The sequence below is a fragment of the Bos mutus genome, chromosome 13 (genome assembly GCF_027580195.1).
Source record: "Bos mutus isolate GX-2022 chromosome 13, NWIPB_WYAK_1.1, whole genome shotgun sequence".
Taxonomy (NCBI): Eukaryota; Metazoa; Chordata; class Mammalia; order Artiodactyla; family Bovidae; genus Bos; species Bos mutus.
In genome coordinates this window covers 71255445-71327533 of record NC_091629.1, presented here as the reverse complement: position 1 = coordinate 71327533, position 72089 = coordinate 71255445, and the positions used below count along the sequence as shown (strand labels likewise).

Here is a 72089-nt window from a genome sequence, read left to right as displayed (position 1 = left end):
TGGGTGTTAGTTCTAAAAGGTCTTGTAGGTCTTCATAGAACCGTTCAACTTCAACTTCTTCGGGGTTATGTTCAAGCTGATGTTCAAGCTGGTTTTAGAAAAGGCAGAGGAACCAGAGGTCAAATTGCCAACATCCGCTGGATCATGGAAAAAGCAAGAGAGTTCCAGAAAAACATCTATTTCTGCTTTATTGACTATGCCAAAGCCTTTGACTGTGTGGATCACAATCAACTGTGGAAAATTCTGAAAGAGATGGGAATACCAGACCACCTGATCTGCCTCTTGAGAAATCTGTATGCAGGTCAGGAAGCAACAGTTAGAACTGGACATGGAACAACAGACTGGTTCCAAATAGGAAAAGGAGTTCGTCAGGGCTGTATATTGTTACCCTGTTTATTTAACTTATATGCAGAGTACATCATGAGAAACGTTGGACTGGAAGAAACACAAGCTGGAATCAAGATTGCCGGGAGAAATATCAATAACCTCAGATATGCAGATGACACCACCTTTATAGCAGAAAGTGAAGAGGAACTCAAAAGCCTCTTGATGAAAGTGAAAGAAGAGAGTGAAAAAGTTGGCTTAAAGCTCAACATTCAGAAAACGAAGATCATGGCATCCGGTGCCACCACTTCATGGGAAATAGATGGGGCAACAGTGGAAACAGTGTCAGACTTTATTTTTCTGGGCTCCAAAATCACTACAGATGGTGACTGCAGCCATGAAATTAAAAGACGCTTACTCCTTGGAAGGAAAGTTATGACCAACCTAGATAGCATATTCAAAAGCAGAGACATTACTTTGCCAATAAAGGTCCGTCTAGTCAAGGCTATGGTTTTTCCTGTGGTCATGTATGGATGTGAGAGTTGGACTGTGAAGAAGGCTGAGCACTGAAGAATTGATGCTTTTGAACTCTGGTGTTGGAGAAGACTCTTGAGAGACCCTTGGACTACAAGGAGATCCAACCAGTGCATTCTGAAGGAGATCAGCCCTGGGATTTCTTTGGAAGGAATGATGCTAAAGCTGAAACTCCAGTACTTTGGCCACCTCATGCGAAGAGTTGACTCATTGGAAAAGACTCTGATGCTGGGAGGGATTGAGGGCAGGAGAAGGGGACGATAGAGGATGAGATGGCTGGATGGCATCACTGACTCGATGGACGTGAGTCTCAGTGAACTCCGGGAGTTGGTGATGGACAGGGAGGCCTGGCGTGCTGCGATTCATGGGGTCGCAAAGAGTCGAACACAACTGAGCGACTGAGCTGATCTCTGATCATGGGCCTCACATCATGTTCTCATCCTATGGAGTCCTCTTTCTTTTTTTTTTTTTAATTTAATTTTATTTTTTAACTTTACAATATTGTATTGGTTTTTCCATATATCAAAATGAATCCGCCACGGGTGTACACGTGTTCCCAATCCTGAACCCTCCTCCCACCTCCCTCCCCATACCATCGGAGTCCTCTTTCTACGGTATCAGTACTTTCAAATCCTCATTCCCATAAAGGGAGCAAAGGACTCTAAAGTCAAATGCTCCTCCACTCGTCCAAGAAATGGTTCTTGATCTTCAACCATGTGCATGTTTGTACTTTAGGGTCCTTGACACAGAGAGGGAGAACATTGTGGTTTTCCCCTATAAAATATATGTCTCCTTAGATATCAGACAAGCATCACCCTTTCCAATCAGATCTACAATTGTTTCCTGGGTGTGGTGTTTCAGTTTTGTACAATGAAGAGTTCTGGAGAAGGTGGTGGTGGTGATATGACACTACAGATGTTCTGAATACACTCAGTGGTATGTGTGCTCAGTCACTAAGTCATGTCTGACTCTTTCTGACCCCATGGACGGTAGCCTGCCAGGCTCCTCTGTCCATGGAATTTTCCAGGCAAGAGAACTTGGGTGGGTTGCCAGTTCCTTCGCCAGGGGATCCTCCCAACCCAGGGAATGCACCTCCTGCACTGGCAGTCAGATTCCTTACCACTGAGCTACCTGGTGTCTACCTTTACCACAATTGAAAAAAAAAGGGGGGACAAAACAAAAGGAGGTGTACAAAATTACTAAGTATCTACTTTGCAGTTTTAAAAGGAAAGAGATAAATACAAAATGTATGTGCCTGCTCTAGGCCCTGAAAATAGAGATAAATATATGTTCCCTGTCTTCTAGATCTGTACCACGTAGAGATGTACATGGACCATGTACATAGATGTACCATGTCTTCTAGATCTGTTCTAGACACTTCTGCCACTCTACAAACGTTAGATTTATTCTCCACACTGCTTACAATGTGCTCTTGATTATAATGAAACAGCACAAATAAAATACACCCAACTTAACATCAAAGTTCTTAATTAAGAACACAAGAACTTCCTTAAAAAGTCACATTTCCACATGAGCAATTAAATAAGAATAGATTTCTTCCGACAAAGAATTTTAACCAGAAACTGGTAATAGTGACTGTCCTGCCCAGAACCAAACTAGGAGGATAGGGCACAGAATTCTGGATCCTGAATTTCCCCATGGTATGAATACAGGAAAATCATTCCCTTACCGGACCAAGGCCTGTTCAGTCACCTCCTAAACAGGTGTGTAAACTGCTCTCCTTTCCCCTAGTCTGGCTCACCCCTCCTGCCACCTCCATGACCACCATGCTTCCTCTCAGTACCACCATCCACTATCCACATGGGGCCAGGGAGGTCCTCAGAACACAAACATGCCACCACTGGCCCCACATGCTTAGAAATCTCCCCTGGTGTCGCCCTTGGCCTGCTAAGTTCCAGCCACACTGGCCTTTGGGAATGACCAGGTCCCTGAGCATCCCATCCTCTTTCAAGACTCAGGGCCTTTGCACATGCTATTTCCTCCAAAGAATGCTCTCTGCCCACAGTAACTTCATTGCTAAAATCCACTTCTTCAGGCTCCAGATGAAGAATCTCTTCCTCGGAGAGAATTTCCAGGATTTCTCAATCTACCAGTGTTTTCAGTGCATGACTCTCTCTTTCCCAGTGTGGTGTTTTCCTTCACGGCAGGTACTCGGATCCGCTTTACCTGCATTTAACCTCTGCCTTCTGCATGACACTGTTGAGGGCCACGGGGGCAAACTTCTTGATTCTGCTGTTTACAACTGAAACACTGGAGCCCTGTATCAGCTCATAACTGCTGAGTGCATATCTGTCGCATGAACAAATGAAGGACTTGGGAACCTGAGTGTAGGACTTTCCATTTCCCTTACATTTACTGCATTCCCTTACATTACTCTTGCAGATAAGTTCCTCGTTCACCAGTATCTATCCTTAAACACAATCACTGCCAAGTGTTCCTACTGTTCTGTGTACTCCACACACCCTAACAACACGCTACTGATTTCTATGCCCAACTAACTGATGAAAACACTACCTAACAAGGCCAGGGACAAAATCTCAAGTTGCAGACATACTTTTCTCCAGGATGAGCTCTCAATAACTCAATTTTCCTCCAGCAGTCAGTAGTCTTCTTCACCCAATCGCAGGTCCTCTGAAGTCTGTTGTTCAGCTCAAATTCTCCTCTGTGCCAACTACCGTGCTTGGCTCTAAACAGTCTGCAACTCCAGAACCCTCTAACCTACCAAGCTGTAGTGTTCCGCAGCACGAGTTCCCAGGCAACTTCACTCAAGCTTTTGCAAGTCGCTGCTACTCCTGCTAAATTTGCAAACTGCCTGTTCTCTCTGTAGACCCACTAAGACCTCACCTGATGAAAACAAGCAGAGGAAACAACATACTTCACTTGTCAGGTCTGTTACTTGCTCCTAGGTCGTCTCTTTTGCATCCACCCTAATTCCTTTCAAGTCACACCAGTCAGACAAGAAGCATTTACCAAACAGCTACCATGTGCCGGCACTATTTGGTCCCTAGAGACATAACAACCATTAACACAAATCTTTCTACTTCTGTATAGCTAGGGTATGATCAGGCTCACAAAGAATTAAAAAAAAAAATCATATCTAAAAACTAATGTTAAGATGATATGACATCAATATCATATTTCTTAACCTGTTTTAAAAGATCAACTTACCAACTTACACATCAGGTAGGTTTTGCTCGTATAAAGCTTTCATCTCCTCCAGAACTTGCCTCAGTCCATCCTCCTGGAACATATAAAATTACACTCATTAATTCCCCCACCAAGTATGTAGCAATACTCTATGCTTATGTACCTTATGAAAAACCACTAGTCCTTCCACACCTACTAAGATGGCTATAATGACAAGTGTTGGAGAGGATGGGGAGAAACTGGAACCCTTGTCCAATGCAGGGAGGAATGTCAAATGGTACAGCCCTACAGAAAACAGCCTTGTGGGTCCACAAAAAGTCAAATTTCGAATTCCTATATTATCCAGCAATTCCTCTTCTAGGTATACATTCAAGAGAACTGAAAACCTATGTTCATACAAAGTATGTCTATTCAATGGAATACTACCCAGTCAAAAAAAAAAGTGCTGATACATACACAACACGAACTTTGAAAACACTGCTTAGTGAAATAAGCCAGACACAAAAGGGCAATTATTGTATGATGCCACTTGTCTGAAATGTCTAGAATAGGCAAACTCACAGAAACAAAGTAGATTAGAGGCTACCAGGCTGAGAGGGTAGTTACTGCTTAGAAGCTAGAGAGTTTATCTGGGGGTATGAAAAAGCTTTGGAAACAGGGGTGCTGGTTGCACAACAATGGGAATATAATTAATGTCACTAAAGTGGACACAGAAGAATGGTTAGAAACGGCAACGTTTAAGTTTTGTATCGTTTACCACTCTTAAAAAAAAAATAAAAAGGAATGAATTACTAACAAAATACACAATCAACGTAGTCATGACGGATAATCTTAAAGGCACTGTACTGAGAAGTCACACAGAAAGGAGTACACACTGTATGCTTCTCACTGGCCCTGTACAGAAAAGTTTCCAATTGCTGGCATGCTGACTGCAGAAATACAATACAAAAGACAAACATAATCTGTAGGGCAAAGAAAATCCTTGGCTGCCTAAGGCTGCAGATGGGAGGTGCCACAGAAGAGAACAGGGAATCCTTGGGATAGCAAAAATTTTGGTTGGGTTGCTGCTTACAAGGATTGTATACATTTGTCAAAACCCTATTAAAATGTGTATTGTGTTGTACATAAATTATACCTCAATAAAGCTAATGACAAAAAACCAATAGTCTACAGAAGTAATAACACATGACAAAAGCATGGAAATAACTTATTATTTATTGGAAAAGGATCTTAAAATGTTACTACCAAACCAAACAAAACAAAACAAAAACCTACACACTGCTAGGACAGAAAACAGAAAGGCCAAAGGAGCTTTTCTGCTACCTACTTTGGCAAATTTCTAAAAAAATTTCCCTTGGAAGGATAAAAACATTAGAATTATAAAATTCATAAATGCTACATAATGTCTGTCAACAAGCAACCCCTACACCTGAAACACTGTAAGTAAACTATATTTCAATTAAAATTTTTACCAAAAAACCCCCCAATAATGCTGTAACAATGACAACCTGGAAAAAAAAAAAAAAACCTCAAAACAAAACAATGATAAGCAACTCATCTACTGTTAGAGCCAAAATAAATGCTTTAGCACTACGGGTATAACTACAAAATTACACTATTCAATGCTGCTTGGATGTAAGAAATGATTTCTAATGAAAAATGAAAGCATGACTTGTACCTACTTTTTCATCAACTCCTTAAAAAGATATCATGGAAAAGTCTGATTTACTAGAATTCACTGAAATATTCCTTTTATTACATATATTATTTTAAGGGACAGCTGAAGCTCTTGCACGATTAGGAGATCAGCAGGTACACAAAAGACAAGTATGAAATAAACTTGTAAAGATACAACTGAGTTTTCAGATTTAAATTTTTATTTTTTTTTTAAGACTTAAATTTTTTAAAATTTACAACTGGGAATTGCATCATTTTGTGCTCTCATCTCCAGCTGTAAGCCCCTGGGAACTCAAGATAATTTTCCTAAAGGCTCAAACGATGATCAGTTCTGCAGATACAAAGTGCATCATTCCAATTGGCCAAACACAGCACCTAACCATGAGGGATTCTGGAATGAAAAAGGCAGAGTCCCTGCCCTAAACCAGCTACCATTTGCCAGGGAGGAATGATTCTCAAAAGCATGTGTGCGTCCAGGGTGTGAGGGGTCAATCAGATCAAGACCAATTCTTAGTCTAACCCAGCTCAGCTGTCCCAATGGCCAGCCCCCAAAGGCAGCCAGGACTGCAAGAAAAGGTGCACCGACGCCCTCTAAGACCCAGAAAAGCCAGTGATTTTACACTTCTAAGTTCACCCCTGATTCCCCCCCTCCACCCTGCTGCTTCCCAAAGTGGGAAACCAACACTTCAAGTCTGAGCGAAATAGACAGCTGGCCTCACACTCTGAAAAGCCAGCACCTGTGGGCGCTGTCTGCGCCTTTGGGCTCCTTTCTTCCCACGTGGCCTAGTCTTCCCACCCTAGTGGGGACTTACTGGAAAGCCTCCACCCTCCTCAAACATCTGGCTTAAAACTCAGCATTCAAAAGCTAAGATAATGGTATCCGGTCCCATCGCTTCATGGCAAATAGATGGGGAAAAAATGAAAACAGTGGCAGAATTTATTTTCTTGGGCTCCTAAACCATTGCGGATGGTGACTACAGCCATGAAGTTTAAAGACCCTGGCTCCTTGGAAGAAAAGCTATGACAAGCCTAGAGAGCGTTTTAAAAAGCAGAGATACCACTTTGCAGACAAAAGTCCCTATAGTCAAAGCTATGGTTTTTCCAGTACTCATGTACAGATATGAGAGTTCGACCATAAGGAAGGCTGAGTACCAAAGAATTGATGCTTTTGAACTGTAGTGTTAGAGAAGACTCTTGAGAGTCCCTTGGACAGCAAGGAAATCAATCCAGTCAATCCTAAAGGAAATCAACCCTGAATATTCCTTGGAAGGACCCATGTTGAAGCTGAAGCTCCAATACTTTGGCCACCTGATGTAAAGTCCTAACTCACTGGAAAAGAACATGACGCTGGGAAAGATTGAGGATATGACGAAGGAGAAGGGGGCTACACAGGGGGAGATGGTTGGATGACATCACTGACCCAATGGACATGAATTTGAATAAACTCAGGGAGACAGGGAAGGACAGGGAAGCCTGGCGTCGTGCCTCAGTACATGCGGTCATAAAGACTGGGGCATGACTTAGGGACTGAACAACAAAGGCCCCTCTGAGTACTACTTCTCCAGTGAACCTCCCACTGTGGTCTCCTAACTTTTTAGATAAGGTAACTGCTTGAAGTTGCAAGAATAACAGACTGGAACTGAAGAAAACTGTTCAAGTTGCGGATCAGCTTCCAACAGCTCCAAGTTCAGACATGTCCTTTAACTTGATCCCTAATTCCTAGTGGCTCAGCTTCCCCATCTGTTAAATGGCCCAAGTGTCAGACTAAGTGCTTTTGAATGTTCAAAACAAACCTCACCTTACCCAAAGGCTCTTCCTGCTGACCGCCAGATGTTTACCCTGCTGCCTGAGAGAAGCCTCCAGAGACGCGGTCCCTCCCCTCCCCCGTTACTCCTCTCACCTCCACCCCTGTCCTTGTACCTACAAATCCTGTCGTCTCAGGACACGGTGTTCAGTGACCCCCGACCGGGCTGTTGACCACATCCATCTCTCCTGCTGTCTATTATAACCCACTCAGAACCAGTCTTTCTTCTATCCGATCCATTCCCCAAAGTGCTGCCTGGTGGTTTAGTCCCTAAATCGTGTCAACTCTTGCAATCCCATGGACTGTGGACTGTCAGGCTCCTCTGTCCACGGGATTCTCCAGGCAGGAATACTGGAGTGGGTTGCCATTTCCTTCTCCAGAGGATCTTCCCAACCCAAGAATCGAACCCCGACTGAACTATGAGGGAAGCCCCTTATTTAGTGGGGAAGCCCCTTAATTAGTGAAGTTAAAGACGCTCAGTCTGACTTTTTGCAAAGTCTGACTCTGCGACAGTCCATGCCAGAATACTGGAGTGGGTAGCCTTTCCCTTCTCTAGGGGATCTTCCCAACCCAGGGACTGAACCCAGGTCTCCCCCACTGCAGGCAGATTCTTTACCAGATGAGCCCCTAGCGCTCTAACAGCTATCTAAACACAGAGTAATCCCATCGCTCCTCTGAAATGCCTTGGGAGTGAAGAGCGAGCCTCCCGCCCCAGAGCCCCCTTGCTGCCTGCCCTTCCCTGGTGGGGAGGTGAGGGTGTTTGCATGGCCGGCTCCCCGGTGGGCGCCCTCAGGGCGCGGCTCTAATGCCCGGGCTACCCCGTCCCCACCTCCCTGGTGTAACTCGCACCTGAGCTCCAGCAGCCCGTCTCCGGGTCTCTCCGCGCGCCAACGGGGCGAGAGGCCCACCGCGCAGCCCGCGCGCACAGAGGCTTCGAGGACGCGGGGCGGCCGGGGTCGCTGAGGAAGTGGCGGCGTCCCCGGCGCGCGGGAAGCCGCCGAAACCGACCTGCCCACAGGCACGGAGTGGAACCACAGGCACACCCGCCATCTCGCACGCGGTTGTGCAGCTCCAGAGCAGCGGCCCCGGGAGACGCCCGCCCGCCCCCGCCCTCACGGCGCCCCGCCTCAGGCAGCCTTTCCTCGGCCGCGCGGGGCAGCTCCCGGGCCGGCTCCACGGGCTTCTAGGAGAACACGGCGCGGGCGCCGGGCGGAGAGCTTAGGCCGGGCCTCTTCGAGGGTTGGCGGCGCACAGAGGGCGTGTGAGCGGCCAGCACCCGCCCGTGCCTGGGGGCGGGGTTGTGTGGGCGGCGAGCCCGGCGGGCGCCTGCGCTGGGGGCGTGCGGCCGGGGAGCGCAGGCCGGCGTCGGGGGTTGTGAGAGCGGGAGCGCCGCACGCCGCACTGGGGTGAGGGCAGCGCGTGAGCGGCGAGCGGGGCCGTTGGGGAGCGGGGAGAGGGGTGCGTGTGAGCGGGGAGCCGGGCCGTTGGGGAGCGGGAGCAGGGGTGCGTTTGAGCGGCGAGCCGGGCCTGCTCCTCAGGGGGCGTGTGAGCCGGAAACGGGGCCCTGTTGGTGGGAAACGCGCGCCGGCGCCCCGGGGCCCTGAGAGCCTGGAGGGCGGGCGGTCACCCTATGGCCTGAGGGGCGGCAGCTGGCGGTCGAACTCGGGCCCCCTCCGCGTGGGGCCGGCGAGGCGCCGGGAGAAAGCTGTGAGGCACCAGCGGTGGGTTTGGCGAGTGCGTGCGGCCCGCTGCCACCGGGCTCCTAATTGTTTTTAATTTGAAGATAATGACAATATCCTGATTTTCTTACCCTACACTTTGGGTTCTGAAGTGACGTTTATCTAAAAATTGCTGCATTATTCCAGGTCAGTCTGTAACCAAATGTTTGTGTCTCTTCCTTCTGTTCTCCCCTCGATTTTTATTGGAGTACAGTTGATTTACAATATTGTGTTAGTGTCAGGTGTGCAACAGAGTGAATCAATTATGTGTATATATGTATATCCGCCCTTTTTAAAAGCATTTTTTCCGTATGGGCTCTTACAGAGTGTTGAGTTCCCTGTGCTATACAGTTGGTCCTCATTAGTTATCTATTTCCTACACAATAGTGTGGAGTGTGTATGTGTCAGTCCCAGTCTCCCAACCAAATGTATGTTTCTTCGGTACATGTGCACGTGTAAAACTGCTAGAGAGCGTCAGAGAGCAACAGGCTGAATTGTGTTTTGTTTTTTTTTTTTTTACCACTTCGGCATTGAAAAGATACTTCTTGAAACTTGAAAGTATTACTGGGTTTGGATTGTCAAGTTGATCTTCAAGGAACATTTCAAGAGACAAAAGCATGGGGGGTAGTGATAAATCTGTGGGCTTATGACAACAGTAGTTTGCTTTAGTGATGTTTTAACAAGGGCTTCCCTGATCGCTCAGTTGGTAAAGAATCTGCCTGTAATGCAGGAGACCTCCGTTCGATTCCTGTGTCGAGAAGATCCCCTGGAGAAGGGAAAGGCTACCCACTCCAGTATTCTGGCCTGGAGAGTTTCATGGACTGTATAGGGCATGGGGTGGCAAAGAGTCGGACACGACTGAGCGACTTTCATTTTTACGCTAATAATACAAAGCATTTTGGATGTGCAGAGTACCTTTATGGCAGCCATACTTGAAGTAACAGAAAGTAAGGGTGCCCTGTTTGAAGGTGGCACCAATGGGAGGCGATAGGAAGGGCCTGCTCTCTTCGTTGCAGGCGGCTGCTGCCTGGTGAACCAGCACCGTGCCTGAAGTCAGCATCCTGGTTCTGACACTTAGCAGCTGTGGGATCTTGACAAAACCTGTCTTACCTGGGTTAAACGTGGGCAGTTTTTAAAAGTAGGGTATTTTCTTAGAAAGGGTTTAGGAAATCTTCATACAACTCAGTATTAATTTTAACAGTATCTCTGAGAGCCTTCCACAGAAGTATGTGGATCATTTATCTGGAGCTGCTGATCAAAGAGGAAAAAAAGACATTAAACAGACAAGTAGAAGGTAAGAACTGGATTTGATAGAAAAGTCATTTGACAGAACGTTGAATTAAAACGGGACTGCTGACATATTCCAACAGCCAGAGAAAAATCACCTGTTGGACATGTAGTGACAAAAAAGACGAGGAGGGAGATAGTGTATCTTATCAGGTGTCAGCCACAGATTAAATTGAGATTGCCATTTAAGGAGGTAAATTATTAGTTCCTGGACTTCCTTGGCAGTCTGGTCCAATGGTTAAGACTCTGTGTGGTTAAGACTCTCCGATGCAGGGGGTGCAGTTTCAATCCCTGGTCAGGAAAGTAAGATTCCACGTGATCCATGGCCAAAAGAAAAAAATTATTAGTTCTGTTTCAAGATACTCTACAACCTCAGGAAGGTTGAGAACTAAGAGGAAAGAGGGAATGAAGGATGAGAGAGCCATAGGGTACAGGGAGGAAATGAAGGAAAAGGAAGCAAGGGTCTATGGGGGAAGGTGGCAAGAAATGTTAGGTCTTTAGAAAAAGGGAGAGTATTTGACATGGGCAATGAATTTGAAGTGAGCTTGTCCGAGAGGAACAGCAGAGTTTTCCTTGTCTTATTGTTTTTCTGGCTGTGAGAAGGCATTCAGGATTGAGGTCCCTGGGCACGCAGAGCTGTGTGTTAGCCTCTGTGCAGGAACATGGGCATAGGCGCTCAGCTGTAAATGTGCAAATTGATGTCATATGAGATGATGCCTCTTCATAGGATGGTGTCAGCTAGGCCAAAACAAAAGAACTGGAAGGAAGGAGAGAGCAGGGGCCATGATGGGGAGATCAAGGAACCGACAGCCTGCTACAGTGTCCACTGGAAGTTTCCAGCTTCTAATGCAGTTTCAGTTTGGAGGGAAGTGTCTCCAAAGTGAGGGTAGAGTGAAGGTATGTTGCTGCTGCTGCTAAGTCGCATCAGTCATGTCCGACTCTGGGCGACCCCATCAACGGCAGCCCACCAGGCTTCTCCATCCATGGGGTTTCCCAGGCAAGAGTACTGGAGTGGGTTGCTATTGCCTTCTCTGGAGAGTAAGTTGAGGCTAAGATTTTAGAAGAATAAATCAAGTTGAAGTCATGTAGAAGCAGACTCAGTGTAGACCAGAGTTTCTCACATTTGAATTAATTGCCTGGGGATCTTATGGGAAGTGCACTGGCTGAGCAGAAGGTCTGAGATTCTGTGTTTCTAACAGGCTCTCTGAGTAGCAAGGGTGTAGCCTTGTCTTTAGAGAAATCTGGAAGAAGAGCATTGGATAGTGTGAGACATAACAGGGTCAAGAAAAAGCATTATTTTGTTTTTCTTTCTGAGTGGGTTTATTGCCAGAGGGAAGCAAGGAGTTGAAGTAGCAATTACAGGTGTAAGATACCATTGCTAAGCAAAGAGGAAAAAAGAAGTGGTGGAAATGATCCATAGAAGGAATGTAAAGGGGGAGGAATTCAGACCGCAGATCCAGAGATTACCCTTTGGAAAGGAGAGATTCTAGTGACAGGAGGAAGGGAGGAAAGTAAGTCCTTAGGGAGGTGAGTTTGGAGTTGATGAGGACACTTGAGAGAATTCCTTCTAGATGGCTCCAGTGTATTTCCACTGAAAAGAGAAAAGATCATTGTTGCTCCAGAGAATACTGGGGGTGGGGGAGAAGGGTGGCAGTGCTAGAACTAGGGGAAACCCCACCCCTCTAAGTAACTCTCAGGCATCAGAGGTATATGTTGTATTGGTATTTGTTATTTGAGGTAGACTAATTTGAATATGGAAGGCATTGACTTTCTTTTTCTTTTTTTTTGAGATAGCTGATTTTTTGGCAGTTGTTTCACAGAAATCCTCTGAAGCATTAGCATGATGTAGCAAACCAAACTAAGTTTTGAAACAAAACAGATTAATAGAGTTCATTCCCTAAATGCTAGAATTGTTATTTTCAATAAATACCACACTGATTTTGAAACATGGAAGATTTTTAATATCTAATAATTCCGTGGCAATTAAATTATTCATAAAGTTCTTATGGAATACAGAATAGGGAACAGATTGAGTGAATCGATGTAAGTAACACTAGAAAAGTAAAAAGTAGAAAAAATGAGACGCACTGGTTAGCATCTCTTCATGAATGGCAGTGACATGTGAGATACAATAAGCTGTGAAGGAGCAGTGAGTTTAGGGGAGAGGAGGACGTGGAAGTGATTCTCTGAAATAAGTTTGTAGGAGGTCGTCAGAGTTGCATTCTTCCTCACATTCTAATAAATGGAGACTTTGTTTCCAGATTTTTCAGGTTGGGATTCTACTAGTTTGAGCCTCAGTAGTGAGACTTGTCAGAGAGCCAGGCATTTGCAAGTTGATGATCAATGTCTGTTGATTTCACAATCAGTGACCAAAAATCAGTCAGCATCTACAGAATTGGAACAGATGACCTTGTTAGGTAGTTAGAATAGGAAAAAGGAGTCCAGAATGGCGGTGGCTAAAAGACAAGGAAGGGTAGAGCCCGCAAAGATAGAACAAAGGAAGGTCCGAGGACCGGAGTGAGGACCTCAGGTAGAACAAACAGCATTCCTGGCTAGCCCAGTTTACATGGGGCAAGTCCAGGGGGAGGAAAAAAACATATAAAAAGAGGGGCCAAAGGGCTGGGGGGTCTCTCTCTCGTGCGTGCACGCTCTGTCTCCTCCCTCTCTCTTCCTCTCTTCTCTTCGTGTCTTTTGGGTTGGCATGCCCTCACGCCTCGAGGATGTACTTTCCGTTATTTTCTAAGTAAAACTGAGCTGTAACATGGAGCTGTAACACTGTCCAAGAGCTGTGACGCTGAGGGCTTTAATTTCCGTCGCTTCAAATGTTTGTTGTGACAAGACAAAACCGAGGAAATTACACACTCCCCTGACAACCTTAATAGATAAAGAAAAGGTGAATATTGGAGTGGTGTTTCTGGCAGGGACTTATACGCTCTATCAGCTGTGCAGGTCTCAGCTGCCAGAAAACAGAGAAAGCAAAGAAGGTAGTGAAGAAGCCCAGAGCACTCAGTCCTGGGCCACCTGGGCACTGACGTTTCCAAAATTAGATGTTGTGGGAAAATCTACTGTGTGCTGACTCCTTTTATGCAACCTACAGCCAAACAGCATTTCTTAGAAAGGTGTTTGCATTCTTCCTCTTACCATAGTAAGACCATCATACATGACAAAGAGAGTTAGGAGAAAGTAAATTCATTTAGGCTAGTATGTAGCATACCTGAGAGTGGGTAGCAGGATTATATTTAGAATTTTGCATCTAGTTGGGAGACCTAGGTAGACATCTAGAGATTGCTTTCTCAAAATGTGGCTTCCTAGCTATATTTTTACATAGCTGTTAATTCATAAGTATTCGTTATAAATTATATTCAGTATGACTGCAAGAGCACCTCTGAAGCCAAATGCTAAAATATTTCTTGTGTTTTCTATGACTTTATATATTTTAGAATTGGCTTTCTGAGTGACAATGGGAGTCATGGGAAATTTGCTACATAGTACCTCCTCAGTTGTATCCATCTAATATATCAACTTGTTTTATTATTTGTAATAAATGAATAGTTCAGAAGGAATGTTGGTTTTAAGGAGTGCTGTATCATTTAAAAGCAGTATATAGAAAACCAATTCTTATTCTATTGGGATGCCCAGTCTTTTGAGTAATCACATCTAATATGTGCTGTCCATAAATACCAATTAATTTAGTGCCTTCAATCAGTCATACAATCAGGGCTATGGTAAGAAATCATACACTGTTTCTTTTTTCACTCCTATTTTTTTTCTTTTCCTTCCTCACCTGTAGAAGTTACCTTTGCATTTATAAGATTCTCAGTTATCTCCTAGAATAGTGACTACAAGCTATAAACTCAAAGTGGTTTTTTTGTGTGTTTTTAACATCTCTACAAGTGACTTGTTTGCTCTTTTTTCCCAATGAGCTTGGTAGGTCCAAGAAGCACAAATTCAAATAAAACACCTACACAAATCCTTTCAACACTAAAAGATGAGACATAGGAAAACCACCAAATAAATAGAAGCAACTTCAGACAGTTCATGCTGATCATTTCTCTTGTCAGTCACTACCTTTTATAGAGTAACTGGCAGAGTCTACTCCTTCAGGGTCCCAGGATTTGTACATGTATTGATTTCATAAAGATTTATTCTGTACTCGACCCAGAAAGTTTTATATCCTAAATATTTCTGGAAACGCTCCCCCAGTTCAGGTCTGCATCACCTTTGTTTTTCATTATTAATGCCTTCAGATTCTTCTCCCTCCATCTATTTGTATTCCCTTCAAATTCCATCTCCTGTAGTGTTTAGAGTCACCTGTCTCAACAGCACATGTGACCATGAACCACTCATCAAATCACATTAATATCTAGACATCTGAAAGTGACACGTGATGCTTTCATAATCTGACTTCTGCCTGACTCTCCACCTCTCGTCCTTTCTGTCCTTTGTCCTTTGCTCTGGAAACCTGAACCACTGCTGATGCCCTCCTCACCTGTCCCTGTACTTTGAACAAATATTTACCCTCTCGTGTGTGTGCTTCTCTCCCCATCTTGCTACAGCCTTCCGTGCTCTACCGCACCTGCCCTCTGTTCCCTTGAACTGCGTAAGTCTGCACTCAGGCAGTATCTCTCGAAAAGCCATCCCTGACACCTTTTATCTAAATTTTTGTTTAAACTCCAGTGTCTCGTACTGAGCAGGAACCCAAAAAACAATTATTGAATAAAAGAACTAAAGAGTTATGTATACCAAGGTGATTTTTAAGAGCTTGTGCTCTGCAGTCTAAGAGCCAACAAGGTAGACATGTACATTCAGGTGAAAAAGATACACTTGAAAAATCTATAAAGTCCTAAGGTAGCTACAAGGAAAGAGATACCTGTTTATCTGGGGAAAGACAGCTGTAATCAAGGACAACTTTAGAAAGAAGGATGAGTTTTAAAAGGTAAAAAGTAATTTGTTGGGAAAGAAGCATTTCAATTTAAGAAATTGAGAAAAGGAAAAAAAGTGACAGGAATTTTGTAAACCGTGAATAATGTTGCAGTTAAAGCTTGGCAAGTTGTTATAAAGGTCCTGTTATGAAGTAGAGAAGAGAAGATATTGTGGCTTTACATGTCTGTCTCATGATTGTCTAAGAAGAGCTCTCTAAATTTTACCTATTTACCATTAGTGTATGCAGCATGAGTGAAGTAAGAGGCTTATTTTGTACTGATATGTTTGTACTAGAGAAGTAACTGTGGTTTGATGAAAGAGGACTACTAGAGTCAGAAGACATGGTGGAAAACCTGCAGCTTACTTATATTTCTAACTTCTTCCTTTCCAGAATCATTATAGCTAATGAGTTAATTGATGTTTGTAGAAGTGCTTAGTGCAGCTATCAATAGGTATAATTCTTGTAGTGGACTATTACAATGTTAGAACGGTAGCATATTCTCAAGAAAAAATTATTTTACAAAATTTAATCTGTTTAGATATGTACAGAGCTAAGGCTCTTACTTTGGGGTACTGTATAGGTTAGGTATCAGATGTATTTTTTTTTTTTTAACTAGCAAGTGGTGGTATTTATTGGAGGTATTTGTCATATTTCTTGGGATAATTTTTCTTCGTGTCAGTTTAATTTGGGAAATATTTCAGCCTTGAATCATTTATTCTTATGGCCTGTCAACTGTTTAAAGGCATCTACTTGTCATTCAATCATAATTTGGGACTCAAGTGCTGAGCTTTACCCAAACACTTCTTGATTTGCTCTTCCATCTGCTATTTATGATTTACTTAGAACATTTTTGCAAAAAATTTGCTCCAATTCTCAATTTCAATTCAATCAGTTCAGTTCAGTCACTCAGTTGTGTCCGACTCTTTATGACCCCATGGACTGCAGCATGCCAGGCCTCCCTGTTCATCACCAACATTTGGAATTTACTCAAACTCATATCCACTGAGTTGGTGATGCCATTCAACCATCTCATCCTCTGTCGTCCCCTTATCCTCCTGCCCACAATCTTTCCCAGCATCAGTTCAGTTCAGTTCAGTCACTCAGTCATATCCGACTCTTTGCGACCCCATGAACCGCAGCACACCAGGCCTCTCTGTCCATCACCAACTCCCGGAGTCCCCCAAACCCATGTCCATCGAGTCGATGATGCCATCCAACCATCTCATGCTCTGTCTTCCTCTTCTCCTCCTGCCCTCAATCTTTCCCAGCATCAGGGTCTTTCCAATGTGTCAGCTCTTCGCATCAGGTCGCCAAAGTATTGGAGTTTCAGCTTCAGCATCAGTCCTTCCAATGAATATTCAGGACTGATTTCCTTTAGGATTGACTGGTTAGATCTCCTTGCAGTCCAAGGGACTCTGAAGAGTCTTCTCCAACACCACTGTTCAAAAGCATCAAGTCTTTGGTGCTCAGCTTTCTTTTTTTTTATGTAAATTTATTTATTTTAATTGGAGGTTAATTACTTTACAATATTGTATTGGTTTTGCCATACATCAGCATGAATCCGCCATGGGTGTACACATGCTCCCCATCCTGAACCCCCACTCCCACCTCCCTCCCCGTACCATCCCTCTGTGTCATCCCAGTGCACCAGCCCCAAACTGCATCATACCTGGACTGGCGATTCATTTCATATATGATATACATGTTTCAATGCCATTCTCCCAAATCATGCCACCCTCTCCCTCTCCCACAGAGTCCAAAAGACTGTTCTATACATCTGTGTCTCTTGCTGTTTCGTATAAAGGGTTATCGTTACCATCTTTCTAAATTCCATATATATGTGTTAGTATACTGTTGGTGTTTTTCTTTCTGGCTTACTTTACTCTGTATAATAGGCTCCAGTTTCATCCACCTCATTAGAACTGATTCAAATGTATTCTTTTTAATGGCTGAGTAATATTCCATTGTGTATATGTACCACAGCTTTCTTATCCATTCATCTGCTGATGGACATCTAGGTTGCTTCCATGTCCTGGCTATTATAAACAGTGCTGCGATGAACATTGGGGTACACGTGTCTCTTTCAGTTCTGGTTTCCTCGGTGTGTATGCCCAGCAGTGGGATTGCTGGGTCATATGGCAGTTCTATTTCTAGTTTTTTAAGGAATCTCCACACTGTTCTCCATAGTGGCTGTACTAGTTTGCATTCCCACCAAAAGTGTAAGAGGGTTCCCTTTTCACCACACCCTCTCCAGCATTTATTGCTTGTAGACTTTTGGATCGCAGCCATTCTGACTGGCGTGAAATGGTACCTCATTGTGGTTTTGATTTGCATTTCACTAATAATGAGTGATGTTGAGCATCTTTTCATGTGTTTGTTAGCCATCTATATGTCTTCTTTAGAGAAATGTCTGTTTAGTTCTTTGGCCCATTTTTTGATTGGGTTGTTTATTTTTCTGGAATTGAGTTGTAGGAGTTACTTGTATATTTTTGAGATTAGTTGTTTGTCAGTTGCTTCATTTGCTATTATTTTCTCCCATTCTGAAGGCTGTCTTTTCACCTTATAGTTTCCTTTGTCATGCAGAAGCTTTTAATTTTAATTAGGTTCCATTTGTTTATTTTTGCTTTTATTTCCAATATTCTGGGAGGTGGGTCATAGAGGATCCTGCTGTGATGTATGTCGGAGGCTGTTTTGCCTATGTTCTCCTCTAGCAGTTTTATAGTTTCTGGTCTTACATTTAGATCTTTAATCCATTTTGAGTTTATTTTGCTGTATGGTGTTAGAAAGTGTTCTAGTTTCATTCTTTTGCAAGTGGTTGACCAGTTTTCCCAGCACCACTTGTTAAAGAGATTGTCTTTTCTCTATTGTATATTCTTGCCTCCTTTGTCAAAGATGAGGTGTCCATAGGTGCGTGGATTTATCTCTGGGCTTTCTGTTTTGTTCCATTGATCTATATTTCTGTCTTTGTGCCAGTACCATACTGTCTTGATGACTGTGGCTTTGTAGTAGAGCCTGAAGTCAGGCAGGTTGATTCCTCCAGTTCCATTTTTCTTTCTCAAGATAGCTTTGGCTATTCGAGGTTTTTTGTATTTCCATACAAATCGTGAAATTATTTGTTCTAGCTCTGTGAAGAATACTGTTGGTAGCTTGATAGGGATTGCATTGAATCTATAGATTGCTTTGGTTAGTATACTCATTTTCACTATATTGATTCTTCCAATCCATGAACATGGTATATTTCTCCATCTATTAGTGTCCTCTTTGATTTCTTTCTCCAGTGTTTTATAGTTTTCTATACATAGGTCTTTAGTTTCTTTAGGTAGATATATTCCTAAGTATTTTATTCTTTTTGATGCAATGGTGAATGGAATTGTTTCCTTAATTTCTCTTTCTGTTTTCTCATTATTAGTGTATAGGAATGCAAGGGATTTCTGTGTGTTGATTTTATATCCTGCAACTTTACTATATTCATTGATTAGCTCTAGTAATTTTCTGGTGGAGTCGTTAGGGTTTTCTTTGTAGAGGATCATGTCATCTGCCAACAGTGAGAGTTTTACTTCTTCTTTTCCAATTTGGATTCCTTTTATTTCTTTTTTTTCTCTGATTGCTGTGGCCAAAACTTCCAAAACTATGTTGAATAGTAGTGGTGAAAGTGGGCACCCTTGTCTTGTTCCTGACTTTAGGGGAAATGCTTTCAATTTTTCACCATTGAGAATAATGTTTGCTGTGGGTTTGTCATATATAGCTTTTATTATGTTGAGGTATGTTCCTTCTATTCCTGCTTTCTGGAGAGTTTTTTTTATCATAAATGGATGTTGAATTTTGTCAAAGGCTTTCTCTGCACCTATTGAGATAATCATATGGCTTTTATTTTTCAATTTGTTGATGTGGTGTATTACATTAATTGATTTGCGAATATTGAAGAATCCTCGCATCCCTGGGATAAAGCCCACTTGGTCATGGTGTATGATCTTTTTAATGTGTTGTTGGATTCTGATCGCTAGAATTTTGTTAAGCATTTTTGCATCTATGTTCATCAGTGATATTGGCCTGTAGTTTTCTTTTTTTGTGGCATCTTTGTCAGGTTTTGGTATTAGGATGATGGTGGCTTCATAGAATGAGTTTGGAAGTTTATCCTCCTCTGCAGTTTTCTTGAAGAGTTTGAGTAGGATAGGTGTTAGCTCTTCTCTAAATTTTTGGTAGAATTCAGCTGTGAAGCTGTCTGGACCTGGGCTTTTGTTTGCTGGAAGATTTCTGATTATAGTTTCAATTTCCGTGCTTGTGATGGGTCTGTTAAGATTTTCTATTTCTTCCTGGTTCAGTTTTGGGAAGTTGTACTTTTCTAAGAATTTGTCCATTTCTTCCACGTTGTCCATTTTATTGGTATATAATTGCTGATAGTAGTCTCTTGTGATCCTTTGTATTTCTGTGTTGTCTGTTGTGATCTCTCCATTTTCATTTCTAATTTTATTGATTTGATTTTTCTCCCTCTGTTTCTTGATGAGTCTGGCTAATAGTTTGTCAATTTTATTTTGCTTTCAAAGAACCAGCTTTTGGTTTTGTTGATTTTTGCTATGGTCTCTTTTGTTTCTTTTGCATTTATTTCTGCCCCAATTTTTAAGACTTCTTTCCTTCTGCTAGCCCTGGGGTTCTTCATTTCTTCCTTTTCTAGTTGCTCTAGGTGTAGAGTTAGGTTATTTATTTGACTTTTTTCTTGTTTCTTGAGATATGCCTGTATTGCTATGAACTTTCCCCTTACCACTGCCTTTACAGTGTCCCACAGGTTTGGGGTTGTTGTGTTTTCATTTTCATTCATTTCTATGCATACTTTGATTTCTTTTTTGATTTCTTCTGTGATTTGTTGGTTATTCAGCAGCGTGTTGTTCAGCCTCCATATGTTGAAATTTTTAGTAGTTTTTCTCCTGTAATTGAGATCTAATCTTACTGCTTTGTGGTCAGAAAAGATGCTTGGAATGATTTCAATTTTTTTGAATTTACCAAGGCTAGATTTATGGCTCAGGATGTGATCTATCCTGTAGAAGGTTCCGTGTGCGCTTGAGAAAAAGATGAAATTCATTGTTTTGGGGTGAAATGTCCTATAGATATCAATTAGGTCTAACTGGTCTATTGTATCATTTAAAATTTGTGTTTTCTTGTTATTTTCTGTTTAGTTGATCTATCCATAGGTGTGTGTGGGGTATTAAAGTCTCCCACTATTATTGTGTTATTGTTAATTTCCCCTTTCATACTTGTTAGCATTTGTCTTACATATTGCAGTGCTCCTATATTGGGTGCGTATATATTTATAATTATTATCTCTTCTTCTTGGATTGAACCTTTGATCATTATGTAATGTCCTTCTTTGTCTCTTTTCACAGCATTTGTTTTAAAGTCTATTTTATCTGATATGAGTATTGCTACTCCTGCTTTCTTTTGGTCTCCATTTGCATGGAATATCTTTTTCCAGCCCTTCACTTTCAGTCTGTATGTGTCCCCTGTTTTGAGGTGGGTCTCTTGTAGACAACATATATAGGGGTCTTGTTTTTGTATCCATTCAGGCAGCCTTTGTCTTTTGGTTGGGGCATTCAACCCATTTACGTTTAAGGTAATTATTGATAACTATGATCCCATTGCCATTTACTTGATTGTTTTGGGTTCTAGTTTATACCCTTTTTTGTTTCCTGTCTAGAGAAGATCCTTTAGCATTTGTTGGAGAGCTGGTTTGGTGGTGGTGAATTCTCTCATCTTTTGCTTGTCTTAAAGCTTTTGATTTCTCCTTCATATTTGAATGAGATCCATGCTGGGTACAGTAATCTGGGCTGTAGGTTATTTTCTTTCATCACTTTAAGTATGTCTTTCCATTCCCTCCTGGCCTGAAGAGTTTCTATTGAAAGATCAGCTGTTATCCTCATGGGAATCCCCTTGTGTGTTGTTTGCTGTTTTTCCCTTGCTGCTTTTAATATTTATTCTTTGTGTTTGATCTTTGTTAATTTGATTAATATGTGTCTTGGGGTGTGTCGCCTTGGATTTATCCTGTTTGGGACTCTCTGGGTTTCTTGTACTTGGGTGATTATTTCCTTCCCCATTTTAGAAAAGTTTTCAACTATTATCTCCTCAAGTATTTTCTCTTGTCCTTTCTTTTTGTCTTCTTCTTCTGGGCCTCCTATGATTTGAATGTTGTGGCGTTTAATATTGTCCTGGAGGTCTCTGAGATTGTCCTTATTTCTTTTAATTCATTTTTCTTTTTTCCTCTCTGATTCATTTATTTCTACCATTCTATCTTCTACTTCACTAATCCTATTTTCTGCCTCCGTTATTCTACTATTTGTTGCCTCCAGAGTGTTTTTGATCTCATTTGTTGCATTATTCATTATATATTGACTCTTTTTTTTATTTCTTCTAGGTCCTTGTTAAACCTTTCTTGCATCTGCTCAATCCTTGTCTCCAGGCTATTTATCTGTGATTCCATTTTGATTTCAAGGTTTTTGATCATTTTCACTATCATTATTCAGAATTCTTTATCAGGAAGATTCCCTATCTCTTCCTCTTTGGTTTGGTTTGGTGGACATTTATCCTGTTCCTTTATCTGCTGGATATTCCTCTGTATCTTCATTTTGTTTATATTGCTGAGTTTGGGGTGGCCTTTCTGTATTCTGGCATTTTGTGGAGTTTTCTTTATTGTGGAGTTTCCCTGCTGTGGGTGAGGTTGTACGAGAGGCTTGTCAAGGTTTCTTGGTTAGGGAAGCTTGTGTCGGTGTTCTGGTGGGTGGAGCTGATTTCTTCTCTCTGGAGTGCAATGAAGTGTCCAGTAATGAGTTATGAGATGTCAGTGGGTTTGGAGTAACTTTGGGCAGCCTGTATATTGAAGCTCAGGGCTGTGTTCCTGTGTTGCTGGAGAATTTGTGTGGTATGTCTTTCTCTGCAACTTGTTGGCCCTTGGTTGGTGCTTGGTTTCAGTGTAGGTATGGAGGCATTTGATGAGCTCCTGTTGATTAATGTTCCCTGGAGTCAGGAGTTCTCTGGTGTTCTCAGGATTTGGACTTAAGCCTCCTGCTTCTGGTTTTCAGTCTTATTTTTACAGCAGTCTCAGGACTTCTCCTTCTATACAGCACCATTGATAAAACATCTAGGTTTAAGATGAAAACTTTCTCCACAGTGAGGAACACCCAGAGAGGTTCACAGAGTTACATGCAGAAGAGAAGAGGGAGGAGGGAGTTAGAGGTGACCTGAATGAGATGAGGTGGAATCAAAAGATGTTCACGGAGTTATACAGAGAAGAAAAGAGGGAGGAAGAAGACAGAGGTGGCCGGGATGATAAAAGGGGGGAATCAAAAGGAGAGAGACAGATCCACTCAGTAATCAGTTCCCTAAGTATTCTCCACCGTCTGGAACACACAGAGATTCAGAGAGTTGGGTAGAGAAAAGAAGGGGGAGAGAGGAGACAGAGGTGACCTGGTGGAGAAAAAGGAGAGTCCAAAGGGGAGAGAGCAGTCAAGCCAGTAATCTTGCTCCCAAGTAAAAATGGGTACTGAAGATTGGGTTCTTAAAGGTACAAAATTGATAACAAATACCAAAAAGCGAAGATTAAAAATCTAGAGTAGTGGTTGGATTTTAAAAAATACAATATTAAAGAAAAGAAGAAGAAAAAGAAAAAAGAAAGTCACAAAAATTATAAAAAAAACATGTATATGAAGTTTGCTTTAAAAAATAGGGTCTTTTTTTTGGCAAAGTAATAGTAGGTTATAAAAATGAAAATTAAAGGAGTAATAGAGGACTTAACATTTAAAAAAATTAAAAAAAAAAGAATGATCGTAAAAATATATCTAAGACTTTCTCTGGTATTGTGGGCAGTGTGGGGTCAGTTCATTTTCGGATAGTTCCTTGTCACGATTTATATTTCTCAAGATCTATAGGCCCCTTCCTATATAGTCAGTACTAACTACAGGGTTTTAACCTGTTGCCCCTGTCACTTCCAAGGCGGTTCCCTCTGTTTTAGCTTCTTCGGTTTGCTGGTCTCGTCAGTGCCTGATTTCCGCCCTGACGCAAGGGGGCAGTGGTGGACACTTTTTTAGGCTCACTTGTTCAGTTGCGCTGTGGGGAGGGAGGGACGCTGCAAACAAATAACTCTGGCGTGTGCTCGCAGTGTCTCAGCCACAGTGGGCCTGCCCTCGCTCATGGAGCGTGTGCCCTCCCTGCCCAGGCTGCTCAGGCTCTAGGTTGCTAAGCCAGGAACTGTCCGAGGCCGGCCGTGAGCTGCATGCACCTCCCAGGTCTGAGCTGCTCATGTTCATGCTCTCGGGTAGTCCTCAGAGGTGCAGACTCGGTTGGGCCTGAGTTTTGTGCCCTTCCCAGGTCCGAGCAGCTCAGGTGATGAGGTGTTTGGCGAGCGCAGTTGCTGCGACTTATCGCCTCCCCCGTCCCTGCCGCTCGGTTTTCTGGGTGTACAACCGGTGCACCTTCTCAGGCAGATGTTGACTGTCCAGAACTCCAAGAAGTCTTAGTTAGCAAAGAAGCCTGCTTGGAGTTTGGTAGATAATGTCTCTCTGGGGCTGCGATTGCCCCCTTCCGGCTCTGGCTACCTGTCATAGGAGGGGGATGGTCTGCAGCCACTAGTTCTGTTCAGTACTTTGTTCTGTGCGGGGGCCTGGTGGTTTCTTAGGTTAGGGCTTTTCGCGTCGTAGCTATCCCGCAGTCTGGTTTGCTAGCCTGTTAGTTCCCTCAGATTGCCCTCAGGGCACTCAGGCCCCGGTCCTTACTCTAAGCAATGCAGCCCGCACCTCCCTGCCCAGCCCCCGCTTGCTAGTGGCAGGTGCAGGCATCTGTGCTGTTTCACCGCTGGGGGAGTTACCGTTGGGCTCGTAATCTGTGGGTTTTAATTATTTATTTATTTTTCCTCCCTGTTATGTTGCCCTCCGTGCTTGCAAGGCTCGCCACAGACTCGGCAGTGAGAGTGTTTCCTGGTGTTTGGAAACTTCTCTTTAAGTCTCCCTTCCCAGGACGGAGCTCCATCCCTACCTCTTTTGTCTCTTTTTTTGTCTTTTATATTTTTTCCTACCTCCTTTCGAAGACAATGGGCTGCTTTTATGGGTGCCTGATGTCCTCTGCTGGCATTCAGAAGTTGTTTTGTGGAATTTACTCAGCGTTTAAATGTTCTTTTGATGAATTTGTGGGGGAGAAAGTGGTCTCCCCGTCCTGCTCCTCCGCCATTTTAGGACCGCCTCTGCTGGGTGCAGTTTTTCGATCAGAGGAAGGAAGAGGTCACGTCAGTAGCTCACACAATAGTTACTGAGAAACCACAGGGTTGAGATTGGTGTAGAAACTGGAGGCTAAGCTCTCCACTCGCCTCAGGCGACAGATCCTTCTGCCTTGAGGGACCATTGGTGAGTGAATAGGTCTAGAAGAGAAAGGGCATGGGAAGGGAAGATGGTGCCTAATTTTACATCAAGTTACCTCTGGCCTTCAATCCGGCAGGTGGCTGAGAGTCATGGACATGCTCCCTCTATGCCCGTCAGCCCTCCAGGCCACTTGCCCCTTGAACAGCTCAGAGCTGGCTCCACTTTCCCAGCTGGTTTCTCCCTCACAGCAGAGTCCTCAAGGACAGGTGTTAACTGGCATCCTCTAGAAGTGCAGGAATGCTCCCCATGGGATTTTTTTCCAGCAATTGGTAGAAACCAAACACTCTCGAAGTTGATTGTCCTTCATTCTGAAGAGTTGTCGAGTGGCATCTCAAGCAGAGGAATTCACTCCCCCAGCTGATATCCCTCTCAGACACGGACCGGGTCCCATCCCTGAGGTCCTAGCAGCAGATCTCCCACAACGAAAACCTCTCAGGGAGAGCTCGGGAAAGTACTATTTGTAATTCAAATCCATTTGTCTACCTCAGTCAGGTAGGGACATACAATGGCCTCGTCCAAGGAGAGGCCTTCAATATTTTCCATAGGAATTGATCTCAGATCCTTCACGACTGTCTCAAAGGAGCCGGGACCCTGATTGTGGTTTAGTCCAGGCAGACCACGGGTGCGCCCCCATCGACTGTGCTACCCGACCAAGTCCCTCTGCTTTGGGGTGAGCGTGTCTGTCCCTCCATGCACGTCATCATCTTCAGTGCCTGAATCAGAGTCCGTTCTTGGCTCCACTGTCATTTCTTTAACCAATATCCTGTCAGTGACACTTTCACATCATTTACAGTTTTTCAGTTTGTAAAAGCTGCAACATCAGTTGTAAAAACACTTTTGAACACTTTAACAAGGTGTTTTTTTAGAATAAAGTTTTAAAAGTCCCCCTCCCAACAAGAGAATGAAAATCAAAAACTCTCGTTACTAATAGTAGATATTCTAGTATTTGGTAGTGATTTCCCTTCCTTGATAGATGATTAGGTTAGTTTATCACTTCGAAGATAAGAAGGAAAACTGTAGGCAGTTCAGAGACCATACTTTGGAAGTCATTCTTGTGCTTGTGAGAAAATTAACCCTCTGCTCTGTGTAGTGTCTTGTTTCAGTACAAGGAACTTTTGGAAACAGTGATAGATATGCCATGCTATGCTATGCTATGCTCAGTCACTTCAGTTGTGTCCGACTCTGTGCGACCCCATAGACGGCAGCCCACCAGGCTCCCCCGTCCCTGGGATTCTCCAGGCAAGAACACTGGCGTGGGCTGCCGTTTCCTTCTCCAGTGCATGAAAGTGAAAAGTGAAAGTGAAGTCGCTCAGTTGTGTCCGACTCTTAGCGACCCCATGGATTGCAGCCTACCAGGCTCCTCCGTCCATGGGATTTTCCAAGCAAGAGTACTGGAGTGGGGTGCCATTGCCTTCTCTGAGATATGCCATAGTATACATTTAGTGATAATAATGTTTCTCATTGTATTTCCCCCATCTTACTATTTTAAACAGTATGAAACTATAATGAAAGTTATTTCAGCAGCAAATAATCTCATGACTCTCTAAGAAGAGCTCTCTGAATTTTACCTTATTTACCATTAGTGTATATACCATGAATGACATAGGAGGATTATTTTGCATTGATATGTTTGTACTAGAGAAGTAACTGTGGTTTGATGTAAGAGGACTAACAGAGTCAGAAGACCTGGTGAAAAGCCTGCAGCTTACTTATATCGTTTTAACTTCTTCCTTTCCAGAATCATTATAGCTAATGGGTTAATTGATGTTTGTAGAAGTGCTTAGTACAGTTGTCAATAGGTATAAGTCTGTAATTGCCTATTAAAATGTTAGAGAGGTAGCATATTCCCAAGAAAACAATTTCTGTACAAAATATAATCTATTTAAATACATATAGAGCTAAGGCTCTTGCTGTGAAGTAGTTGTATAGGAGGTATCAGATGCAGTGTTTTTAAAGGTAGCGAGTGGTGTTTATTGAATCACAGGTGATTTACAATATTGTGTCGGTTTCAGGTATACAGCACAGTGATTCATACATATATGTATATATGTGTGTATATTATATAAATGGGGCTTTGCTGCTGGCTCAGACAGTAAAGAATCCACGTGCAAAGCAGGAGACCTGGCTTCGATCCTTAGGTTGGTAAGATCCCCTGGAGAAGGAAATGGCTGCCCTGTCCAGTATTCTTGCTTGGGGAATTCCATGGACAGAGGCGCCTGGCAGGCTACAGTCTGTGGGGTTGCAAAGAGTTGGACATGACTGAGTAAGTAACACAGATACACACATATCACACACGCATATTCCTTTTCAGATCCTTCTTGTAGAATATTAAGTGTAGTTCCTAATGTTGTACAGTAAATCCTTATTGGTATTTTATGTACACTTGTCTATATATAATGGTATATGTTAAACCCAACGTCCTTGTTTATCCCTTCCCCTACCCTCCTTTCCCCCATGGTGACCATAAGTTTGTTTTTTTATGTTTGTGAGTCTCTTTCTGTTTTGGAAATAAATTCATTTTATATTCCACATATAAACAGTATGATATATTATTTGTCTTTGACTTACCTCACATAGTGTGATAATGTCTAGGTCTATCTCTGTTGATGCAAATAGCATTATTTCATTCTTTTTTCATGGCTTAGTAGTTTTGCATTGTATAAATATTCCACATCAGATGCAAGTTTTAAGTGTAGTCAAATTTATAAATCTTTTATTTTAAGCCCTCTGGGTTCGCTGTGATTCAGAGAAAAGCCTTTTCAGTTCTGAGCTTCTTGAAAAGTCACTTGGGATTTCTTTTTCCTTTCATGGATTCATTGTCTTCAATTAAGTTTTTGAACCTTTGGAAGTTTCTGCTTATGAAGTTTGAGGTTTGTATCAAACCTTTATTTTTCTGTTTGGAGAGCCACTTGTTGCAGTCTTTTCACTGTATAAACATACAGGTTAGTGTTTCGTTTTTAGGAAATAATGAAATGTCATTTTATTGAGTACTAACTAAAAGTCTCCTTTGTTTCACTTAGGTTTCTGATAGTGGTAGAAAAGCAAAAGATCTGTTATGCAAAAACCACCTGCTGCAGGATGAAACTGCCAGCCTACCTCTAATAAAGAAAGAGGAAAAATGTTTCCACAGTGTGGAATTTTCCACCGCTTGTCCCACCTACACACCTGTTTCGTTCTGGACGTGAGGTGGTGAAGCTCTGCAGATTTATCGGGAGGGGCAGGGTGTGGACAGTGGGGCTGCCTCCTTCGTCTGAGGAACTTAATATCAGGAAGGCCGGTGGGGAGCCCTTCTGGGTCTGTAACCACATTCAGGGAGGAGAAAAGAAGGTGAGTTGCTGTCCATGGTGATAGTTTTCAAAGTACATGTGTTGGAGTCATCTATTACTAACATAGCGTAATAGTAAAGTGATTTGATAAACTCAGTAACAAAGCATCTTATTAGGCAGTTGTGAGACACCTTCAACAAGAACTGACTGACACCTTCAAAAAGCGGTCTGAGTTGGCGGAATCCCTGGACGTCATGTCATATCACTGTGCCAAGTTAGAAGTTGAGGCACAGGATTTAAAGAGCAACTTACATCAACTCACAAGTCAGGTATGTGTGAAATTGAATGTGTCGACAGTTAATACATAGGATAAAGTGTTTTAGGATGCTCATTTTCATGGACAGCTTTCTTTTTTATTTTCATTACTAGTAATTTACTGTAATTTTATTAATCTTTAAGTGCACTCGTTTCTTAAACTCTGACTTTCATTCTGCCATTTGCATTATATATATATATATATATATATATATATATTATATACCCTTAGGAAAATGGAGAATTGTGCATCATTCTTCACACAGGTTGAGAGACTTTTTTTTCTATTGAACAATATTTTATTTCTTGATCCCTGTATTACCATGATGAGGCAAGCCAGATAAAATCAGAGGATAGTGTTTAATGGAATGTTCCAGAAAATTATCATTTCTCATCTTCACTTTTGTGAATGGCTGTGGAGTTCTGTATATATTTATTTTGTGCATTTCAGAATAACTTGTGCAGAAAGTGTATTATACAAACCAGTTGAAGTTAGGCACTGCCTTCTTTTCTTTTCATTTAAGATACATTGTAAAAGCATGGAGGCACTCAGATGGAGTATAACACATACATCGAAAATAGAGAATTAAGAACATTATCTAGATAGTGCCTTTGGATTTTTAAAAAGCTATTGAGATATAATTCACGTATCATATAATTCACCCATTCCAAGTGTGTAGATCAGTATCTCTTAGTCTAGAGAGGTGTCACCTCTGACCACAGTCAATTTCAGAGCATTTCCATCAGCCCCCCAAAGAAACCCTGCATCCCTTAGCTACCTCCCAAGGCCCCCCCATCTCCCGCAGCCCCAGGCAACCCCCAGTCTAACATCCGTCTCTGGAGACATGCCTCTTCTGGGTGTTTTACAGAAATGGAATCATGCAGTATGCTCCTTTGGGATTAGCTTTTCTCATTTGACCTCATGTTTTTGCGGTCCATCCATGGTATAGCACGGATCAGTTCTTCCGTTTCTGTTGACTGTCAAACAATAAACAGTACGTGGCTATATTTATCCATTCATAAGTTGATGGAGATTTGGGTTGTTTCCACTTTGCAACTATTAATAATGCTGCTGTGAACATTGGTTTATACATTTCTGGATGGACATGTTTTTATTTTCCTGTGGTTGGATTTTATCCTGAGTTAACTGGCTGATTTCACCTTTTTTGGCCTTTGCTCAGACTGTCCTTTCTGCCTTCACAGTTTCTTTTCCTCTTGGGTAGTCCTCCATTTATTCAGACCTGGCGCCCAGTCTCTCCTCCTCCATGGAGCTTTCCTGACTGTCCAGCTCTCATCGAGCCTTTTCTCTTCAGCCCTGTTATGTAGTCTGTGAAGAACAATTTAGCCCTTAATTTTGCATTGTTGTCATTTTTTTCATGAGGGAGAATCTTATCTAGGTATACCTTGTTCTAACAGGGAGTATTTATGGATATGCACAGCACTTGTCTTGCATAAATGGGAAACAGTTTAGTTTAACAACTGTTAGGACACAACTAAGTACTTCATCCCACGCCAGTTATTTTTTCTTGAAGGTGTTTGTATAGTAAAACTTTTATTAAAATGTATTTTAAGCAACTCAATGTAAAATTGAAAGCGCTTAGTCTAATAGAGGAGAATTGTTCAATTAAATGCTCATCTTTCTCCCTGACTCTGGGAGAAAAGTGTAAATTTGCCTTCCTTCATTATGTAGGCAGAAGTGGGATTTACAGATTTCTAGCCTTTCACCAACTGTAAAGTTCTGGGAATAGCTTCTCTGGTATCCGTACCTCGTAACCTTAATTTTCTCACCGGAGTACTGGCTAGACATTAACAGTTGTGAGAATGAATTGACTCAGAACTTTGATTTAGCAGCAGAGTTATATTTCCATGGCAGTGACTTCATCCTTCCTCTGACGGTCGTGTAATGTTCTGTACCACTCCATCCAGGAGGTGCTATTTACACATTAACTGGTGGTCATTGTCCACTGAGTAGTACAGAGAGGAAGGAAGTTGCAAATTACTGTAAGTGGAGAAAAGTACTAGAGTACTAGTTTGTTAGTGGAGTCAGTGAACATTTTTGAAGTCTGAACACGTGTGTTCTGGGCCTCATGCTCCCCCTTACTGCCCCTTGCAACGGTATGGAGAGTGAGTTCACTGTGATTGTGTAGAAGACCATTTCCGTTGGCATGCCGTCTGCCTGAAGTATCAGATTGTTTTGCAGATAAAATACAGCGACCGTAATAACGCCAATTACAAAGAGCTCTTAGTATCTGCCACGTCCTCTTCTAAATACATTATGTATGTTGCTGCTGCTAAGTCACTTCAGTCATGTCCGACTCTGTGCGACCCCATAGACAGCAGCCCACTAGGCTCCTCTGTCCCTGGGATTCTCCAGGCAAGAATACTGGAGTGGGTTGCCATTTCCTTCTCCAATGCATGAAAGTGAAAAGTGAAAGTGAAGTCGCTCAGTCGTGCCTGACTCTTAGCAACCCCATGGACTGGAGCCTACCAGGTTCCTCCGTCCATGGGATTTTCCAGGCAAGAGTACTGGAGTGGGATGCCATTGCCTTCTCTGACATTATGTATAGTCCCCAATTTAATCTTCCCAGCATCCCACTGAGGTTGATGCTACCATTATCCCCATTTTATGGAGGGAGAAACTGAGATACAGTAAGGTTAAGTAATTTTCCCCAGGACTCACAGCTCAGAACTGATGGAATTCGAACACAGGCCCATGGATTCTGGCTCCCATGTACCTACTGCCTCTCACACTAGTCCCTGAAGCATCTGGTTGTCACCAACAGTAGCGCTAGCTCTCAGAGTCACTGGAAGAGCTGTGGTCATTCACAAATGTGGATGTTTAAAGTGATGGCTGATGTGGCGCTTAGAATAAAATATATACATATATGTATGTATGTATGTTTATGGTCAGGTAAATTTCTGTCTTTCCCCATTTGGCCAGTTTATAAATTTGTGTATTTATTTGAGAAAATCTAATTTAAAGCATGAATGATTTTGTGTTTGAGTGCTAAAGGGGAGGTCAGTAATGTACAAAGGGCAGACAGTAAATATTTTCACTTTTTGGACTGTAAGGTATCTATTGTAACAACTCAACTCTACTGTATGGCAGGAAAGCAGCTGTAAACAATATGCAGATGAAAGAGACAGAAACTGACATTGGCAGATTCACTAGGTTATTAGTAATTAAAACAGTTGGTTTTTTTCCTTTTTTTTTTTTTTTTTTAGTTGCAAGAAACACAAAGGATAAATGTACAGAGGCCTTGAGATGTGCTGAAAAAACACAGGATCACATCCAAAAGTATGATTTAAAGCAGCACAGAAAACAACTTAAATATAAAGCAGATAAACAGTATAATATGAGAATTAGATCAGTAATGATAATAAAAAACATCATTGTGAAGCTGGGTAACATTTCAGCTTTGAGCTGTTTTGAGATGCATAATTTTCCCCCATTATTTCCATATTTTGCACATTATCCACAAGTGAAAAGTGAAAGTGTTAGTCACTGAGTCGTGTCCGACTCTTTACAACTCCATGGATATAGCCCACCAGGCTCCTCTGTCCATGGAATTCTCCAGGCAAGAATCCTGGAGTGGGTTGCCATTTCCTTGTCCAAGGGATCTTCCTGACTCGGGGATCGAACCTGGGTCTCCTGCATTGTCGGCAGATTCTTTACCGTCTGAGCCACCAGGGAAGCCAATTATCCACAAAACACAACTGGAAAAACAGTGCGGTTGCCAGATCATTTACTTTTCAAAATTTTAAAAACCTATGTAATGGAACCTGCAGATGTTTGTTCAGAAACAGTGTGGTATTTTAAAAATCTATGTGTGAAGGACTGCCGTGACAGTCCACTGGTTAAAACTATGCCTTCCAATGCAGAGGGTTTGATCCCTGGTTGGGGAGCTAAGATCCCATGTGCCTCCCAGCCAAAAAACCAAAACATAAAACAGAAGCAATATGGCAGTAAATCCATAAAGACTTTAAAAATGGTCCACATTCAAAAAAATCTTTAAACAAAAAACCCTATGTGTGAGAATCATTGTTTTAAAATCTGCATTTTAGGCTTGAAATGGAAAATACCGAGTTACAAACTACAGTCAAAAAGCAAGCGGGCAGAATCAAACAGCTTCAGGAAAACCTGTTAAGCATAAGATCGGTAAGTCAACCTCTTAATTTCTGTCATACTGAGGAAGAGTTTTAACTTTTTAATAGTAATATATAAGAATATTTTGGACAATGTGAAAAGTCTCATTGATTAAAAAGTTTATGGTATTTTTACTGATACTGCTTGCTACTAATAGCATAATTACTCTTTAGAGAAGAAATGGACTGAATTCATAAAATTAATGATTTTTGTAGTAAGATTTTAATTTAAAAGATTGTGACAATCCAGTCCAAAAGCAATATTTTATATAGAAAATATTTTGTGTGTTCATTCCTCTGTCAATGAAATCAGGGTTTTTCCACTTTCTGGCTATTATTAATAATGCTGCCTTGAACATTGGTACACAAACATCTGTTAGAGTCTAGAAATTTGAGTAATGATTTGATTGAGAATTCTGAGTATCTCTTGTAATCCTAACCCTTCTGTGAGATTTTTGAGAATGAATCATTTTTAATATTGTAGCTTATTCTCTTCACCAGGAATGAATACTACGTCTGTATAGACAGTGTTTCTGAAAGAATGCATTTTTCCTTTGTTGGATTTTTTTTTAAAGAGCTGGGGTATGTATGGGGATTTTTCAAACATTACTTTAGTAAGATGATATTTATCCTGGAATATCTTGAACCACTGATGAAAATTATTTTAGAGCATCTTTAGAAAGTAAAATGTAAATATAGCCACACTTTTAAAAAATTTCACTAGCATTTAGTATTTTATGTGTCAGTTCAGTTGCTCAGTCGTGTCCGACTCTGTGACCCCATGGACTGCAGCACACCAGGCTTCTCTGTCCATCACCAACTCCCAGAGCTTGCTCAAACTCATGTACATCGAGTTGGTGATGCCATCCAACCATTTAATCTGTCGTCCCCTTCTCTTCCTGCCTTCAATCACGCCCAGCATCAGGGTCTTTGGCAATGTCTCAGTTCTTCGCATTGGAGCTACAGCTTCAGCATCAGTCCTTCCAATGAATATTCAGGACTGATTTCCTTTACGATTGACTGGTTTGATCTCCTTGCAGTCCAAGGGCCTCTCAAGAGTCTTCTCCAACACCACAATTCAAAAGAATGAATGCTTTGGTGCTCAGCTTTCTTGATGGTCCAAATTTCACATGCATCCGTGACTACTGGAAAAACCATAGCTTTGACTAGACAGACCTTTGTTGGCAAAGTAATGTCTCTGCTTTTTAACGTGCTGTCTAGGTTGATCATAGCTTTTCTCCCAAGGATTGAGGGTCTTTTAGTTTCATGACTGCAGTCACCATCTGCAGTGATTTTGGGCCCAAGAAAATAAAATCTGTCACTGTTTTCATTGTTTCCCCATCTATATGCCATGAAGTGATAGGACTGGATGCCATGATCTTCGTTTTTTGAATGCTGAGTTTTAAGCCAGATTTTTCACTTTCCTCTTTGCCTTTCTTCAAGAAGCTTTTTAGTTCCTCTTTGCTTTCTGCCATAAGGGTGGTGTCATCTGCATATCTGAGGTTATTTATATTACTCCCAGATATCTTGATTCCAGCTTGTACTTCCTCCAGCCTGGTATTTTGCATGATGTACTCTGCATAGAAGTTAAATAAGCAGGTGACAATATACAGACATACTTTTTCCTATTTGAACCAGCATCCAGTTCTTTTGCCCAACCTTTGGTTTCTCAACCAGTGGTCCATTGTTCCATGTTTGATCGTAGTGATGCTTTCTAAGGCCCACTTCACATTCCAGGATGTCTGGCTCATTAGCATTTAGTATTTTATGTTTCAGTTCAGTCACTCAGTTGTGTCCCATTCTGCAAACCGATGGCCTGCAGCAAGCCATCTTCCTTGTCCATCACCAACTCCTGGAGCCTTCTCAAACTCATGTCCATCGAGTCAGTAATGCCATTCAACCATCTCATTCTCTGACATTCCCTTCTCTGCCTGCCTTCAATCTTTCCAGCATCAGGGTCTTTTCCAGTGAGTCAGTTCTTCGCATCAGGTGGCCAAAGTACTGGAACTTCAGCTTCAGAATCCGTCATATGAATATTCAGGACTGATTTCCTCTAGGATTGACTGGTTGGATCTCCTTGCAGTCCAAGAGACTCTCAAGCGTCTTCTCCAACACCATAGTTCGAAAGCATCAGTTCTTCGATTCTCAGCTTTCTTGATGGTCCAACTCACATATCCATCTATGATTACTGGAAAAACCATAGCTTTGACTAGACAGACCTTTGTCAGCAAAGTAATGTCTCTGCTTTTAATATGCTGTGTAGGTAGGTCATAACTTTTCTTCCAAGGAGGAGGCAGCTTTTAATTTCATGGGTACAGTCACCATCTGCAGTGATTTTGGAGATCCCAAAAATAGTCTGTCACTGTTGCCATTGGTCTCCCATCTATCTGCCATGAAGTGATGGGACTGGATGTCAAGATCTTAGTTTCCTCAATGTTGAGTTTTATGCCAGGTTTTTCACCTCCTCTTTCCCTTTCTTCGAGAGGATCTTTAGATCCTCTTTGCTTTCTGCCATAAGGGTGGTGTCATCTACATATCGGAGAAGGTAATGGCACCCCACTCCAGTACTCTTGCCTGGAAAATCCCATGGACGGAGGGGCCTGGTAGGCTGCAGTCCATGGGGTCCCGAAGAATCAGATATGACTGAGCGACCTCACTTTTGCTTTTCATTTTCATGCATTGGAGGACATAGTAACCCACTCCAGTGTTCTTGCCTGGAGAATCACAGGGACAGCAGAGCCTGGTGGGCTGCTGTCTATGGGGTCGCACAGAGTCGGACACAACTGAAGTGACTTAGGAGCAGCAGCAGCAGCAACTGCATATCAGAGGTTATTGTTATTTCTCCCGGCTATCTTGATTCCAGCTTGTGATTCCTCCAGTGTGGCATTTCTCATGATGTACTCTGCATATAAGTTAAATAAGCATGTGACAATACACAGCCTTGATGTGTTCTTTTCCCAGTTTGGAACCAGTCTGTTGTTCCCTGTCCAGTTCTAACTGTTGCTTCTGAGCTGCATACAGGTTTCTGAGGAAGCAGGTAAGGTAGTCTGGTATTCCCATCTCTTTAAGAATTTTCCACGGTTTGTTTGATCCATACAGTCAAAGGCTTTGACATCGTCAATAAAGCAGAAGCAGATGTTTTTCTGGAATTCTCTTGCTTTTTTTTAAGATCCTACGGATGTTGGAAATTTATACTCTTGTTCCTCTGCCTTTTTACATCCAGCTTGAACATCTGGAAGTTCTCAGTTCATGTACTGTTGAAGCCTCACTTGAAGAATTTTGAGCATTACTTTGCTAGCATGTGAGATGAGTGCAATTGTTCAGTAGTGAAAGGTTGTTGTTGAATCACGCAAATACACCGGGATTCTTGGCCCCTGGAGGAGAAGAATTCAATCCGGGGCCAGAGACGAGGCTTGATCGCTCGGAGCTTTTGTGTAATAAAGTTTTATTAAAGTATAAAGGAGATAGAGAAAGCTTCTGACATAGGCATCAGAAGGGGGTAGAAAGAGTACCCCCCTGCTAGTCTTTAGCTGGATGTTATATAGTCACTAGCAGTCTGTTAATGAAAGAAAGGAATGTCTTAAAATTCAGAATGGCACCGGGCCCCTCACCCATAAGATGCATTTTGGGATAAATGGTTTATCCTGGGCCATAAAATGATTAACTTGAATCTTGAAGAAGGGCAGACCACCATACAAATAGTTTCATTTACATAGATTAGGGGAACAATATCCATACTGGTTTGTCAAGTAGGTTCTGGGCCAAGAGGCGGAACCGACTTGGAGACAGAGTTTGGGGTAAAGGCATAGTACATTAGCATAGCTTAAGACAAACATTTCCATAAGAAAAAGGCATTGGTTATCTCTAGGCTCGAGAATAGCTAACTTCAGGCCAAACCGGGTGTCATTATGGCAACACAGTATTTTAAGAGAAACCTCCCTTTAAATTTGTATAGAGAAGGAAAAAATATTGTTAGTTTGTTTCCTCCTGCCGCTTAAGAGAGATAAAAATGTCTGACACTTGCAGGCTATTTCTTCTATTTGGAGACCCCTGGCCTTCCTGCCTGTTACCCTCTCAGTAGTTTGACCATTCTTTAGCATTGCCTTTCGTTGGGATTGAAATGAAATCTGACCTTTTCCAGTCCTGTGGCCTTTGCTGAGTTTTGCATATTTGTTGGCATATTGAATGCAACACATTCACTGCATCATAAATTCACTGGTTAGCTTTTTGAAGAAGCACCAAACTATTTTTCACAGAGGCTACACCATTTTATATCCCACCAGCAATGTGTAAGTTTTCCAATTTCTCCACATTCTAACCATGATTATCTTTTTAATGTGTCTATTGGTTATTTGTATATCTTCTTTGGAGCTCCCCAGGTGGTGCAGTGGTAAAGAATCTGCCTGCCAGTGCAGGAAATGCAAGACACTTGGTTTGATCCCTGTGTTGGGAAGATGCCTGGAGAAGGAAATGGTAACCACTTCAGGTATTCTTGCCTGGAAAATTTCATGAACAGAAGAGCTTGGTGGCTAGGGGTCACAAGGAGTCAGACAACTGAGCTACTGCACACACATGCAAGTCCTCTGAAATGTCTATTCAAGTCCTTTGCCCTTTTTTTGGCTGCGCCCCAAGGCTTGAAGAATCTTATTTCCCTGACTGGAGGTTGAACTTGGGCCCAGGCCCTTTGTATCAAAAGTTTTTAGTTCTGACCACGGGACTTCCCACCTTTGTTCATTTTTAGTGAAACTGTTTGTCCTTTTGTTGTTGAATTCTGTTGTTGTTGAGAATATGTTTTGGATATCAAGTTATATAATTTGCAAACATTTTCTCTCACTCTGTAGATTATCTCTTCACTTGCTGATAATGTCCTTTATGTACACAGGCTTTAATGAAGATGAAATTCAGCTTGTTATTTCCATTGTTTCTGCTTGTGTTTTGGTGTTGCCTCTAAGCTTCCATCAACAAGCAAGGTTGTCTGCATTTACTCTATGTTTCCTTCAAAAGTTTTATGGTTTTAGCTGCAATATTTAGATGGTTGCAATTTTTAATCATAGTTGTATATGATGTGAAGTAGGGGTCCAACTTCATTCTTGTTCCCGTGGAAATGCAGTCATCCAAGTGCCATTTGTTGAAAAGACTGCTCTTTCCCAGTTGATTGGATTTGGCATCCTTGTCAAAAATCAATGGGCTGTAGATATATGGATTTATTTCTAGGTGCTCAGTTCTACTCCATTGGTCTATATGTCTGTCCATATACTACTACCAATTTGATTTAAATACTGTAGCTATAAGTTTTAAAATCTGGAAATCTCAGTTGTCCATTTTTTTTTTCTTTTTAAGGTTATTCTGGAATATCCAGGGCTCCTTGTAATTCCATATGAATTTGAATACTGACCTATACATTTCTGAATAAAAGCTGTTTGAATTTTGATAGAGATTGTGTTTAATGTGTAGATCACCTTAGGTGAGATTGTCATTTTGACAATATTAAGTCTTCCCCCCCATGGACTGTGAAAATCTTTCCATTAATTTAGGTCTTTTTTAGTTTCTTTTACCAGTCTTTCACTTGTTTGGTTAAATGTATTCCTAAATATTTCATTATTTTAAACTAAATGAAATCACTTTCTTTGTTTCCCTTTGGGATTGTTCATTGCACATGGATAGAAACAACTGAATCCTGTGTGTTGATCTTGTATCTTGCAGCTTTACTGAATTTGTTTACTAACTTTAGTAGCTTCCTTTGAATTCATTGGAGTTTTCATGTGCATAGGATCATATAATCTGTAAAAGATATAGTTAAATTCTTCCTTTCTCAGTTTGAATTTCCTTTAATTTCAAAGTCCTGTCTATTTACTCTGCCATTAGCACTTCTAGTACATCTTTGAATATCACTGATGAAAGTGGGCATCCTTATCTTGTTCCTGATCTTAGAGGGAAAGATTTCTTTTTTTCACCATTGAGTATAATGTTAGCTGTGCAGTTTTCATAATTGCCTTTATAATTTTGAGGAACTTTCCTTCCATTCCTTGTTTTTGAGTTTTTATCATGAAAAGACACTGGGTTTTGTCAAGTGCCTTTTCTGTACCTTTTGAGAGTCATATGGTTGTTATCCTTTGTTCTGAAAGTGTTCTGCATTACATTGATTGATATTCTCATGTTGAACCACTCTTCCATTCCTGGGTAAATCCCACGTGGTCATGATGTATACTCCTTTTAATATGCTTATTGAATTGTGTTTGCTCGAATTTTATTGAGGATGTTTGTATATATATTTATAAGAAGTATTATCTGTAGCTTCCTTGTGATATCTTAGTCTGGCATTGATATCAGTGTAACATGGCCTCATCAAAAGAGTTAGGAAGTGTTCCTTCCTTCCATTATGACAATATCTGCCTTTTTATTGGAAAGTTTAATCTGTTTAGATTTAAAATAATTGCTGACAAGGAAAGACTTATTTCTATTGTTTGGGTGTTTATATTATGTATATATTATAGCTTATTATCCTTCATTTCATCCACTGATGCCTTTTTTTGGGCAAACCCAGGCCCCAGCTGTGAAAGCACCAAGGAGTCCTAACCACTGGACCACCAGGGAACTCCTGATTTATGCTTTCTCCAATGTGTAGTGTCTGTTTTTCTAGTGAGCTGTTTTGATTGGTCATTTTGCTGCCAGTGATGCTCAAGTCCGCCTGAGCATTGGAATCACATGTAGAAATTTTTAGACACATGGATTCTGCAACTTCTCTACAAACTGTAGATCAGAGTCTGCAGAGCTATGTTCCAAGATTGCAGGAATCTAAAGTTCTAAGACTCTCCTAAGTCATTCTGAGAAACTGCTTAACCAAAGTCCTTCTTGGGGACTAGAAAATCTTCAAGTGTTTTCACTAGTGTTCTACATACACGTCTTCCCTTCCATTGCCTATTGAACATTAAAATAAAGGTCATTTAGAGAGAATCATGGAGAAGGCAATGGCACCCCACTCCAGTACTCTTGCCTGGAAAATCTCATGGACGGAGGAGCCTGGTAGGCTGCAGTCCATGGGATCGCTAAGAGTCGGACACGACTGAGCGACTTCACTTTCACTTTTCACTTTCATGCGTTGGAGAAGGAAATGGCAATCCACTCCAGTGTTCTTGCCTGGAGAATCCCAGGGATGGGGGAGCCTGGTGAGCTGCCGTCTATGGGGTCGCACAGAGTCGGACACGACTGAAGCGAGTTAGCAGCAGCAGCAGCAGAGAGAATCAACACAGCAACTAGTCAAAGTCAAATAATCACTCTAGCCAGTAATATACTTCACTCCCCCATCCTGTGAAGAATTTATATCAACAATCCAGAGACCTGAAAGAGGGAATAGAGCTAAACATGTCAGATGTAGGTTTTATCCTGTTAATCTTTCTGATTTCAAGGTTCATCTGTGGTACTTTTATCTTAAACTCCTGTAAACCAATGTTGTTGCTTTAAGAAAGTATTGGTTGCAATCAAATTTTTTCTGTAATCAAAACAAAATATTTTGTGAATGTGTGTGTATGTGTATGTTGATTTGGGGCCCTGAGTTTAACTGCTAACACCAGCAATTTGAGAAAAAGTGAAATACAGACACACATAGCTGTTTTAATAAGAGGAAAGTTTAGTTATTTCAGTGTGGCCTGGCATGAACAAAGTCTTAGGTATATTCTTGCTCTTTGGGAATCAGTAACTCCACTTCCATAGTTGACTTTGCTAGTCTTCAAACCAACTTAGTTTCTCTCTTCTACTAAAAGTTTCTAGAGGCAGTTATCAGTCATTTCTTTTGAAGAAGTTAGCAACGAAGTAAAACAGAAACCTAGAGATTGTTGTCAATGTTTTAAGATGGAAAGTTGTGCTTGTTGGGGAGTTTAAGTATTAAATCCAGTCTTTTTAAAATGCTGTGTATATATTCCCATTTTTTGTTGGTCCAACCAAGAAACAGGCATATGATGTTATTCAAAATGGGTTACATGTTACTTTTTTTCCCATAATTAAGTAGCCACCTTTCTTGGGCTTCCCCGGTTGCTCAGTGGTAAAGAATCTGCCTGCAATGCAGGAGACACAGGAGATTCAGGTTTGATCCCTGGGTGGGGAATATCCCCTAGAGGGAGGGCATGGCAGCCTACTCCACTAATTCTGCCTGGAGACTCCCATGGACAGAGGAGCCTAGTAGGCTAGAGTCCATAGGGTCACAAACGGTCGGACATGACTGAATCGACTGAGCACACACACACACAGCCTCTTTTCTGGAACACACATCTCTAGCAGAGGAGAACCACAAAAATCTTTTAGAAGAAGGCTTTCATTCTTTTGGTTAGCCACAATATATATTAAACCAGCTTTGACATACAGGAGATATTTAGGATTGTCTTTATGGCTAACTGGACTCATAAGTGGGTGAGAAGATCCCTAGACCTGGGCACTTTCATACTGCTTACTTCCATTCATGCTCCTTTGAAGATCAGAGTGGAATTGGCTATTTGCAGTGCATGGCAACCCACTCCGGTACTCTTGCCTGGAAAATCCCATGGACAGAGGAGCCTAGTAGGCTGCAGTCCATGGGGTCGCTAAGAGTCAGACACAACTGAGTGACTTCACTGTCACTTTTCACTTTCATGCATTGGAGGAGGAAATGGAAACCCACTCCAGTGTTCTTGCCTGGAGAATCCCAGGGACAACGGGGCATGGTGGGCTGCTGTCTATGGGGTCACACAGAGTCGGAGACGACTGAAGCGACTTAGCAGCAGCCGCAGTATATCTTTGTTGTTTTGAAAGTCCAGTCAGTGGATTGATGCTTGGCTCGTTGCATAAAAATCAACCAGTATAGTTTGGTAACAGCACAGATTCCCAACTTTTCTGTCTGTGCCTCCCCCTTCTCCCCATCTTCTGTTCAGTTGGTCTGGGTTAGTGCCTGGAAATTAAAGTTCTCCAGCAGACAGGTATGGGAAATACTGTGCAAGAGGGCTCTGAAGAGATGTCTGAGTAAAGAATGTTATGGGTTGCTGGAATTTCAGTATGGAAGCTACCACTGCAAGTTCCATGACTTTTCCCTCCAAATTTACAGGTGTGTCTGTGTACGGAACAAAATGTGGGTCGCAGCCTTTGGAGTCATTTCTGCTGCCTTGGCAGTGGTGAGTGGCTTTGACCTGATGTACATTGGGGTGCCATTTTTGATCATCATTGCAAATTCACCATTTCTTATTGTAGGTGAGTAAAACAAAGCATGAGGCTGCACACTGTGTATGTGGGGGTGTGGGGTGCGTAAAGGAAGGATATTGTGTTAGATTAGGCAAAATAGTTATATATCAGTGACTCTACAGATGCAAAATGAGGAATCAGGAGAAAAAGAAAATCAAATGGAATTATGTGCCTTTCAGTTCAGTTCAGTTCAGTCGCTCAGTTGTGTCCAACTCTTTGTGACCCCATGGACTGCAGCACACCAGACCTCCCTGTTGTCACCCACTCCTGGAATTTACCCAAACTCATGTCCATTGAGTTGGTGATGGCATCCAACCATCTCAGTCTTTGTCTTATGTACCTTTAAGAGTTAGAAAAATTTAGTACCCCAAATGGAAAAACACAGACCAGGGACATGAACAGGCAGTTCACACACACATACACACACACACAGAATCCAAAACACTAATCATTGAAAATATAAGAAAAAAATATTTGACCTTTCCATTAATCAAGGGATGCAAGTTAAACCAAAAGTGAGACACCTTGTCCTTTTATTAGATTAATGAATATTACAGCAAGACTGAAGGTTTGGGGAAGGTTGTATGCAAATAAACACACATTCTGCTGAGGGAAATTTGTAAATTGGTACACGTTTAAAATATAACTTTGCAACAAATCAAAAGACTTAAAAATTTTAAATGGACTCTGACCTGCCAATTCCACTCCTGGTAATTCGTCCTAGTTATTGGACAGGTGCTCACAAAATAGAAGACGTATGTTCATTTCAGTGTGATTTAGAATAGGAAAAAACAAAAACAGGCTAATTGTATGATAGTGTACGGTGAATGATGTTGGATTCGTGATCTCCAAAGAAGAATATTTAGCTTCTTCTCCACCAGGGACCAGACTTGATCACTCAAGAGCTTCTGTGTAGCAGAGTTTTATTAAAGTATAAAAAGGGACAGAGAAAGCTTTTGACATAGACATCAGAAGGGGAGGCAGAGTGCTCCCCAAGCTAGTCTTTTCAAGGCCTTATATACTTTTTTCAGACCCACGCCCACAACATACATCTTAAATGAACAAGATTAGAATGAACAATAGAAAGATATTACCAGACCCACTCCCATAATATCCATTTTAAGATGACAGGATTAGTCAGAAGGTTCTTGTTAAGGAGAAACATGTCCTTGAGCAAGAAGCATTGTTATATTCACTAAGACAAAGCAATGTAGAAAAGACCGTTTGTCCTTTTCTCCTTGGGAGCCTCAGACCTCTTTCTCCTTCTTGAGGGCTCCGGACCCCTTTCTCCTCCTCAGGGACCCTGGTCTTCTTATCAACCTACCTAGGAATTGACTTTCTCATTCCCCCCTTTTCTTTTAGGAGGATCTTGTTGCCAAGGGAAAGGGCCATCGTTTTCATTCCATAACTACTTCCTTCTGTTGAAGGGCATTGTCCCTAAGTTGTTGAGGCAATATATTCTCCTAACTGTCATATTGAGGGTCTCTGATCCAGGGTCCCCAAGTAATAGTTGGAGGAGGCTGTGGCACTCGTAGGAGCCTGGACAACCATTTGTAACTTAGAAGCTTTCAGATGGTTAGAAACAAACCCCATTTTACAGTTACAGATGTAAGGCAAAATACCCATTAAACCAAGTTAAATCATAATCAAAATTAAAAGTCACATTATGTCCATAGTTGAATCAGTCCATTTTAGGGTTGTTAGAAGTCATCAGTGGAGAAGGCAGTGGCACCCCACTCCAGTACTCTTGCCTGGAGAATCCCATGGATGGAGGAGCCTGGTGGGCTGCCGTCTATGGGGTCGCACAGAGTTGGACACGACTGAAGCGACTTAGCAGCAGCAACAGAAGTCATCAGAAGAAGACGAGATATCATATATGCTTGTTGTCAGTGCAGGTATTCACAGAGCTGAAGAAAGTCCTTTCCTTGTAGTGGAGAAACCCACCATGCCAAGCCTTTGCTGACAAGGTTGAAAACCTGAAAGCTGAGTCACATAGTTAATTCTAAGGTTTCAGGATGTATGACAAGATCTGTGCATGAAAACAGTCTCATAGAGACAGTCCCTTCTTAGGGGCAGTTCAAGCCCTCGTTAAAGTCATGGGTAAAACTTTAAACCAACTGTCTTGTGTTTCCTGAGTTAGCTCACATGGATGGCCTTTAATAATGGCATTCGCCTTTCCAGCCTTTCCTGAAGATGGGGGTCTCTAGGAACAGTGTAAGGAATATTCTATTCCTGGAAGTCTTGACACCCCTTGAGTTACAGTAGCTTCAAGATGGAACATTGTTGCTCTGAACTTTAGAGTTTAAGATCCCCCTTAACATCATGAGAAGTCAGTATAGTAAGGTTTCACCCATTCCTTAACCTCAGGCTTTAGTGGATACTGCTTTTGATGTGAAAATAAGTGAGGGGTTTTGAGCTTGATAACAACAGGAACAGCATTTTGTGCTCAACCCACAGTTTTTCCATCAGTGCACACTCTAGGATTTACATTTTGTTCACTTAAAAGAGCAGGCTCCATATTCATGAAAACAGAGGCTGGACCATGTTCAGTATATGCCTCCTTAGAAGGGGTGAGGGAGACTCCAGCTTGATCAGAACCTTGTGAGAAAACAGCACGGAGACCCAGTTGCAGCTTAAAAGATGACTGAAATAATAGCGTTTGACTCATCCTGACAGTCCCATAACAATAGTGCATCAGGAGGAAAGCGGACCAGGGGCTTCAGTGAGCACAGAGAAAGTTGCCCCAGTGTGCAAAAGAAAATCTATCCATTGGCCCCCCACAGTTATTAATCCCCAGGGTTCCACAGGTGTAATTAGAATGGGACCTTGTATGGGGACCCCCAGGCACTTTCAGTCCCGGTTGCCTTGAGAGTCCAACCCCTGGGGCCTGTGTCTCAGAGGGCGGCCTCTCCTCAGGTGTGGTCATTTTATAGACCGGACGTGGAGCCGGGCACAGCTTAGATGCCTGAGGGCAAATCCAGCTAGAGATGCCTCTGTTTCCACCGTAATAACAAGTCCACCCCTTTTCACCTAGGTTACTCTGGGCACTTTTCCTCAGTCTGTTTCAGAGTTGATCTAAGAGCCATTGTCGGGGCTTCATTCTTTTGTCAGTTTTTTTTCTCCTACTTTCCTCCTTGTATTCTTTACTATGATATACCATCTGAGCCAGCTTTAACAGTCTTTTAAAGACTGATTTGGTCCAAATGCCTGTTTTCATCACTTATGGCAGATATCTGGAGCTGACTGAGTGAGAAATCTATTTTTCAGATTATTCCTTCCTCTGTATTTTTGGGATCAAAGTCAGTAAACTTGTGGAGAGCCTCTTGTAGTCTATCTAGGAATTTTTCAGGAGATTTTTTCTCTCCCTGTTCTGTGTCAGCCAACTTAGCATAGTGTAAAGTCTTAGTGCGCACTGGCATGAATCCTTCAAGAACACACCTGGAAAAGTAGTTCTGATCCCACCTTCGTTTAGGCATGCTATAGTCACAGTCTGGCTTGTCATGGGAAGTGCTTGGCTCCCAGGAAGGAGGAGAGCTATTTTGTGCTTCCTCTTTCCCCTTGTCTCATCCTCAAGCCATTCATCTTCAAAAGTAGTAGCTTCTCCCAAAACTCGAGTTCTCGAGTCAGGAGTCAGCATCTGTCCCAAGACATACGTTACATCTCTCCAAGTAAGGTCATAAAGTTAGTCCTCTAAAGGCTTTTATGAAATGGGACTGTTTGAGTTTCTACTGAGACTGAGGCATCCCCTTCTGGAAGGGTGCCCTGAGTCAGCCTGTTTAGTTGGGAGCCCTAGATACAGGGGCAAAGTAAGAGAAGAGGAGGCTGCTGAAGGTTTGACAGCCAAATCTGCACCCTTAGGACATAAGTCTTGCATGTCTCGCAGAGAGATAAAGAGCAACACATATGGCAGTTCTACCCATTTCTCTTGTTTTCTACAGAACTGATCTAATTGTGAAACAGTATTATAATTGAGACCCTTCAGCTGACCAGTGTTCCCCATCTTCCAAAGGCTACCATGGCCATTTGGTATCAAAGACAAAGATCAGGCATGTCTTTTTTAAACTCTGGGAATCAAAATTGTCCCCATTTAAAAAAATACATTTTAAAGAGGTGGTTCTGGATCTGCTAGCTCCCATCTGTGAAAGTGAAGTCACTCAGTCGTGTCCGACTCTTTGCGACCCCGTGGACTGTAGCCTACCAGCCTCCTCCATCCATGGGATTCTCTAGGCAAGAATACTGGAGTCAGTTGCCATTTCCTTCTCCAGGGGATCTTCCCAACCCAGCGATCGAACTCGGGTCTCCCGCACTGCAGGCAGATGCTTTACCCTCTGAGCCACCAGGGAAGCTCCCATCTGTAAGAGAGAAAAAAGCAGCATCCACAGCCGTGGCTTCTTTCCACCGGAGGTGTCCCTCCCTGCTCTAGATTGGGGTGTAGACAGACGTTCCACCGAAGCTTTCCTTCCCTGCTTGGACTTAGTCTGTCCCTTACTGACAAAGGTGACTTATCAGTCCCTCCCAGTTCCACCACCGAGGTGGGGTGGAGATGCACCAGGGGTAGGCCTGATGGCATCCCAGACTGATGTCCAGTTCCTCACCATGAAGACCTTTGTCTGATTTTCACTCCTCCTCTGATGCCACCTGGGGTGGAGCAGAGTAGCTTTCCTGGAGTGTTTCCCAAGCTCGTCTTCTAGGGGAAGCATCCATGTTCCATGTGTGTATGCACATTCCCGAGTACAGTCCTGAACACAGTAGAAGCTTTGGGTTATAAAGAGACGAACAAGAAATCCAAGATGTCTCTTTTTAGTGTTGCCACACCAGTATATGTGACAGCAAAAGAGAGACTGGAGGGTCAGCCAGTGAGGAAAAAGTGATTTCTGTGCTAAACTTACTAGGGCCAATCCTTCCAGTTCATTCCCAGAGATTCCACAAAAGGAATATCTAGGGAGTTGAGAGACAAGCCATTGGAGAGCTTTCTCTGGTCTGCTGAGAGCTAGCACTACCAAAGGAAGCCCACTGCACTTCCAAGTTGACCAGATCCTGCAATTCCCAGTCTGTGTCTTCAAAAACCTCATGATCAGGGGCAATGCTTCTACCCACATAGATCAGAGGCATAGCCATGACAAAGACTTACTTTTAGGACTCTGGACCCTGAGGCAGCCAGCCAAGAGAATGACCTCTAGCCTGAGAGATGTTCCTGGAACTAGAGCTCCACCTTGCTCCCAAACGTGCCCTTGTAACTTTCAGCTCCTAGCAAGGCTAGGCGCTTTCATCCATATAGTTTGAGGTCTAAGTAAAAGTACGGAGTAACGGCATGGATCACAAGTCCCTTGAAAGTCTATGATCTGACAGGTTAGGTTAGTAGTTCTAATTCCCCACACAATTATGGAATGGTCAAAGAGACCAGGAAAAGCTGACCAAGAAAGGAAAATTTGGTCCACACGCTTCACCCATTTCTGGCCCTTCCCCTCACAGGGATGTTGGGTGTCTCTTGGCATTGGGAGGTCGGTATATAAACCCCGACAAACCTTCCATTTTGGGGTCTGCCTTCAGTCATTATAACGCACCACAAAACCCCAGTGCAGGGTTCATCACTTGCTTTGCACAGGACATGTCATTCATTCACACAAGCACACTGCAAGATCAGTGAGACCTTGAGAGACAGGCAAAGAAAACCATTTGAATTCATCTTGTTAATTTTAAATGGATGTTTAAACAATGCAGAGACTCTGTTTTTTTCTCTAACAAGTGTTGGAGTTGACAACATGTTTATTATGATTTCTGCCTGGCAGAAGACCAGCCTCATGGATAGCTTAAGCGAGCAGATGTCCGATGTCTATTCAAAAGTGGCAGTATCCATTACAATCACCACCATCACCAATGTCCTGGCCTCCTATACAGGAATTATGACCTCTTTCATAATAATAAAGAGAACCTGACCTCTTTCAGGTCCATGCAATACTTTTACATTTATATAGGAACAACCCTGCTCTTTTGTTATTTTCATAACATCGTGTGTTTTGGAGTGTTTATGGCCATGGATGGTAAAAGAGAAGTAGTCTATCTACGCTGGCTGAAGAAGCAGGAAACTCCTGACCAAAAAATGTTCCTCATTAAAAAAGTCCTTTTGCCTCCCAGGTAATTTTCTCCAAGCTGAACATAAAGCTGATCTCCATCCAATGAATCTATTCTTTTTTCAATTTATTTTTTATTGAAGGGTAATTGCTTTACAGAATTTTGTTTTCAATCAAACCTCAACATGAATCAGCCATAGGTATACAAATGTCACCTCCCTTTTGAAACTCCCTCCCATCTCCCTCCCCATCTCACTCCTCTAGGTTGATTCAGGGCCCCTGTTTGAGTTTCCTGAGCCATACAGCAAATTTCCGTTGGCTATCTATTTTACATATGGAATCCAGTGCATCTATTCTTTAGAGAATATTTTAGTACTTTACTCACAAGCACCGAGTCCAGGTTTTTTGTAGTGCTCCTATACTTTGTACATCATAAGTAGTATATACGGGTGTTTCTGAGTGCAGGAAGGTTTAGACTTCCGAAATTTGGCAAGTGATGACTCCTACACCACACAATATAGTAATGTAGAAGAATATTTTTCAAGTTATGGTCCCAGGGTTATGGTTATCATTACTGAATCTTGACTATTGGGATAAAAATACTAGGCAAAAATTGGAAAAATGTCTGGCACATTTTGAAAACAGTGAGTATGTAGATAAAAATCTTACAGAGTTTTGGTTATGAGAATATATGAAATATATGGAAAACCTCCATCAAGATAAAAATGGTGACAGCTTTTCTGAGCAATAAATGCACTTTTTAATTGGAATTTCCACTTTAAATGGAATGTGTATAACATTAATATTACATCATCACAGGTAAACATTTGTTCCCAGGCCTTCATTCAAACCATGAGTATGTCTTCTTCAAGCAATAAGAAACTGATGTTACACCAGTTCCGAGACATGGCCGAGAAGTGTCAAGTTCCCCTAATGGTATACAACCAGGCTTTCATATATTTTCATCAGTATTCTGCAATATTAGAAAACACTGTTCAAATGTGACTGTTGCATCAACAGCTATGTTCATTGTTTCCTTATTGTTAATTCCTCATCCCGTATGTTCTTTGTGGGCAACTTTTGCTATTGCTTCTGTGATTATGCGCCTCTTGGGTTTTATGGCCTTCTGGAATGTCAATCTTGATTCCATAGCCATGATTAATCTTGTCATTTGTATAGGGTTTTCTTTTGACTTTTCTGCTCACATTTCCTGTGTGTTTGTTTCGAGTTCAGAGCCCTCAGTAAACTGAAAAACCATTGAGGCATTGTATCTGCTAGGCTACCCTGTGTTACAAAGTGCATTTTCAACAATAATAGGCGTGTGTGTCCTGTCTGCAGCTAAAGCATACATCTTCAGGACATTTTTTAAGATTGTTTCTTGTGGTGGTATTTGGAGCTGCTCATGGTCTAATTTTGTATCCCAGTATTCCTAACTGTTTTTTGAAAGTTAGTTTGAACAAGCACTGACAAATCAAAGACCAATTATAGAATTCCTGATTAGCCCAGCCCAATCTGATGAAAACGCACCATTAAGAATAGTCAATAAACTAAAAGCAAAGGCATGTTTCCTTGGCTTGAAAATACCGTTTAAAAATGTTACTTAAAATATCCTGAGAGAGGAGAGAACAACATGGTGGAGGAGAGGTGGACGTGGAGTACATCTCTCTCCACATATATATCACCAGTACACCTTCAGACACAGAAGTGCATGCAGAACACCAGCTGAGAGTGGACAGGAGTACCTGACTGGTGGAAAAGAATACATAGACCCATGCAAAACTTGGTAGGATGAAGGAACTAGGGGGCAAAACAGGAGTGGGAGATCACAGATGCCTATTCAGGACTACAAATGCGTGCCATTCTAATCATAACCCCCAAAATTAAGTTTCTGGGGATACGATTTCTCAGGATAGATTTAAACAGCCAATACTGCTTGGCAGGGGTTGTACTCCAAAATAGACAAGAGATAGATCTCCTGATCCCTGAACAAGGAGGAACTTGAACCATCTTGAATGAGACGTGTTGTTTCTGGGTAAATATCTCCAGCCAAGTTAAAGAAAGTCTCACAGTCCTCAAGAAAAACATTCAGATCCTACAGGATCTCAAAGAACGAGCTGCAGAGTTTTTGAGGTGGCTACAATCTCTCTTTGGGGGCTCTTCTCCTGGCGATGGGGAATTTGGAGTTGGCTAATGCCCCTACTAATCTCTGTTATCACCATATTGATGCTGCCTATGATTGCTCCGTGTATTGTTGATTAACCCATTTAGTCTCAACATGCAATGCCAGTTCAACAAGAGTAAATAAAATTACACCCAACCACGGAAAATATCACTTACTCTTAGATGAACACCACTATAAGGACTCTGAGGCTTCAGACTAGCAAGAGGGGGAGGTCCAGTGCCCCTCGCTATCCCCACTCAGCTGGAAGTAGCCAGAGAAAGCTTGACGTCTCTATTCCCAAAGAAATGGGCCTCCTATCTCTTGAGGTGGGAATGTTAGTTAGAATAGGAAAAATAGGAAAAAGGAGTCCAAAATGGTGGCGGCTAAAAGACAAAGAAAGGAAAAAGCATGCGAAAGTGGAACCAAAGAAAATCTGAGGACCGGACCAAGATGGATCGAGGCCTCCCCTTTGGGATTGGCCTGCTCTCACACCTCGAGGGTGTACTTTTCTTTGCTTGCTGAATAAAACTCTGAGCTGTAAGCGAGCTGTAACACTGGTCCGCTGTTTCAAATCTGTGCTCTGGAAAGACAGAACTGAGGAAATCACATACTTAAGCGACATATCTACACATTTTATTTATTATCACAATGAAACCTTTTTTAGAGTTTACTAATAAAATTGTTTTACCTGTAGTATGATAGAATTGTAAATAATATGATTAGAAGGCATGCCAATTGAAACAAGGGGACCACTGTCATAGAATTTGCCTCAAATTCCAGTTGTCTAGAAAGTGATGAAAAGTAGACAACCTGCCACAAAAATATATTCAGGTAAATGACTTTCAATTTGATATTGTGTGTGAGTTACATATGATACTGAAAACTACAGCTTATTAATTTAAATATTAAAATTCAGTAAAAAATCAAAATATATGGATTATGATTTTAAAATAAAGAAGGTAATAAAGATTTTCTTCTTCCCACAAATCTCTGGCATGCTTTTCAAAGTTTCTTTAAAAAAATCTAAAGTTTAAAACTCCTGAATACACAAAATCTGAATCTTATATAAAACTGTGAAAGCACTTAAGAACTATAGACATTATTTCTTTTTCTAAACTTCTATTCAGTCCTTATTTTTTACTATTTTAATTGTACAAACATCATTTCAGAAAGGCCTGAGTATTAAAAGGCTTTTTCCAGAAGATATCTTCTCATTTTCACCAGTTTTATTCAGAGTATTAGGTTTGCCAGCCCCAAAATTACTGAACAGATAATATGTCCTGGCACTATAAATTTACTTTTAAAATGCTCATCTTTCTTTCTCAAAAACATCATGGAACTTTTGTTTAAAGTTTTGTTTTTTTATTCCAGTGAACTCAAACAAAGTTTAGGGGGCTCCCAGAAACAGCAAAGGCTTAAACTGAAAGCAAGAATTACAGAGTAATTTGACCAGAAAAACCAAACTAAACCTGAAGATCAACGTCTGTACTGAACAGACCTCCCTGAGAATGTACAATTTGTGTTTTTAACCAGAATGTTACCAAGGATTTAAGATTTGTGGCATTTTTTGTTTGTTTGTTTGTTTGTTTTACATCCTATCTCTTTTTACTTAAAAAAAAAAATGATTGGAGTATAGTTGCTTTATAGTGTTGTGTTAGTTTCATGTGTACAGCAAAGTGAATCAGTTATACACATATCCACTCTTTTTTAGAATCTATTGTGGCTTTCTTCAGTGTGCTATTTTAAGAAAGTTGGATTATGGATCAAATAAAGCAGAGCACACCTAGCTTCCAGTCAAGGGCTCTATCTGATAATCCGGGAGCGCTGCTGCTATGGTCCTTGGAACGAGTGCTCTTATCCCTCCCGCCTTCTCCTGGCCTCCCATAAACCCCAGCCACTAGGTACCTGGATCTTCTTCAAGGCCAGACTCTCTTCAAGGCTGCCAACGTTCATCAGGAAATGGATCATCCACGCCTTGCTACGTTCATTTTCCTCTCCTTCACCTGTCTTCAGGTAGTACTGCAGCCGCATGGCTTTGGCCTGGAGGAGTAACTGGCTCAGCCCCATACTCTCGCCAAGACAGTTCCTCCCAGGATGTTGGCCAGGTTGACGATCTGACTGGCTAGGCTGTAGATGGGGAAGGTGATGGTTTTCAGGTTGAGGCCCCTGTTCCTTTTTCAGGCGAACAAGAGTGGGTTGGGGGGTCCGGGGGACACAGGAGCCCTGGTTCTTAGTGCACACCTTGCTGTAGGGGATCTGGGTTCTGTTGTCCTGGGTCACAGTCAGAGCCTGCACCGCACCGTCCACCTTGCTGATTTCTTCTAAGATGTCCGGCTCCAGTGGGTGTCTCGGTGTTGGAGACCACGAGGATGGAGGCATAAGGGACCTCGGTGCACTTCCTGGAGATGGAGAAGATGAGAGAGTTGTTGGCAGTGAAATGTTCCTGCACAAAGCATTGCTCAGCCTTGGCAGGGCTCCCTATCGGGGTGTACTGCTCCTCCAGGTCTTCTTCTTCATCCTGGGGCAGGTAAATCAGGCCAGTGCTGAGGACAGCCATTAACACCATGGACAGCAGCAGGAAGAGCCAGGGGTGCGAGCCCACCTTGCAGCCCAACTGAAGGCCCAAGACAGTGGTGGCTCCAGGCAGTCAGTGTGGCAGTGGGGCCGCTGGGCCATTTGGTTCTGTCTGTGATACTGGTGGAAGTAGTGGAGTCTCGACCGCAACTCAGGAAGGGGCTCTGTGTTCTGTCCCGCCACCCAGCCAAGCTCGGTTCCTTGTCTTGACCCGAGGCCAAGGGCGGCTCAGGCTCTAGGCCAGGCCCTGTGGAGAGACAGATCTCTCTCCCCAGGTCAGGTCCGGACTCCAACCTGGGCCCCCGGGACTGGACACAGGCTCTTATCCCGCCTCGCGCTGAACCTCTGGTGCAAACTTGAGGGATTAAGGCTCATTTCCAGGAATAAAGACCAGGTTCCCATACAGCACAGAAGATCAGAAAAGAGCTGTTGGACAGAGCGCCCGTCTCCAGCACCCAATGGTTTCCTGGAGAAGTTCCAAGCGAGTCTTTGAACCCGGGCTGCTCACACCTGAATGCTAGAGAGTCTGTGGCAGTCACATGGTGGCCTCAGTTCAGTTCAGGTCAATTACTCAGTCATGTCTGACTCTTTGCGAACCCATGGACTGCAGCATGCCAGGCCTCCCTGTCCTTCACCACCTCCCTGAGCTTGCTGAAACTCATGTCCATGAAGTAGTGATGCCTTCCAACCATCTCATCCTCTGTTGTCCCCTTCTCCTCCCACCTTCAATCTTTCCCAGCCTCAGGGTCTTTTCCAATAAGTCAGTTCTTTGCATCAGGTGGCGAAGTATTGGAGTTTCAGCCTCAGCATCAGCCCTCCCAATGAATATTCAGGACTGATTTCCTTTAGAATGGACTGGTTGGATCTCCTTGCAGTTCAAGGGACTCTCAAGTCTTCTCCAACACCACAGTTCAAAAGCATCAGTTCTTCAGCAGTCAGCTCTCTTTTTACTCCAACTCTCACATCCATACATGACTACTGGAAAAACCATAGCTTTGACTGGACAGACCTTTGTTGGCAAAGTAATGTCTCTGCTTCTTAATATGCTCTCTAGGTTGGTCATAGCTTTTCTTCCAAGGAGCAAGTGTCTTTTAGTTTCATGGCTGCAGTCACCATCTGCAGTGATTTTGGAGCCCAAGAAAAGGAAAGTCTCTCTTTTCCATTGTTTCCCCATTTATTTGCCATAAAGTGATGGGACCACATGCCATGGTTTAACTAGCCCCAAATTTGTCTCTGGCACCCACCTTCTCAGGATTTAGTTAGTACAAGAAGCACTTCTTAAAGGCAAATGAAATGAGTGCTTACATGACTCAGAATTAACTGGGAGAATCTGGCTTGTTCACAGACAGAGACACTCACACACACACCCGCACACAAAAGGCACAGATTTTCCCTGTGTTCTAAGTGGCAGGTTTTACCTTTGAGGGGATCATCCAGAAGCATGGTTCTCAGGTAAGCATTTGGTGAACTGGTACACATCATTTAGTTATTCTTTACAGACACGTTCTCCTTGTAAAAATTTCAAAGTAAATGCATAAAATAAAAGTGGGAATAGAAGAACCCAAACTTCCTTCTATCATGTTCCTCTTCTTTTTTTTTTCTTCACGTTCCTCTTCTTAATGGAAGTGTTAAAAAGTGGGAGTTTATCCTTACCATTTTCTTTGCATTTGCAAGCAGGTCCAGATATATGCAAGGGTATCTTTTTCATATTATTGTACTATCTGTGTATGTATCAAACCCAGATTCAAGCCCTGGGTTGGGAAAATCCCCTGGCAAAGGGAAAGGCTACCCAGTCCGGTATTCTGGCCTGAAGAATTCCCTGGACTGTATAGTCCATGTGGTGGCAAAGAGTCAGACAGGACTGAGCAAAAAGAAAAAAAAAAAAAAATCTCTGTATGCAGATTATATTTTTCACCAAATACATCAAAGGATCATAACATGTGACTGTATATAGGTTTACCTTATTCTTTTGAATAGCTTTATTTAGCCATAATGCTATTTAGAGATCAGTAGATTGTTTATGGAATTCCAGTTGAGCTATTCCAAATCCTGAAAGATGATGCTGTGAAAGTGCTGCACTCAATATGCCACCAAATTTGGAAAACTCAGCAGTAGCCACAGGACTGGAAAAGGTCAGTTTTCATTCCAATCCCAAACAAAGGCAATGCCAAAGAACGCTCAAACTACTGCACAGTTGCACTCATCTCACACGCTAGTAAAGTAATGCTCAAAATTCTCCAAGCCAGGCTTCAGCAATACGTGAACCGTGAACTTCCAGATGTTCAAGCTGGTTTTAGAAAAGGCAAGGAACCAGAGATCAAATTGCCAGCATCCACTGGATCATGGAAAAAGCAAGAGAGTTCCAGAAAAACATCTATTTCTGCTTTATTGACTATGCCAAAGCCTTTGACTGTGTGGATCACAATAAATTTTGGTAAATTCTGAAAGAGATGGGAATACCAGATCACCTGACCTGCCTCTTGAGAAACCTATATGCAGGTCAGGAAGCAACAGTTAGAACTGGACATGGAACAACTGACTGGTTCCAAATAGGAAAAGGTGTATGTCAAGACTGTATATTGTCACCCTGCTTATTTAACTTGTATGCAGAGTACATCATGAGAAACGCTGGGCTGGATGAAGCACAAGCTGGAATCAAGATTGCTGGGAGAAATATCAATAGCCTCAGATATGCAGATGACACCACCCTTATGGCAGAAAGTGAAGAGGAACTAAAAAGCCTCTTGATGAAAGTGAAAGTGGAGAGTGAAAAAGTTGGCTTAAAGCTCAACATTCAGAAAACGAAGATCATGGCATCTTGTCCCATCACTTCATGGGAAATAGATGGGGAAACAGTGGAACAGTGTCAGACTTTATTTTTTGGGGCTCCAAAATCACTGCAGATGGTGATTGCAGCCATGAAATTAAAAGAGGCTTACTCCTTGGAAGAAAAGTTATGACCAACCTAGATAGCATATTAAAAAGCAGAGACATTACTTTGCCAACAAAGGTCTGTCTAGTCAAGGCTATGGTTTTTCCAGTGGTCGTGTATGGATGTGAGAGTTGGACTGTGAAGAAAGTTGAGCGCTGAAGAATTGATGCTTTTGAACTGTGGTGTTGGAGAAGACTTTTGAGAGTCCCTTGGACTGCAAGGAGATCCAACCAGTGCATTCTGAAGGAGATCAGCCGTGGGATTTCTTTGGCAGGAATGATACTAAAGCTGAAACTCCAGTACTTTGGCCACCTCATGCAAAGAGTTGACTCATTGGAAAAGACTCTGATGCTGGGAGGGACTAGGGGCAGGAGGAGAAGGGGATGACAGAGGATGAGATGGCTGGATGGCATCACTGACTGAATGGACATGAGTCTGAGTGAATTCTGGGAGTTGGTGATGGACAGGGAGGCCTGGCGTGCTGCGATTCATGGGGTTGCAAAGAGTTGGACATGACTGAGCGACTGAACTGAATTGAGATTGTTTATTACCTAACTTGCCTAGGATCACACTCCCATTGTTTTGTTTAACCACGTGGCACATTGCATTTTGCACACTGATTAATTTCCATTGTCTTCAAAAGACAAATTTTTGCCTTCCTTTTTAGAATCCCTGTTTCATACTGGAATAAGAGATCACATATCACAGTGCCTAAGATTATGGCCTCACATCATGTTCTCATCCTAGGGAGTCCTGTTTCTATGGTAACAATATTTCCAAATCCTCATTCTCATAAAGTGAGCTAAAAAAAAGTCAAATGCTCCTCCATTCATCCAAGAAGTAGTTCTTGATCTTCAACTATATGCATGTTTGTACTTTAGGGCTCTTCACACAGAGGGAAAAAATTTTGGTTTTCCCCTACAAAATATGTCTCCTTAGAGATAAGTATCACTCTTTCCAATCAGATCTAAAATTGTCTACAATTGTCTCACATCCATACATGAGTACTGGAAAAACCATAGCCTTGACTAGATGGACCTTTGTTGGGAAAGCAATGTCTCTGCTTTTTAATATGCCGTCTAAGTTGGTCACAACTTTTCTTCCAAGGAGTAAGCGTCTTTTAATTTCATGGCTGCAGTCATCATCTGCAGTGATTTTGGAGCCCAAGAAAAGAAAGTCTCTCACTGTTTCCATTGCTTCCCCATCTATTTGCCATGCGGTGATGGGACCGGATGCCATGATCTTAGTTTTCTGAATGTTGAGTTTTAAGCCAACTTTTTCACTCTCCTCTTTCACTTTCATCAAGAGGCTCTTCAGTTCCTCTTAGCATTCTGCCATAAAGGTGGTGTTCTGCATCTCTGAGGTTTCTGATAGTTCTCCAAGTTAAGCAGAAACATGCACAAAGGAGCGATCGGCGCCCCCGACCACCCCACACACGCCCCACTCAGAAGAGCCATAGCACGGTGAGGAGTCCTGAGGTGCGCGATGCCGGGGTCTCGCGGGACCTCAGCGTTCCGGAGGGTTCAGGTCTGCAGACCTCTCGCGGGAGCTCAACGCCGGTGCGGAAGGTTCGGGGTGCCTCTCGGCTCCGCCCTCGCCATCCCCGTCCGCGGGCCAGGTTCGCGCATGCGCGCGCGGTGGCAGCGGCTGTGGCGGCGGCGGCTAGTTTGCGCGTCGCGCTGGCGGCGGGGGTATGGGGCTGAGCCGAGTGCGGGCGGTCTTCTTCGACCTGGACAACACGCTCATCGACACGGCCGGAGCGAGTCGGAAGGGCATGTTGGAGGTAACGTCCTGTCTCCCGTTTCCCTTCGGCGAGCTCTGCGCCCCGCGCCCTCTCCCCTCGGGCCCCTGGCACTGCCCCGTCTCCCCCTTGGGCGTCGGGGCCCCTCACCCCGGAGGCCCAGTGTGCCGGCCGCCCCGCGCGGAGGGCGAGGGGCGTCTGCGAGCGGACGGCGCTCGCGGCGCGCGGGCTTCCGGAAGGGTGTCGCTGAACTGCCACGAGGGCAGGGTTGCCGCCGCGCCGAGCGGCTGCCGCGCGCGGGGCGCCTGGCTTCCTGTCGGGGCGGGTTTGGAGCTGCCGATACGCGCGCGCACCCAGCTCTCCCGGCCTGGCTGCGGGAGTGTGGACCCCCGGTGCTGTGTGCGCTGGACCTTGGAGCATGAGCGCTTCACTCAGGTGTCCCCGCGGTGAGTGTAACCCTCAGCACGTTTACTTTCACGAGGTCTTGCTCAGAAGCGGCACCCTCCGCTTCCCGTACCCACTGATGCTCTTTCAGCCTTTTCCCATTCCTTTCAAGACCCGAAGCCACCCTTGCTTGGGTTTTTCTGCATTCAGCTTTAAGGGAAATAAACGAAGGATTACCGTATCTGAAAAGCCCACTTTCGGAACCTGGTCCTTCCAACCCTTCGTGCCCCGCCCACTTCATGCTTTGTTAAGTTGTATCTCCCCGGATCTTCAGCTTCTTCGTCCTTTCTTGGTGCATTACACTCCTGGTGCGTTTTCGGATCTGTCCAGTACTCTTGTTTATTTTTTTTTTTTTCCAATAAAGATGTCTTTATTTAATATTCTCTTATTCTCCATAAGAGTGTAATCAATCTTTAATCATCTTGGCGCCACAGTTTGCTCTGAGATCTGGGGCAGATAATTCAATGCAGAGCCTGAGTTTCTCATCTGTGTTACAGTACAACACTAGGGCCAACTTCAAAAGACTACTTTTGGGAATTAATTGAGTTAATGTGTATAATAGTTTAGCAGAGTGATTCTCCAAAATATGCATTGGAAAAATGTTAACAATTTTTTATACAGTTTTTGCAAAAAACAAAGCAATGTCCATTTTTTAAGTAAAAAAAAAAAGCAATCATTAGGCACCTCCTAAACTGATAGAATCCTGGACATTTTAAGGCTATTTTAATAACTTTACTGAGGCATTACACAGTATTGATTGACCTTTCCATCTTCACGCCTTTGATCGTGACCATCCCCTGATACATTGCCTCCAGTATCTCCCTGCAGACTGTACATATTTACCTGTGTTTTCTCGGCAGGCCAAGTCCAATGTGTTGTAATTAAATCCTTGTTTTAGTCCAATTCTTGCTATAGGCCAAGAGTGTAGGCTTTAAAAATCAGGCAGTTGAGGGAATTCCCTGGCAACCTAGTGGTTAGGACTCTGTGCTTTCAGCCAAGGGTTGGGGGCTCAATCCCTGGGCAGGGAACTAGGATCCCACAAGCCATGTGGCTTGTCCAAAAAATAAATATAAATAAATAAATACATAAAATGAGACAGTTGAGTTTGAATCACAGTTTTCCTCCATACCTAGCTGAAAGCACCCAGACAAGTTATTTAACCCCTCTAACCCTCAGATCTTTCAATAGTGGTATTTTGAGTAGTGGTATTAGTTCTCAGAAACCCTATCTGCTAGGTTTAATGTAATGTATGAGAAGTACATGGAGTCCAGTGTTCCAGAATTGTACTACTGTCCACTCTGTCTCTAAGTCTGTGCCCTCCTGCATATTCCCGATGCCCTTGTCTTAGTTAAAGCTGGACTTGTTGCTTGTCTAGACTGTTGCTGTGATCTTGATTCCAGGCTTACTGTGTCCTCTTCATCCTCCACATTCCTACCACAGCGAAATTTTAAAAACGAAAGTCAGATTGTATTTCTCCTTGGTCTTTACACCCTCCCTTATACCAGCTCTGTATTTTGTTCATATGTCTTTTAATGTTCTTGTCAAAGGATACTACAATTAATTTTGCAACTCAGATGTCCACGACTAAATACTGAGTTTCCTTTTTTAGTGGGGAGCGGGGCGGCTCACTGTGAGGCTTATAAGATCTTAGTTCCCTGACCAGGAATTGGACACTTGACCCTTGCATTGGAAACTCGCTTTCTTAACCATTGGACTGCCAGGGAAGTCCCAGTAATGAGCTTCTAAAGAGGAGACAAGCTGTCATATTCATCTTGTTTGACACATGGTAAATGTTGAATGAATGTTGAATGGATGGATAAAAGTTCATTTTTCCAGACTTGTTTCTCTTTCTGTTTCCTTTGTAAACATCCTGTGAAATGCTATTAACTATACAAGGATTAACTATACAGGGATCTAGGATCGCTTTATCCCATAAGAATACAACAGCCACAGATGTTGGCCTAGTTAAAAGAAACATGCCAGCGTTCTGAGTCACTCTGAATGCCTTATGAAAGGAGGAGGGGGAAGTCCAGCAATGCCATTGCCTTGGGCTTGAGGAGAAGGAATCATGTCCTGACTGTGTGTGTGTGTGTTAGTCACTCAGTTCTGTCCAACTCTTTGAGACCCATAAACTGTAGCCCACCAGGCTCCTCTGTCCATGAGATTCTCCAGGCAAGAATACCAAAGTGGGTTGCCGTTCCCTTCTCCAAGGGATGACCCAGGAATGGAACCTTGGTCTCCTGCATTACAGGTGAATTCTTTACCGTCTGAGCCACCAGCGAAGCTCATACTGACTAAATATCAGCTCTAATATTTTTTCTTTTTCCAACCTCTTCTTAAAATTTTTTATACAGGTTTTAAAGGTTACTTTCCATTTACAGTTATTACAAAATATTGGCCATCAGCTTTATTACTGTTTTTTTTAGTCATCTGGGAAAGCTACTTTTTTTCCACCCACTTCAGGCCTGTATTTCAGTGTCACCACTCAAGCAGAAATCCATGGACAGAGGAGCCTGAAGAGCCTCACAGTCCATGGTGTTGCAAAAGAGTCAGATTGAACTTAGCAACTAAGCAACAACTCAAGCGGAAGCCTCCAGAAAATTGGGGTTTCTCAGAGAACAAAGCAAAAAATATTCCTGCATTTTTGAGTTTACTTTCCAATGGGAATGACAGGAAACATAATAAATGTGCTTTTATTTACAAATGTGTTAGGTGGAGGGAGAGAGAATTGCAGTTTCAAAATAGGTTGGTGAGGTTAGGCCACATGGAGTACATGATATTTGAACAAAGTCTTGAACTAAAAATAACAGGAAAACTGGTTGACTTGGTTAGTCTGTATGCAGCCATCATGTTTTGTGAGCATGTATTTGTAAGTTAGTTTTATTTAGAATTCAGCCACTTCATATCTTAATCATATGTGTTATATGGCTCCCACAGTAGGCCTCAAAAAAGTCTTTTAAAATCATATCTAAACATGAGTACTCCCTGGAGTGAAAATGGCAACCGACTCTGGTATTTCTCTTGCTTAGAGAATCCCATGGACAGAGGAGCCTGGCAGGCTACAGTCTATAGGGTTGCAAAGAGTCGGGCACGACTGAAGCAACTTAAACACACACATTAGTACTCATGGTGGTAACTTTAATTCTGGGTCTGGAAAGCAGGAGGTAGGGCAGTGTTTGCTTTCTATATGTGTTGGGATATAACCTGAAATAGAGTCTGGAAGGAGATGGAGTTTGAGTTTATGTTGCTCTCCCATCTCTCCCTTCTTCGGGCCTGTAGGTGTCTAGAGGCCTCATTCTCCGCAGAACCCTCCTCAGGCCTGCCCAAGATGCCCTTACACAGACTGTAGGCCCTTACACAAGATGTCGTCATGCCTCCAAATTAGAGATCTTTTTTCTTCATCTCTGTCGAGTTCAATTAAAACTTCCCTTTTCTCAGTGCAGATGTTTGGTGAGTTTGCACCAATAATGTGGACTAATTCACTTTAGATGTTATTTCTGTTTGAACTAATAATAATATGTAAATGACTGATAAACTTTTTCCCCCAAAGATGCTAATACTGTTTAAATACCACTGGTTATTCCAGATGAATATGTAATTAGTCATTGTGGCAAAGTTAAATCAGGGAATATAATGGGAAGCAGTTTTGAAACTTGGGATCCATACGCCATGCCTCTGCAAGAATCTCCCTTTAAGGTGAGCGGATTGGCTTTTTCACATCCCAGGAATGTATTTAATGAATTGCCAATTACAGTTTACAGGAAACTGGATCTTTATTGGGGGCTCTAACCCAATGAACAGTGAGCCAGTTCCTGTTGAATCAGGAGTACTGTGGAGTCCTCGAGGCCTGTGTCCTTTTATTGTATAGCAGTAGCATTGCTGAAACTATAGTGACCCTCATAGCACTGGAGGAAGTCACTTGACATTGCTAGACAAGATGGTGACTGAAAAGGCTTGATTGGTTCATTGAAATTTAACTTTATAAAGCAAAACATTTCAGTGTTTTGCCTTTACCTAAAATTCTTAGGGTTGGTATATTTTCTTTGGACTAGTAAGGCTTTTCTTAGCTATTACAGGAAGAAGGGGTCTACTCAGCTCTTTCCCCTTTTCAGCAGGTGAACTGAGTGTCTGGCGTGAATAGCAGATCATTTATTCCTTGTAGAGTTTAGGGAACACTTGTTTGACTGCTTTGCTTCGACAACAAGAAGATTTTAGCCCCAATCATGTGTATTGCGCTCATCCTCAAAGATCTAGAAGTGCCGTGGCTGATCGACTTTCCCCAGAAGTCTCCAGTACATCAAGTAATTGAATTATTTACACTCCCAAGTGCAAGTAACTCACTTGGCAAGTGATCTTAGGAAGCGCTGCAGGGAATGGCGGAGTCAGACGGGAAAGGGGAAGAATCTAATACGAACCCTGCTGAGGAGCAGGTAACAGTGCGCACGGCTTGGGACTCTGGGAGACACATGCAGACATATTCCACTCTCCCTCCGAAGGGGCAAGGAAGCTGTGATATCTACCCACTAATTTCTGCTTTTTACTGGTTGAGACCTACTCCTCGGGCTGTCCTCTGGCTCCAGCCCATGTGCACCGGTGCCCGTGTGGAGAGATGCGGCTCTTGGGCCGAGAAGCCCAGGCCCTTGTGGAGGAGGCCAGTGGCACCTGTGGGCGTGAGGTGTGCCAGTGCATCTGGCAACGCCGTTCCAGCCTCACCTGGCACCCTCCCTCACATGGTCTCCACTGCGGCCGAACTCAGCTTCCAGCTTGCCCAGCTCACAAAATCCCAAGTACTGGGTCTTTGTGCTGTTCCTTCTTTCTAGAATGCTCTTATCCTCCTCCCATCCCCACCTTTGGGCTTGGGAATGCCTTGGTTTAAATGTTTCTTCCTCTGCCTGCCTTACCCAACAACTCTGGGATTGCTTCTTACCGTTGAGTTCCAGTTTTTCATGTGACTCTCAGGGCACTCAACCCAGTGTTTGTGATGATTATTGTCCTTATCAGATAATGTCATGAGAACAAGGGGACCAGTCTCTAGCACTGAATACATAGTATGAAGGTACACATGTGGCCTGTGGAGGTAGGCAAGTATGGGCTTCAGGCTCAGCTGGGGCAAGTTCTTTATCAGTTCTAAACTTCCTTTCTCTCGTCTCAAGAAGGAAGCTCCCTCGGGGAGTTGTAGAAGAGATTAGAAATAGCATATGTGAGCTTTGAGCATAATGCTTGCCACATCGGAGTCTTAGAAAATGTTAGCAAACAGGCCACATGGTAAGAACCTCATATAATGAAAAGCCAAGGTAAAGAGCTGTGGGATCCTAAGAGGGATTATGATAAAGGATTCAGAACCAGTGTGACAAAGAGGGAGACTCAGAACTACTTGAAGTTTTTTATCTGGAAAAGTAAGTTAGTCATTTTGATATATGGCAAAACCAATACAATATTGTAAAGTTAAAAAATAAAATAATAAAAAAAAAGAAAAGTAAGTTAGGAAGAACCACTGTCATTAGACTGCTGAAATCACAGAACGTGCTTGATTCCATGGGAACTACACACATATGTTTTTAAAAGTACAGAATTGGGTCCCCTATTATATGGTGGTTAACTAAACTAGGCCTTCAAAAGATAAAATAGATATAGATGAGGAGAGGTTAGGTGAACTAGCCTCATATCTGGGAAGAGTCTAAATATTGGTTGTTAGAAATTCTATATATTTCACTAAATATAAGCGCAGTTTTATTTTCATGTCTTCATGAGCAGAATAAAGGGTGACATACTTAAACTGACAAATGAGGGATTTTTATAGCTGTATGTAAAGAATCTCCTTAGGAGGAGTCGGGGGGCGGGGAGGGAGTGTGTGTGTGTGTGTGTGTGTGTGTGTGTGTGTGTGAATGAATTGTCTGGAAATGTTGAGAAATCTTCACTCTGGTGTTTTGTTTGTTTGTTTGTGTTTTGAACTTTTAATTACTTATTTTTGGCTGTGTGGGTCTTCGTTGCTGTGAGCGGGCTTTCGCTAGGTCGGAGAGTGGGGGCTACTCTCCAGGTGTGGCGCACGGGCTTCCCATTGTGGAGCACGTGGGCCTTGTTGCCCCACGGCGTGTGGGATCTTAGATCCTGGACCAGGGATTGAACCCCTGTCCCCTGCATTGACAGGCAGATTCTGAACCACTGGACCACCAGGGAAGTCCCATGGTGCTCTTATAGTAAGACAAATTCCCACCGGAAATGGTGTGGAGCATCCCAAGTCAGGAGTGGAGTTAGAATCTGTCTTTGCTCTTGGTTTATAGGCTCACAGCTTCTGAGGACATGGGTATTGAAGACATGAAGTGTGTTGATGGAGTTATTTTCCTTTATTTAGGTGATAAAGCTCTTACAATCAAAATACCATTACAAAGAAGAGGCTGAAATCATCTGCAACAAAGTTCAAGTTAAACTCAGCAAGGAATGCTTTCATCCTTCTAATACGTGCATTACTGACCTCAGGACTTCACACTGGGAAGAAGCAATCCAGGAAACCAAAGGCGGTGCAGCCAATAGGAAATTAGCTGAAGAATGTTATTTCCTGTGGAAATCTACACGTTTACAGCACATGACGCTGGCCGAAGAGGTCAAAGCCATGCTCACTGAACTTCGAAAGGAGGTCCGCCTTCTCTTATTGACAAACGGAGAACGACAGACCCAGAGGGAGAAGATTGAGGCTTGTGCCTGTCAGTCCTATTTTGACGCTATTGTTGTGGGTGGAGAGCAGAAGGAGGAGAAACCGGCCCCTTCCATATTTTATTACTCTTGTGACCTCCTCGGGGTACAGCCTGGGGACTGTGTGATGGTTGGTGACACGCTGGAAACCGATATACAAGGAGGCCTCAATGCAGGGCTGAAGGCAACAGTCTGGATAAATAAAAATGGGGTGGTGCCCCTGAAGTCATCCCCCACACCGCATTATATCGTTTCTTCTGTGCTAGAGTTACCTGCCCTCTTACACAGCATAGACTGCAAAGTCAGTGTGTCCACTTAAAGCACAGAAAACGGTATACTTACGAATTTTAGGGTCAAATAACAGGGTTCCAGCTAAGAAAAAGCATTCTCTATACTGTGACCCAGTTCTAAGGATAATTACAGTTGTCATGTAATGGCCAACCAACCATTGACTGGTATTTATATCTGAAAATCCAGAGTACATTAATACAAGTAACTTTTAGTAGTGTCATCCAGGAAACTTTGAAGAAGTATATTTGTTAATCTGTGGCTTGAGATTTAAAAAAAAAAAAATTTATTTTATTAATCTGTTAGCATCTTGGATCTCTGAAGATACCAAGGAAGATGATTTGTTCATGGATGTACAAATACAGATTTTATGTTTTGGCTTAAAAATAGATTTTTTTTTTTTTTAAATAGCTATTTTGAAACATATAATAGAGATTTATTAGAGCAGTTGGCTCTGGTTGATATGAAGTAAGTACCAAGTTACATGCCAATCAAAGCATTTCATAGTGAAATTATTTTCATATTTTTCTGTTTTAAACACATGCATCATATTTTTGCCTACTTTGAATGTATACTTCTCTTATGAATCTAATTTTTCTGCCTTACCTTTTTGTGGGGGGAGGGGATAGTTTTCCTCTGGTGTGTATGTGACCAATAAATTCTTCCAGTAAAAAAGCTGTTAAACTCAACATACAGTGCTCCTTTTCCGTAACGTTTTCCCAACTTTCCAGAGTGAGTGTGTAGGTTCCTGTTAGTCTTCCTCGCCTCTTAGGGAAGTACTTGCACTGTCTTTTCCCAGGAGTGCGGCGGGGTTGAGGGGCCGGCCAGTCTCGCTGTGCGGAGTGCAGGCCGCGTGGCCCCAGGCTGTTGCCCTGTGAGCACATCAGAAGGGGTCGCCTTGGCGCGTCCTAATCGTGCTGTGCCTCCTCTGTTGTCTCCTGACGGATAGTTTCACCATGTGGTGAAAACTGACGGAAGAGTAGATTGTACTCTTAACCATTTCCAGGGTGCCATTTTAATACTTGAACTTTTGGAAACTGTCATTGTTTCACAAATTTCTATACCCATTTCAGGGTTTGCTTTGAGCTTACTCTTAAGTCCAAAGTGAGGCATCCTGCAACTTGAAAAACTTCTCTCAAGACCAGGAGGCTAGAAAGTCTCATGATTTCGCCAACCATACCTGGAATAAAAAGGTTAATTAAGGAAAAAAGAAATACTGATCTGGGTTGTTTTTTGGTGGGGTACCTTTTTTAACTTTTGTGTAGGAAACTACTAATGTAAAATGTTCGATTGTTTGGATATATATAGAATGGCTCCTTCAGGTATTCTCCCAAGAAAGGGTTCTCAGGCATTGTGCAAGTGCCTGTTACGCATCCCACTTGTAATTTTTTAAAATGTGATTGTGCCCTTGACTGTGAAGAGCATTGTTGTGGCTCTGAAACTGAACGCCTGTGAACAGGGAATGTTTGTGTAAAACTCTTCTAGGTGTGGTGCCCATGTGACCTGAGTTGCAGTGTAGATGTTTTAAATTGTTAAGTTGAAGGCTGTTGATAGGAAAATGGTTGTGTGTGTGATTTCTCAGGGGGGGCGAGTGTGGTGCTGAGGGTTTGTCCTTTCAGTTCGCCCACGAGACAGTCCAGCACTTGCGTTCATTATGCTGCCTGAGAAGGCTCATTGCTCCCAGTTCCTGGGATCTCTAGCAGATCTCAACAGGTGGGCACCTCAGTTGCTAAGTGAGCAGTTCTTCAACAAAAGTGATCTGGTGGGGAATGACATAATTGCGTTACTTGTAATGTGTTATTACTTTCCATTTGCACCCATCCTTAGGGAAGAACTTTGGCTTTCTGCATTCTGAATGGAATGTTACAGAAGATATTAAGAAATCTTGGAATAGACCTATTAAATAATTAAATTTATTAATTTTTAGGGGGGTTTGTTTTAAAATAATTCTTTATTGTTTTTCATAGTTGCCCACATGCCTAGAAAGCCACAGATTCTCAGTTGTCCAGAGGCTCACCCAAACACTGTCGTTATGGAGGAATGCCTCGTAGCCACGAGCGGGCCGTGCCCGTGGAACGCTGACACAAGGCTGGCTGTTTTCTGGTTCCATTCACACACTCGCCCACTGGCACACACGCATCCTAGATACAGTAGTGCCCAGGACCCAGTGAGCGTGGTATTGCAGGAAAGATAGTTTTTTAGTTGCAGAGGTGCTCGATTTAGCACTGTCAGATTTCTTTGCGGCCCACAACAGGAAGCATTTTCTGTCACAATCCATTAGACACATGTATGGTGAACACTGACTCAATGTGTGTACATTAGGCATAGTTTTACCTGTTTAACAAACAAAGCTACTTCCTTGCTACGCATGATGCTCAGGATTTTTTCATTCCATCCTTTTTTAAATGGGGGAATGTATTTTTTTCATTTTGGAACAAGTCCTATTTGTGGTGCACAAGTCAAAGAATGAACGTGTGAATAGCAAAATGTCCGTCTCATCTCTTTTCCAGCAGCCCGCCTACCCTAAAAAGGCCTCTTCTGTCAGCACTTTCCTGCCTATCTGTGTATATAGGTAGGTGTGAGTGTATAAATTCCTCTGATTCAGTCAGCTTTTTATTTCTGCTTTTTTGGTTTTAGAAAGCAATGATCTTGCTAAGATACTGATTTAAAAAGCCATGAAGCTTCTGTAAGTTGTTCCTGTTAGGAGCATCCGCCTTTGAGCTCAGCCATCCACTGCTAATAAAGGCGATGGTTCTGCTGACTTGCATGGTGTCCACTTTGAGGTCGGGACAGCTGTGAAGCCCTTCCTCTGCTCCATCTGCCTGCCCTCTTGTGGGGCATACCCCATCTCAGTGAGTCTCTTTACCTCTTAGGTTAGATGTCCTGAGCCCTGTGTCATCCCTTTCTTGACTTGTTCCCCCTTTGGTGGCACGCATCCTTGAGCAGTTTCCCTGTAAAGATGAGATAAATCTCAAGCGTCTGAAAATGCTTTTATTCTCTTCTCCCAGCATTGATAGTTTAACAGCATGTAGCCAGAGGTCACTCAGAGTTTCAAAGGCATTGCTTTGTGGCCTAGCGGCCACGTTGTTGTGACACTTTTCTTTTTCTCTTCAAGCTCTTAGAACTCTGTTTCCCGCCCCGCAGTGGTCCGTGAAAATTTCCCTTGCTGTGTTTGCATTCTCTGTCCTTGGCGCTCTTGAACCTTTTCAAACAAAACCTTACGTTCTTCAGTCCTAGAAAAATGTCCTTACTTAGTTGATAAGCGCTCTGCTCCTGTGTTTCCCACTCCGTGGACCTCCCACCCTTCAGGACCTCCTCTCCTGACATTCCACTTTGTTTTCTTTTTTCTCCCAAAATCTCTTATTTTGTTCTACTTTTTGAAAGATTTCTTCAGCTTTACCTTTCAGTCTTACTGATTTTTTTCCTGCCTGCCATTATGTATTTTAATTTCCAAGTTTTTTTCAGTTTTAAGAAAATGTTCTTAATAGCATTTATTTTTGGTTTGAGTGGAATATCACCCCTAAAGTTTTTTTTTTTTTTATGTTTTTGAAGAATCCAAGAATCCACTGTATCTTCCACGTTGCTGTCTTCTGTTTATTTGGGTCTGTTTGTGCACATTAGAGGCTTTCCTTAAATGCCCAGTGAACCTCATGTATCACGAGTAAGAGAAAAGGGATGAAAATGCACGATTGGGAGCTCTGCATGAATGGATGGGGCTTGTATACTCAGAGGTTCCTTTTCTGTAAGGTGCTTGGTAGGCAGTTACTTGAAAAACCCCTGGGGTCAATGTTTTAAGGTCTTTGCTCTTGGTCTGGTTTCCTGGAGAGGAATCTCTGACTCCTGACTGAGTGGAGGTCTGATGTGGGCCCCTGGGAGCTGAGTGGGAAGGTATGTCACACGAGGGGACAGCCATATGGTCACTTAATCTCTGGTTGTTCCTGAGCCCATTGTGTGTGGTGCCCCTGTCTAGAGACCCTCTGTTTTTATTCCAGAGAAGCATCATGACTTCTGTTGAGTGAGGACCAGGTTGGAGACGGCAAGGATCCAGGGATCTATTTGTATCTGCATGTTTTCTTTACCACTTTTTTTTTGCCTTTTTGAGGGGGGTGGGGCTGTGCTGCGTGGCTTATGGGGTCTTAGTTCCCTAACCCAGGGATCGAACTCTGCAGTGAGCATGCCAAGGCCTAACTGCTGGACTCCCAGAGAGTTGCCTCCATTGGTATTTGGAGCACCTTTTCCCCATCACCCTTAGCTCAGCTCGCTCTCTTCCGTGAGGACTGAGGTATCTGGCGGTTTCCGTGCCTGAATGTTTGAAGGGGTAGCTGTGCACCTCGTGGTTCCTCAGCGTTCCCCATTGCTGCTCTCGTCTCCGCTTGCTTGCATCTACTAAATCCTTTGCCACTTGTCCCCGTGCTTTTTGGCTTCCGTAATTTTGCCGTCGGTGCCTGTTTGCCCAGTTCGCGTGTGGGTGTTTAAATTCCTTTATGATACGTAGTTTGCATTGGGTTTGGCGTAGAAGCAGTATTAGATGCATACTCCATTCTTTGCCGTTATTATGGAAGCCTATCCAGTCGATGTTCAGTGTAGGTCAGGCCCCACAAAACTAGTCCTGTGCCCCACAGTCACGACCCACAGTTTGAGAAAAGCCGCTCATTTGAGCTGGAGATTTACAGCATGCCTGAAACTTAAAAAAAATTATATATGCAGCTTATTTCTTAAGATCTCTTCCCCAACTTCCTCATTCTCTATATTCTTGTATACATTTCTTCTTTGACTTTGATTGTAGTGGCAGGGCTCGTTATGATCCTGTGTTCCTGAATTTTCAAAGTTGCTTTATACATAAGATATTTATTTTGATAGGCAACTATGTTCCTATGATCACTTCTAAGACTTAAACTCAGATTTCTTCATAATAAAACCCTTCTGAATATAATCCATTCGATTTATACTTTTACAACGAAGTTTAACAGTTAACAAGTATTCCCTGGTGGTCCAGTGGTTAGAACTTGGTGCTCTCACTGCCAGGGCCCAGGTTCAATCCGTGGTCAGGGCACTAAGATTCTAGAAGCTGCATGATGTGGCCAAAAAGAAAGGTACAGAAAAGTCACGTGACCTTGGTAGGTCAAAACTGTCTATTTTAAACCACTCTTCACATATATGACATTGACAATACAGTTATTTTCATGGATTTCCTGGAAGATGTCATGATTTTTTTTTCCTGGGCATCAGGCTGATCAATGGATAAGATCCTCAACCCAAGCTTTTAATAATTTCAAAGTTAAATTTTGTGATGGTTTATTTGTTGGTTTAATATCACCCATATAATACTTGCTGAGTTCCTAATAATTAGAGATAATCTTTTTGTACATCTCCTAAGCTTGAAATGTGTGCTTGAAAACATAATAAAGTAAATAAAATAATAATTGACAAAATACACTCTGAAAATCACACATATGGTTCTTCACTGAGTGTCCAGCAGATGTCGTTGAAATAAGATTTACAGTGCTCCTCTGAAAACAGCACTGTTTGTTACATTTAACTCCTTGGAATGTGCAAATTTTGTGGATCAGTCGGCTGACTCCTCCCTGTAGGAATGATAAACATGGAGCCAAAGCAGAACAGTCAGTACCCTGGGTACACACCGCAGTGGGTGAGACAGTCTGGATGGCATGGTGTGAGAGCCTGGCCCCAGCCAGTCCCCCTACCCAGCCCGGCAAGTATCTCCCCAGGCAAGTGTTGGATAGTACGGCAGATCAAAGAAAATGCAGGGACCACGTTTGAAGCACCAGGTAGTCAGACATAAAAGAATTTGAGGAAACATGCGTGTAACCAGCACGCTGAGCTCAGATAACTCTGGAATGTAATCAAGATGAAACTTTCCTGTCACCTATTGTTTTTTAACTTCTACTTAGATGTGAAAGTTTCTCCCTGCCAGTGCGTTGAGACTAGTGCTCAGACTTGCAGAAGGGCTAGCCTACCAGATGAGTCCACACTGCCATCTTTGGTCAAGAACAGGACCCCAGCACCCTGCCTGTCCCCTCAAGGCCTGAGATTCCTGGAGCCTCCCAGTGGAGATGAAGCCAGGCTGGCTCGTGCGCTCATCTCCTTGCAGCCAGGGGTGGGGCAGCGAACGGTGTGTGGACAGGGAGGAGGTCGTGTGTCTGGAGCTTTTGCTGTCATGAGTTGGCCCCACGGCCTGCAAGCCCAACAGATGCCGCACATGGCTACCTTGTGGGCTTGCCCAGGCCTCTTGAGGCCCCCACTGGCTCCTGCTGCTGCCGGACCCCTTCTCCAGCGGGCTGCCCCCACCCCCACCCAAGTCCTGGTTCTCTGCCAGACCTCTTCACCACCAACCTTGACGAGTGAGACCCTTCTCTCCCAGGCAGTCCTGGATGAGAAGGACTTCACATGGGTCCAGATCAGCCTCTTTCCCGTGTCTTTACCCCACCATCCATGAGTGGAGTTACACCCCCACCCACCTCCCTCCTCTGTTCTGACTGCTGCCCCAGGACCCTGGAACTTGTGTGCTTTCTGCAGCAAATGTATGTCACCCTCTCTGAATTTCCTCATTGGACCCGACTCTGTAAGTTTGAGGTCAAGGAGATAGTTGTACCATTCTCCAGGGGACTGGGACACACAGGCTGCAGTTACTCCACAAAGAAACCCCATCAAGTCCCTTCCACCTCCACCTCTACTTTCTCAACTTTTATGCTCTGAAAACGGGGAGGAGCCTCAAAAATCAGGAAACTAGTTCTTAACTAATTACCTTGAAAACTTCAGGGAGCCTCACACTCACTTTTGATGTCTGATATCTACTGACTTAGTTTCAATTTTGACATCCTGGTACATAAGAAAGAAGGAGTATATTGCAAAATACATGACCCCTTCCCGGGACTGCCCTTGTGGGCCAGTGGTTAAGACTCCAAGCTCCCAATGCAGGAGGCCTGGGTTCGATCCCTGCTCGGGGAACTAGATCTCACATGCTGCAACTAAAGATCCTGCATGTGGCAAAGAAGGTTCCACATGCTAAGACCCAGTGCAGCCAAATAAAAAGTTTTTTAAAAAAATAAAAATGCCCGAGTCAAAATATTTGCACAGAATTCAGTTCAACACAAAGTTATCAGACCCCTACTGAGTGGCAGGCAGTGAGTGCTGAGCAGTCAGGAGGAGTTCACAGCCTCCAAAGAAGGAAAGTGATCAGCCTGGCTGAAGAAAGGGATCTGAGTAGGGAATGGTGACAAATGCAGCTTGGACAGGTAGGAAGGACACTCCTGGATATGAGGCTCAGGGGTGTGGAGAGCGTTGTCATCAGCGTTTTAGAATAAGGAGGGGTAAAGCTTGTGTGTGTGAGCTTGTGGGTTTGTGTGCATGTGTGTAATGGGGTGTGTGAGTGTGGATATGGGGGGTGTGGATAGTGGAGCGAAAG

The 72089-nt window shown here is 42.8% G+C and overlaps 1 protein-coding gene and 1 pseudogene across 1 annotated transcript; both read left to right on the top strand.

Annotated features, from left to right (window-relative positions):
* Positions 1 to 41505: 41505 nt before the first annotated feature.
* On the top strand, positions 41506 to 50438 carry LOC138990492 (patched domain-containing protein 3-like; annotated as a pseudogene).
* Positions 50439 to 57098: 6660 nt separating this feature from the next.
* Positions 57099 to 70552, top strand: NANP (N-acetylneuraminic acid phosphatase). Its single transcript, XM_005909622.2, has 2 exons — positions 57099 to 57283; positions 64038 to 70552. The coding sequence occupies exons 1-2, from the start codon at positions 57194 to 57196 to the stop codon at positions 64692 to 64694; spliced, it is 747 nt and encodes a 248-aa protein (XP_005909684.1). The 5' UTR covers positions 57099 to 57193; the 3' UTR covers positions 64695 to 70552.
* The last annotated feature ends 1537 nt before the right edge of the window (positions 70553 to 72089 follow it).

Excerpts from the sequence above, each read along its gene's own strand:
- NANP (XM_005909622.2), top strand. The coding sequence starts at position 57,194 with ATGGGGCTGAGCCGAGTGCGGGCGGTCTTCTTCGACCTGGACAACACG. Across the intron at positions 57,284-64,037 it reads GTCGGAAGGGCATGTTGGAG|GTGATAAAGCTCTTACAATC; the intron begins GTAACGTCCTGT and ends TCCTTTATTTAG.